Raw genomic sequence first — 70719 nt, 5'->3', positions numbered from 1 at the left:
CAGAGGCAGCGTTTAAAGCTCCAACACTGTCGGTGGAAGGTACGCCAGTCACAACATTATTCCAAACTTCAAGCTCCTGAATCAGCCTTTGAAATATAAATCGAGGAAATTGTAAGCAGTCTTCATAGTATATCTCCACAAAACTGAGTTGTTTTTGTTTTTAAATTTAATGACTGAACCGACCCACTCTCGGGTTGTTCTATACCTCTTGAGGGGATCCTTGGAGTCCAGGACGTCCTGAAGGAGCTGGTATCTGTAGGCCCGTCCATGCCTCAGAAGATCGTAAATATCATCCTTGGCCTTGTTCACAATTTCCTTAATAACCTTTGGACTCGCATCTTTCCTGCACATGCGACGGAGATGGACTGACAGGCCCTGCTGGCTTTGTGGCAGTAGGGGCACACTAGAAGACCCATGGGTGTCCGTTTTGGGACATCCTGGGATCACCCCACAAGACTGTCCCCCTGTTGGACAGAGTGTAAGGGCTAACAGCCTGGCAAAGGTAAGAAGAACTGCCTTTGTTTTGTAAATTACTGACGCACCACAGGGGGGCACGTGAGGAAGACACTACTGGCTGTTGTTTTATCCTGTACTGTGTTGGTTTAGGAGGGAAAGGGGGGAAAGGGACTTGTTTTTATATAGCATTATATCAACCTTAGGGGCGTGGCCACCAAGGTGGCCGGGGGTGGCATTTGCCACTCCCGAAATTTGGTTGGCCACCCTAAGTGCCCACCTCAGTAAAGCTGCTTTCACACCAGCCGCGTCATTTGCTTGTCGTGCCACGGGTTCCCATTGAAAGTCAATGTAAACGCGCGAGTATGCGCGTCACGCTGCCTCACGTCATGCATGACGTGTCGGGGTGACGCGATGTCGCCAAATCGACTGTCGCGCGTCAAATTTAACGAGCCGCCAAGGAGATAGTTTGGTTGAACTTTCTGCGGCAGAGTTCGGTGTCAAGGAGGAAGCAGCCAATCGAATACTTTTTCCTCATTCCCGTGACTTTATGGAGAAAGAAGAGGGTGTACCGTAATTTTCGCACTACAAGGCGCACCTGACTATAAGCCGCCACCCACCAAATGTGACACAAAAACGGCATTTGTTCATCGATAAGCCGCACCGGACTATAACCCGCATCTGTCCTCACTGTATTATAGGATGTTTACACCAAAAGATAGACGAAATGAAACACGATGAAGCTTTGAACCAATTGGTTGCAAAGCTTAAAGAAGCTTCATTTGGCCATCACTGCTTTCTTGGGGGAGACGGTCAACCTCTTCTGCCATCTGCTGTCAACACTGTGGTCACCAAACATGCCTCCTAGCATGCATTGCAGCGCTACAAATGTAAATAACAATTAAAAATTCATGTTCAGTGCTAATTATTTCTTCAGTTACTGTTCCAGTTGTTTCATTAATTGCTAGTTATGGTATTTGGTAACACTTTATTTGACAGTGGCGCCTTAAGACTGTCATTAAACAATCAATTATGACATGACACTGTCATGAGCATTAATGAATGCCTATAACAGATGTCATTTAGTGTCATCCGGCAAATTATCTCACTTTTGAATGGATGAAAAAGATCCGAGCTGGACATAAATGGAGTTAGTAACAAAATTTCATAATCGTAATTCATGTTATAATTATGACGGTCTTACAACAGTCTTATGACGCCGCTGTCAAACATATGTTACCAAATACTAAAACAAACAATTAATGAAACAACTGGAACAGTAACTGAATAAATAATTAGCATAGAACTTAATTTTGATTGTTATTTACATCTATAGCGCTGCAATGCTTGCTAGGAGGGATGTGCTGCCTATTAATCCAAATAAATCAGAATATAAACCGCAATGGACTATAAGCCGCATGATTCAAAATGAAGGAAAAGAGTAGCGGCTTATAGTCCGAAAATTACGGTAAATTAATTGCAAAAAAATATTTTTCCCCGCATATGTATAAAAGTACAATTTAAAGTGTTTCGAAGCTGGGAAATATTATCTTTAATTATTTTGTACCCAACAGTATAACTGGTATTGCGAATAGGATGCACAGGAAGAACGTCAATTTCATGCATTCACAATATAAGAAGTTGGACCTCTTTCATGTTCATTTAGATCCTGAGAACACTGCCATTGAGGTGGTTAAACACTAACCTTAATTGAGGTAAGTGAGAATGTCCAAAGAGTAAAAAAAATTGTGAATGTCAGTGTTTAATGTATAGGCATGTCGCAGGTGATTAGGTAACGTTTGTGTACCTGAAGTTAAGGAGCTAAAGTTAGCAACATTAGCTCGACAGTATGTTATCAGTATTATTATTATTATCAGCATTTAGCTCAGCAGTTACGTAGCCTACTCGCGTATGAAGTGCTCAGTATTGAGAGGAGAAGGGCAAGGTTGTTCAACCTAGATGACTTTGTTGGACGCTTTGCTCATAGTCATGGAAATGGGCGTATAGCTAAAATAAATCCACATTGGTGTACTACAAAATGTAGAAATGAAGTATTCATTGTCTAGGAAATTGGCTGTGATTGTTTACCCTTATATTTTGGATTAATAGAAGGCTAGGCCTATGTTTCTTTTTGCTGCTGTAGGCCTAGATGGTTGAGCTACTTTTGCTATTTTATATATTATTGGTTAGTTTCTTTTCATTGCTCTGGGCCAATAGTTTTTTTTTTTTTTTTTGTATAATTGTGCTTAAATGTGTCAAACTCGTGTCAAACAAAAATATGTATCTAATTAATTAATCATCAATATAGTCATATTACTTGTAATGTAGTCTACTGGTTATTATTGTCATCCCACGGTTCGTGTATACAGTGGGGAGAACAAGTATTTGATACACTGCCAATGGGTTATTGGCAGTGTATCAAATACTTGTTCTCCCCACTGTATATACCGAACTGCTCGCAATTGAATGTTAGGTTCAACACAGTGCTGTATCGAACGCTGGCCTGCAGTCATGTTACATAGGTTATGATTGTATGCTGCGACTACATTTGCAGTGGCTCTTTAATATTCAACAGTAAGAGTGTAACGGTACATGTATTTGTATTGAACCGTTTCGGTACGTGGTGCTCGGTTCGAAACATAGGCGTACCGAACGAGTTTCTGACGTAATGTACCCCTTACTTTTCGAGGCTGTGTGTCGATCGGGTTACAGTTTCTTTGTGTATATTATATTTACTCCGTCTTCTCTACTATAATGAGGACCAACACGGAAGGACAGTATAACCCAGAAACGTCAACAGCGCGACAACGTGTCCGCCGCGACAACGCAGTGAAACGCGGGCGTTAAAGTCAATCAGCCAACGCACACCAGTCGCAGTGCGGCCTTGGTTAGACGCGTCCCAGAAGCGGCTCAACACGACGCACGCGAAAGAACGGCAGAGTTTATTATTTGACGCAAGACGCACCCTTCCAGCGTCAATACTACTAGGATCGAGCAGACCGGAAGTCACTCGTGTAAAAATACGGTGGATCCGGTCGATTTTCAAACTAATATGCAATTGTAACCCACTTTTTGAGTCCATCAGATCTCTTGATTGGTAGATCGGAGCACAGTTCACTTGTCTTTGTTGATTTACTGCTGTCTTCTCTGCTATAATAATAACCAACACGGCCCCGTGTTCAATAAAAAAAAAAACTCCTACCACAACAAATCAAGTAGGAACTAATATTCACATAGGAACTTAAGTTATACAACATAAAATATACAATATAAATGAATACTAAACCACATTTGTAAAATATAAACACATAATAAAATAAATAATAGCCCATTTAAATAAAATACATTGAAATGAGCTAAAACACCTGTAATCAAATAATAAGAATAATAAACAGATCGTGCTTACACAATTAAACATATTAATTTCTGTGTGGCACTTTAACTTGAGAAAATCCACCAATAAAGCGTTTGAAAACCGTTCATAAGAAGAAAAAAAATGATTCATTGAGGCATTTCATTTGTAAAATACATGTTAAAATCTTTGTCATTGGGATTGCTTTTCTCTTTAGCACAGGACTTTTTTTTTCAGAAAGAAAGCTGACCAATGCGTGCGGTCTAAAAGGCAAATTGTTGTTGGATTATCTTTAAATATGAGCAGAATTCTAGCTTTGTATAGGCTAATGTTCCTATTGTTGAAACCACAAAGGTGTGTAATAAACAACTAGCACATTTATATTTTGCATTTTGTTTTCTTACTGTACCGAAAATGAACCGAACCGTGACCTCAAAATCGAGGTACGTACCGAACCGGGATTTTTGTGTACCATTAAACCCCTATTCAAGAGTGTATTCATTCATGATTGAGGTGATTAGGGAAGGATTTTAATGATTCATGAGGAAACTTGCCCTTGATTTGTGCTACTGTGACCATGCGTGAGTTTTGGTTTAATAAACAGCATGCTGAGCAAGCAAATGGTTTAACATGTTATTCCTATACTGTACCGAAACGAATTATGGCCCCAAAACCAAGGTAATCGTGATTTTTGTGTAACCTTACACCCTTACAGTAAAATATGCCACCCCTCTAGATTGTGACACTGTCTGGCCCCCCCAAGAAAAAAATCGTAGACACGCCCCTGATCAACCTATAGTAGGCTCACAAGGCTGTGATTGATTCTCATCAAAACTGTGAAAGCGAAGAAAGTTGTCAATTTATTTTTAGTTTGCTTTAATTTAAGATGTTTTACGCCAAATAACCTGTTTCACTATATAAATCATGATAGTTGACACACTTGTGCGTTTAGCAAAACTGAAAAACAAAACAAACATTACAAATGAAGAAACACAATGAACCATGAACTAACATTACAATTAGTGGTGTCAATTTTTTATTTATTAACCCCTAATTAGTGCACTTTTTATTGTGATTAATCTCTTTTTTAACTATTACTTTTCTGACTGAAGAACACATCGAGAGTAGATTAATACTGGTCATCAGCTGTTAGAATATTTGAGAGTAGATTAATACTGGTCATCAGCTGTTAGAATATTATTTGGATGTATCAAGCTTGTTTCATTTAATTTAGGCAAAGAAAACAAAACAAACACTTGTAACTAAAGGAAGGGTCCACAACACACACACATACAGTGGGGCAAATAAGTATTTAGTCAACCACCAATTGTGCAAGTTCTCCTACCTGAAAAGATTAGAGAGGCCTGTAATTGTCAACATGGGTAAACCTCAACCATGAGAGACAGAATGTGAAAAAAAAAACAGAAAATCCCATTGTTTTATTTTTAAAGATTTCCAAATTAGAGTGGAAAATATGTATTTTGTCACCAACAAACAAGCAAGATTTCTGGCTGTCAAAGAGGTCTAACTTCTTCTAACGAGGTCTAACGAGGCTCCACTCGTTACCTGTATTAATGGCACCTGTTTCAACTCATCATCGGTATAAAAGACACCTGTCCACAAACTCAGTCAGTCACACTCCAAACTCCCCTATGGCCAAGACCAAAGAGCTGTCGAAGGACACCAGAGACAAAATTGTAGACCTGACCCAGGCTGGGAAGACTGAATCTGCAATAGGTAAAACGCTTGGTGTAAAGAAATCAACTGTGGGAGCAATTATTAGAAAATACAAGAAAGAAATACAAGACCACTGATAATCTCCCTCGATCTGGGGCTACTAGTGACGAGATTTGTCGTTCACTTGAGTAAACGAATCCATTCCGGTTCGTTCAGTAAAAAGATTCGTTCAAACAAATCGTTCAACGAATCGTTCGCCCCCCTCATCTCCCTCCCCGCCCAAACGAATCGTTCGGTTACTGAACGGGAAGTGACGTTGCCGAACGAATCACCAAAGACCGCTTCGCAGTATAACTGAACGGGAAGTGACGTTGCTTGGTCCCTCCCTCTCTTCCACATTGACCACTCGTCGTAGTTTCAGAAATGAGTGACAGGCGGTATCATTCTGCTTTCACAGACAGCCTCGTCTCCTTCCTGCTGCTGCAAAAGCGAGGGAGAACTTCCGCGTCGTCTGTCCTAGTTCTATGGGCTCAAAGTCATGGCTCGTGCTTGCATTTCGATTTAGGACACGGTTAAACATTTTCCTTTTGTGAGGGGAGTAGGGGGCGGGGGCGCAAGGACTTTCTTTAGCAGGTTCTTGATCACACATACAATCACATATACAGCATGTTTGCTGTCACGAAAATAAAAATACATCGAAAGTTTAATTTCTGAATATGGAACGACCAACACATATTATTTACATCTCGCTCTGTTGTATTTTTGTTTTTTAGTATTAAGATGATCGTGTTGAATTTTTGCACTGGTATTAATAAATAATCCAGTCAGCTCCCCTGTCGTCCCCGCATCTCAGATCGTCAAATGCTGACGAGGAATAATTGTTAGCTCTTTACGATGTCGCCTTTCTACTCTCATTAGTCTGTTAAGAAAAATGTAGACATATTGCGACATCTCCCGTGTCTGCGTGCGTTGTTTTGGGCGCTTGAGTAGCACATGATGGACGGATTGACATAATTTGTCAAACCAACCAACACCCGACACGCTGACACGAAAAAAATAAAAATAAAACACTCGGGAAAAAATTGACATGTATATACAGTTTCATTGCAAATCAGTATCATGGTGATCATACTAAATATTTTTTTCTGTGCACATATGAGGTAAATATCGCTGCCATGAAGCCTCCATATAGTGACAGTTCTCTGCCCGCTTCACTGCCGTCACGCGACCGCAGCTCAGCTTTTGCTTGCCTCGTAGCTACCCGTGTTTTAAATTACTGTAAATTTGATAGTATGTCGTCATAGGCAGTCACGAGTTTGTTGAGAAAAGTACTACTCTAAACAATGCTCGCTAGATTTGTGTGGTGTTTTTGTCTGTTTGAGCAGCATTTGATAGGCTCCACGTTAACAAATATGTGACAAAGTCATTTCCTTTCATTTTCTGATTCGTTCACCGCATAGTCATTACTGGAAAATCAAGTTAGCAGCAAGCTAGGTCAGGAACCGGAGGACCGAGTCACTGAACGGGAAGTGACAAAACTCAGTCTTGCCCCCCTGCCTGCACGCTGGCTGCTTATTGGCCACACGTGGACGTGAGGGACAAACGCCCTGATTCTGTTTCCGCTCCCTCCCCTGACCGCGATGAGGCTGGCGTCTGATTGGTCGTGTGCGATGTCAGAAGACGCTGCCGCTTGCTCAACGCCCTCCCACGCAGCGAACAAGCACCACCTTCATAGAACGAATCAGTGCAGATGATGATTAGTTCGGTCTCGTTCACCAAAACAATTCGTTCAAAAAGAACGAATCGTTCGCGACCGATACAACACTAGGGGCTACATGTAAGATCTCACCCCGTGGCGTCAAAATGATAACAAGGACGGTGAGCAAAAATCCCAGAATCACACAGGGGGACCTAGTGAATGACTTAGAGAGAGCTGGGACCACAGGCTACTATCAGTAACACAATGGGCCGCCAGGGACTCAAATCCTGCACTGCCAGACGTGTCCCCCTGCTGAAGCCAGTACACGTCCAGGCCCGTCCGCGGTTCGCCAGAGAGCATTTGGATGATCCAGAAGAGGACTGGGAAAATGTGTTATGGTCAGATGAAACCAAAATAGAACTTTTTGGTAGAAACACAGGTTCTCGTGTTTGGAGGAGAAAGAATACTGAATTGCATCCGAAGAACACCATACCTATTGTGAAGCACGGGGGTGGAAACATCATGCTTTGGGGCACTGATCTGTGTAAAGGAAAGAATGAATGGGCCATGTATCGAGAGATTTTGAGTGAAAATCTCCTTCCGTCAGCAAGGGCATTGAAGATGAGACTTGGCTGGAACTTTCAGCATGACAATGATCCCAAACACACAGCCAGGGCAACAAAGGAGTGGCTTCGTAAGAAGCATTTCAAGGTCCTGGAGTGGCCTAGCCAGTCTCCAGATCTTAACCCCATAGAAAATCTGTGGAGGAAGTTGAAAGTCCGTGTTGCCCAACGACAGCCCCAAAACATCACTGCTCTAGAGGAGATCTGCATGGAGGAATGGGCCAAATTACCAGCAACAGTGAGTGAAAAGCTTGTGAAGAGTTACAGAAAACGTTTGGCCTCCGTTATTGCCAACAAAGGGTACATTACAAAGTATTGAGATGAACTATTGGTATTGACCACTTATTTTTCACCATGATTTGCAAATAAATTCTTTTTTTAAAAAATTCCACATTCTGTCTCTCATGGTTGAGGTTTACCCATGATAACAATTACAAGCCTCTCTAATATTTTCAAGTGGGAGAACTAGCACAATTTGTGGTTGACTAAATACTTATTTGTCCCACTGTAGATGTGGAGCACTAGTTCAGTTCGAAAATTAGTTTTTGATGAATTGCTCTCACTGTGAAGTAAATTGAGATTGAATTCGCCATGGAGATAACATATTTTACACCCCTTTGTTATGTCTTCCATTATATCTGCTAATGAATTGATGTCGGTGTCCGGCGGTTGTTAAATACAAGCAATGATTATAGATTTTTTAGCAAAGAGAGTCCAGGACGGTATTTAAATGAAAACTGATTCTGCTCCAGCTGGTACAAACTTTGAAACCAAATCATCTCTCAAATGAATTGCAACAGTTTACCTTATGAGCTGCACTCAGCTAGACTATATCAAAGACTGCCCCCCCCACCACCACACAAACATATGTAGGTCCCCATTGGAAAGTTTTCACTCTTCCAAGACATAATGAAGCTGAGGGATGATTGATAAACATTTTTGTATACAAACACCTGCTCAAATAAACTGAAATATTAAAATAAGATCAGTATTTCTAAGAGGGTGCTGTATATAAATATATATCAAAAGCAAAATATACAAAAACACCAATATTTTTGTCTATCTTTTTTATTATTGTCATCATGCAAAATACAAAAAAAAAAAAAAAAGAGAGAATCCAGACTTTTGTCAAAATCTACATTGTTCTGGCTAAATGAATGATGTTTCAGCAGTTGCGTAGTCTGTCTAGGCTGTCAGAACAGGGTCGGCACTCCAATGCTGGCTCCTTCTTGCATTTGCCACAGGTGTACTTGTAGCAGTGAACACATCTGCCAGTTGCAGAGTTCCGTGTGCATCTGACACTTGGCTTTTTTACCGGGGCTGGGTGTGAGGGGCTGCTGAAGAAGCTCATCCTATTTGCGTGATTCCTTTGCACTGATGTGAGATTTGGCCAGCTCTTTTGCCAGTTGAACAAGGAACTCTGCTCGTCTTTCCTGCACCCCTGTGCATGCCTGATGAATAATGTGAGCATTCAGTGCGGCCATGTCGATCATGTTGGCGAACACAGCAATTGGCCATCTCCGTGTTTGTGCACGCACAGCGTACTCCCGCACCATCTGGTCCATCACATCCACTCCACACTTGGCTTGGTTGTACTGGGTCACAGTGTTTGGCTTTTGCTTGTATGTATCCTCAGTCTCAACTTGGCTGTGCATGCTGCTGAGGATATGGACAGTCTTGTTGCGTTTTGGTGCATACACTGTCAGGGTTGCTTCAGGGGTGGAAAACACTCGTGTGGTGAATTCAATCTGGCCACTTTTTCTTGTTGATGGAGGAATTTCACGGCGAAAGTTGTTGACAGTTCCAAGGATGGAGGTTCTTCGGCTACGCAGGCGTTGTGCAAGGGAGAGTGACGTAAAGAAATTGTCTGTAGTTACAGTTCTGCCTTTGTCCATGAATGGCTCCATCAGCTTCATCACTACACTCTCTGACAGTCTCTCACCACTGGGGCAACTGGGGTCCTTGCCAAGATATGGGATTGCATTGCAAATGTAGTTTGATTTCAAGTCAAATGCCACCCAAAACTTGATGCCAAACTTGTCAGGTTTTCTTGCAATGTACTGCCGGAAACAGGACCGAGTCTTTGATGGGAAAAGTTGTTCGTTAATAGTAATGTGTCGGCCAGGGTTGAAGACTGAGATACAGTTTTTGACAAAGGGTTCCCAAACAGTAGAAATAGCAGCAAACTTATCAGTCTCTACTTTCTCAGCACGTGTGAACATGTCATCAAAGCAGACATGTTGCATGATGCTTTGGAAGCGGTTCCGAGCCATTGTAGCAATGATCCGCGGGTTCCCCATGTCCTCAGACCAGTTGTCGCTCATGGATGGAACTTGAGTCACCCCATTCCAGATCAGGACAGCAATGAAGGCCATCAGTTCTGGAACATCCATGAACCAATCATCCTGTTCCGTATGACGTCCATGCTGAACAGTCCAATGCTGAATCATGCGAAGCATCTCCAATGATATGAAACACAGGAAGCTCTGAAGACGACTTGTGACGATTCTCCTGGTGTTGGCTGTTGGAGCTCCATCAGTGGTGTATGGCTCAACTGGAGTGAAAAGGAGAGGTTTTGCCAATTGTTCTTCACGCCACACTGTGCCATCTTTAGCAACCTCTGTTCGCCCATGTTCAACCAAAGCTCTTGGTTCGTGCAGTGGAGTACAAGTTTCCTCATCTGCAAACAGATAAAAACATTGTTATTTTCATATATTAGCAAAATAATTCACCTATAGCAAACCCATTTAGAGCTTGACAGACCATGTGACAAAGCCGCAAGAGGTTCTGCCAATTGTTCTTCACGCCACACTGTGCCCTCTTTAGCAACCTCTGTTCGCCCATGTTCAACCAAAGCTCTTGGTTCTGGCAGTGGAGTACACTTTTCCTCATCTGCAAACAGATAAAAACATTCTCATTTTCATATAATAGCAAAATAATTCACCTATAGCAACCCCATATAGAGATTGACAGACCATGTGACAAAACCGCAATGCATTATATTTCTGTCAGTCACTAGATGTAAACACCCATAGGATAACATTGGAGAACTTACTTCAAAATCATCATTCCAGTTGGTTTATCTCCGGTAAAAATTATATATATTTGATCAATAGTCACCATCTACAAAGTATAGGAGGGCTTTCAATCTCTATTGATTGGTCTAACTGATTATTTTATAGTTTATGTGATGCATTTTTTTCATTGTTTTCATTATACAAGACTCAATCAGTATGTTGTAGCTGATATTTCGAGCATTTGTTAATTTTTTTTTATCATAAAATTGTCACAGTAATAAACTAAATGCAACACGGACAAAGCAGTATCTACAGCTGAAAAAATATATTTAAAATATAAAATATATTTTTCTAATTATTTTAAACATGTAATTATATATTTTGTAAGTAAAACAACTGAGTGGGAGAAATTTTATATTGGGGAAATCTTACCAGAAGAGTCTGAACTTTCGATTTCTTCGCCATCGGAGTCACAAGGTGGTATATCGGCAAGGTCCGTTGACAATGCCTGCTCCGTAGTAAGCCGTCTCGGCATGCTTCTGTAACGAAGGTGAAGTGAATGAAGTGAAGGTGAACTGTGCGCCTATTTATCCCCCTCAAAACAAAAGCCTGCATGCAAATTTGCAAGCTATAGCCCACCATGCACACGTCCATATATATGCCCGAGGCGAGGCACCTTGCAAAAACAAGTCGACCCTACAATAAAAGCCAATTCTGTTGAGTTATGGTGCACTTGGCAAAACCTTTATCCAAGCCATTTATATGCCCTTAACTATCATGTGAAAGGAAGTATCTGCGTTTTTGCTACAGGTGGTAAATGCTTAGGCATGGCACCTTGCAAAAACAAGTTGACTTGACAATACAAGGCAATTTTCATATTTCTGTTGAATTATGGGGCACTTGGCAAAACCTTTGTTTATCTAATTCAGGGGTGCCCAAGTCCGGTCCTCGAGAGCCCCTATCCAGCTGGTTTTCCATGTCTCCCTCCTTGAACACACCTGAATCAAATGATCAGCTCATCAGCAAGCTCTGCAGGAGCCTCATAATCATCCTGATTATTTGAGTCCGGTGTGTTGGAGGAGGGAGAAATGGAAAACAAACTGGATAGGGGCTCTCGAGGACTGGACTTGAGCACCCCTGATCTAATTGCAACCATTCATATTCCTTGAACTAACATGTGAAAGGAATTATCTGAATTTTTGCTACAGGTGGTAAATGCTTAGGTGCAGCACCTTGCAAAAACAAGTCGACTCCACAATAAAAGGCAATTCTGTTGAGTTATGGAGCTTATTAAGCTTGGATTTACTTACGATTGGATTTAACAACAAAAGTTGTACCGCATACAAACAGGATGGATTGTCTCGGGAGTGATTTGTTCGAGGATTCAAGGTAAATATGATATTTTCATACCATGCATGCGTGATTAAAGCATTTATTCGCAGGAATTTTCTTCTTTGTTTACACATGGAGGCGGCTAATTTTCGTAACCTCATAGCCTCGTAGTTGGCAATATTTACGCGAAATAAATGCTACCTGCACGTATTTTTGCTTTTAACCAAGAATCTAGACTGTTTTACATCCATATCCATGAAGAATTTGGGGATTTAAGCATTTATTCACAAGAATTTTACCCAGAAAAAGCTCCTTTTACGCAAAATATTAATAAAATGAATGGTTTTATTTTTAAGAAATTGATGCATTTTACAATAAAACGTCAAAAAAAATCTCACGGGGGGGCATGCCCCCAGGCCCCCCTAGAGGGTCTGTGTACAGCGATTCTTGTGGGCTGGGCTGAGTCAAATTCCAGGGCTGCTTTTTAGTCCCAGTCCGCCCCTGCGTAGGGGTAATGTAGCTGTAAGCCGCTACGCATTTTACGTGCATGGACCTTAGCTGGGAGCTACGACGAAGCAATAGATTATTTAAATCATTTTTTGATGAGATGAGGCAAAATATTAGGGATTTGCTTATTTGTAAAACCGACAAAAAAACACAAGCTGCTACGCAATAATGCTTTTTTTTCTCGCAGTAATACGAGAAAAAAATGTCCAATTAATAGTAATAGTACAAGAATAAAAATCGTATTATTACGTCGGGCTAATGCAGCTAAATAAGCCTCTACGTACGTTAATTACGTAGGAGCGTTGCCGTCTCCGTGAAAATCAATATTGAAAGCATCTTGTGTTTTACAATCGATCTAACAAATAAGGAAATCCTTAATATTTTGGCTCATCTACATTACATTATAATAAATAGAAGGATTTGTACTGATGCTTTGTCGTAGCTCTCAGCTACGGTACATGTACGTAGAATGCGTAGCTGATTACAGCTATCTGACCCTTACGCGTTTTTTCCTCGTAGTAATAGTACGACTTACATCTCGTAGTCCTTTTTTCTTTATTTGGCCCTAGTACATACTAAATTACCACAACAATAATAGTCCTTCTGTTAACGAACCCTCGTCCGTTGAAAATTTAAATCTTTTCAAAATACTTCAAAATCCTCATCTGAAATTACAATCAGGGACATTAGCAACAAACAATTGCTATGCTAGGGCGCGACGATTCGGGTCAAACACATGCCATAAAGAACTTAAACATTATGTCAAAGACGTTTTCACAAGCTTAAACCAAAATTACATTCATTAACTTTAAATACCTCTCTGTGGATTTTTCTCCCGATTTCCAACGGAATCGAGCAAAAGCTTGCAACAGAACCGATGTCAATTTCAAAATAAGACGTGTGAAGGAACAATTTGTATTTGAAGCGCTATTTTAGACGACTTCTGAAAAATAGTGCGTAAATAATGAGCTATATAAATTCATTTAGACGTATTGTTAAATTGTACAAATTGTAAATTTGAATCTTTAAATCTGAAAAATAAAACATCACATTTGCAAGGTGTGCGGCTGCTTTTATTTTATCTTTTTTTTTTATATGTAGCGGAAACCCTGAACCATTAATGTGCTCTTTGCACTAACAGTCTCCATTTAAAAAAAGAAAATAAAATCATGAATAAATAAAACCCTCGTTTACCACGTGTTGGGGATTATTTAACGTGGGGAGGGGGCACTGTACTTGAACTCATTATACAACAAAAGTTCTTACCGTGCAGAAGGTATGATGCTGCTGGTGAAGAAAAAAAAATCTCAGCAGAAGGGAAGCACAGAAGGTCTGAAGGTCTTGGTCTCACTAACGAAACTAAGGAAAGACTGCCTCACCGATGTGCTCAGCTTTATAGACCCTACTCACATTACGTCACAACCACGCCTCCGTGCCATATTGTCCGTCAGCTTGTCGTGTTTAGGCATTACCTGCTACGCACATTCCTCCTATTATGGCGTGTTTTTCTGCTCGTTAACATTAATAATCAAAATGGTGAAGGCGTGTGTGGCGGTTGGTTGCAGTAACAGAGAAGATAGACGGAGAGACTTGAAGTTCTACCGTATTCCGAGAGACCCGGAGAAGAGAGCGAGATGGACTGCTGCAATTCGACGAGAAAACTGGGCACCAAACTATCACCACAGATTATGTAGTAGTCATTTTATATCTGGTAAGATGCATTTAATATATATTTAGAGGGTTTTGGGCTGACAACCACAATTAAGATCATTGCGAGGCTAATCGCCGACAACATACAGTTTCAAATTCAAAATGCTTATTTCTTCCACCATCATTATTTTTTGAATAATATTTAGCTGGTAACAAGTGAAATAAGCTGGCCTCGTCTAGGGATCATCAGTTAAACATGGGTGTCCAAACTTTTTGCAAAGGGGGTCAGATTTGGTGTGGTAAAAATGTGGGGGCTACCTTGGCTGATTTACGTAGAACAATATATTTAAACAAATTTTAGCAAGTCCTTCTGTGTGTCACATTTGCTTTATTCTTATTATTCTTATTATTATTATTATTTTGATTCATAATTTCAACAATCTCGCCTTTGTGGCGTTCTCTTTCGACACTCGGGCTCTTGCGAAATACTGCTGCTGTGAAATTAAACTAGCTTCGAGTTGCTTTCATTTCTCGCTGCGTATCTTCCCTGTAATGTTGTCGTACACGTCAGCGTGTCTTTTTTGGTAATATCGCGTCACATCGAACTCTTTGAAAACAGCGACTGTCTCTTTGCAAATGAGGCAGACACAATTGTTGCCTGTTTTATTGAAGAAATAGTCCAATATCCACCTATCCTTGAAGCGTCGGCCGTCCCAGTCAACTTTTTTTTTATTGATTGTCGCCATTTTAGAAAATTGGAAGTAAAGGGTCACACGGGGTAATATTGCTTAGAGTGCTGCTCTTAAAGTTTTTCAAACTTTCGTGAGAATAGGCTGATTTTGTGTGGACAAGATAGTTGTAGATATCAGGGTAGCAGATGTCAGGCAGAGAGGGCGAAGACAGCGGGTCGAAAAATATCGATTTAGGCATCAAATATGGATCTGGCGAATGGATAGACTGAAGCTTTTCCACATAATGCCTTTTATGCAACGCATCCAATGAGTTTACAGCATCTGAAAGCACCGGGGCTTCCATAAATTGCACGACAAATTGAAACCATTGAGAATACGGATAAACACTGACGGACAATATGGCGGCCGGATACAGCGACACGTCATTCTGTGACGTTGGTGAGTAGGGTCTATACAAGTGGGGAGGGATGTGGGCGCGTCTCCTGAAATCAAGACTAGTCTATTGTGATTGAAACGACTCTCGGCCATCAACATATCCGAGTCGTTCGTGTAGTATAGGCCATCAACATTTCAGAGTCGTTATTGTGCTTTAACGATCATCCATTCATTAGACCAGGCTGTGAAGCAGCAGGGTCACGCATCAACATATCAAGTATCAGTGTTGGCCTCTACCCAAAAACTACTTTCTTGACTCTAAACTGGCTTATTTTTGTGAGTGAATTATGAAGACACAAACGTGGCCGAAGCGATTACTTGGGCTCTTTGCATAGGTCTAAACTTGAGCTTTACAGTGCTGGAATACACTAAAAGATCAGATCATCCATTATATATGAATTTAGAGGTTATAAAGAGACAAATATGACCCACCCAAAGACAAAACAACATTATTTAATCCAAAAATATACTTTAATCCATGAAAACCTTTGATTTGTACAATCCTACAGGTAGGGGAAAGTTGGACATATACTGTATGTCATGCCAGATTCCAAACTTCTCCCAGCTGTTTTAAGATGTCACTTTATTTGACAATCAACAAGTTTGGACTGTTTTCATAGGTCACAACCTGAGCATTGTATTGAGGTATTACAGTAAAGGATCAGATCATTTATTTGATGTGAATTTGTACTTCCTTCCATTTTTCAGACCCAAAACCTACGGGGTTTGTCCTAGCTGAGTGTCCCGCGCGGGTCTCAAAGTGTTTACTTTGAAAAAAATTAGTTTGTTCAAAGCAGAGAGTATTTAGGGTCACTTCCTTTTGGTTTTGGGGAATTTTAGGGTCACTTTGTTAATTCATTGGCTGCCTTTGACAGGGCTACACATCCAATCATTTTTTACTGTGAGCACCAATGGCCAAATTGAAGCACGTGATTCTGTATGTACGGTATAAATGAGCTACAATGTGCCTGTCAGGCAAAAAAACTCCACGGAGCCAAATTGGATCCCCCAGAGGACTTCCTCCTTGACAACGCTCGTTAAAGCCATCATGTTTAGACACATGTGTAAAAAAAAAAAAAAAAAAAAAAAAACACAGCCTTCCCTCCCCTGGGAAAACTTCGAAACAGTTTTGCTCCTTTGCCCGCCATCCATATTATTTTTTTCCCCCAAATTTTCTTTTTATAGAAGAGCACATTGCTCATTTCACTTTGAACAGAAAAAATAACATCTTTCATTTCACATTCAATGTAATAATGGAGCATGTCATTTCCTCTTTATTTTGGGTTAGTTTTTGTCACGATTCTAAACATGTTGCCATGTACAGTTGTGGTCAAAAGTTTACATACACTTGTGAAGAACATAATGTCATGGCTCTCTTGAGTTCCCAGCTATTTCTACAACTCTGATTTTTCTCTGATAGAGTGATTGGAACAGCTACTTCTTTGTCACAAAAAACATTCATGAAGTTTGGTTCTTTTATGACTTTATTATGGGTGAACAGAAAAAAGTGATCAAATCTGCTGGGTCAAAAATATACATACAGCAGTGCTAATATTTGGTAACATGTCCGTTGACCATTTTCACTTCAATTAGGCGCTTTTGGTAGCCATCCACAAGCTTCTGGCAAGCTTCTGGTTGAATCTTTGATCACTCCTCTTGACAGAATTGGTGCAGTTCAGTTAAATTTGATGGCTTTCTGACATGGACTTGCTTCTTCAGCTTTGTCCACAAGTTCTCAATGGGTTTAAGTCAGGACTTTGGGAAGGCCATTCGAAAACCTTAATTCTAGCCTGATTTAGCCATTCCATTACCACTTTTGATGTGTGTTTGGGGTCATTGTCCTGTTGGAACACCCAACTGCGCCCAAGACCCAATCTTCGGGCTGATGACGTTAGGTTATCTTGAAGAATTTGAAGGTAATCCTCCTTCTTCATTATCCCATTTACTCTCTGTAAAGCACCAGTTCCATTGGCAGCAAAACAGCCCCACAGCATAAAACTACCACCACCGTGCTTGACGGTAGGCATGGTGTACTTGGGGTTAAAGGGCCTCACCTTTCCTCCTCCAAACATATTGCTGGGCATTGTGGCCAAATAGCTCGATTTTTGTTTCGTCTGACCACAGAACTTTCCTCCAGAAGGTCTTATCTTTGTCCATGTGATCAGCAGCAAACTTAGTCGAGCCATAAGGTGCCGCTTTTGGAGCAAGGGCTTCCTTCTTGCACGGCAGCCTCTCAGTCCATGGAGATGCAAAACACGCTTGACTGTGGACACTGACACCTGTGTTCCAGCAGCTTCTAATTCTTGGCAGATCTGCTTTTTGGTGATTCTCAGTTGAATCTTCACCCTCCTGACCAATTTTCTCTCAGCAGCAGGTGATATCTTGCGTTTTCTTCCTGATCGTGGCAGTGACAAAACTGTGCCATGCCCTTTATACTTACAAACAATTGTTTGCACTGTTGCTCTTGGGACCTGCAGCTGCTTTGAAATGGCTCCAAGTGACTTTCCTGACTTGTTCAAGTCAATGATTGTTCAAGTCAATAATCACAAGAAATTGCTAATTCGTGTTGCTGTATGTATATTTTGACCCAGCAGATTTGATCACTTTTTCTGTTAACCGATAATAAAGTCATAAAAGAACCAAACTTCATGAATGTCTTTTGTGACAAAGAAGTATATGTTCCAATCACTCTATCGGAGAAAAATCAGAGTTGTAGGAATAACTGGAAACTCAAGAGAGCCATGACATTATGTTCTTCACAAGTGTATGTAAACTTTTGACCACAACTGTATGTGACTCTGCCTTGAAAAGTTTGATTTGCATGAACGCTCTTCTCCAAAAAGGTTCTCTTCTCAACAAAAGAAAAGATGGCTCTGCTGACTCTATTGGCGGCAAGTAAAAACGCATTGACAAGAAAGTGGCTCAAACCCCAAAGACCAACAAAGAGAAATATTACATGTAGAACAGATATATTTCGAAGCATTTCCTTCTGACCACTCAATCGGTCTCGTGCACGTGAAATGGGTGCAAGTTTTGCATTGCCTATGTCTTCAACTTCAAGAGAGCACGTGAGCGGCTAGAGCTGCTAGCCTGGACATTAAACATAGTGGTCGCCGTGCAGGCCGCGCACTGCGTGGCGGATTTGAGTAAAAGCCGAGTGCAGCAAGGCGGACCCGATTTACTACCCAATGCCGTCGTACACCTCAACAAAATCTTGACTTGTGCAATGTCAACGCATGGTGACGTGGCGCAAATGGACTGTGATTGGTCCGCTCAGACTGTTGTTTCCGGTTCAGCGCGAAATCGCCGCCATTTTCAAACATTGTTTTGCTCCACGCAAAAATGGACCAAGCCGACGGGAGTATCATTGAAGAGCAAGTACGACAACTTCTAAAATGTGTCTTTCAGACATTATAAAGATTGCATAAAAAAATGGAAGAACCACAGAGACAAGTATGTGCGTGTTTGGAAGTGAATGGCCACCTGAAGCGGTGACACAGTCGTTCAAAAACTGCCAACTTTTTATCACTTTATGTCATATTTTTGGTTAGTGCACTTCATCATTTATTGTGTACATATGTTTGCTGTGAGTCTGTGACTTTATTTACATTTAACACTTCAAGTATAAAAAGAATAACGCACAGGTTTGGTGTCAAAAGAGTTGTTTTGATGTTTAATTTTCAACAGCAGAAAGCTCAAACACTTGATACATCATCACTGATTGAGAGTGGCTCGGTGCTTTTATGATAACGTGTTTACCATCAAGGCTTCCAACGCAGTTTGAGAAGTTCCATTGCCAACAGAAATCTGCTATGGCTTGCCACTGGCTGGTTGTAGGACACAGCAAAAAAAAATGGGCTGCAGTGCTGTCCACAATGCTTTGCAGACCTTGGACAAAACGCTGGACACAGTGCTCGACGCCAGTTTGAAGCTAGCCACCACAGCTTGCTGGCTTCCACTCGAGGCTAGATGTCTCCGTGCGGCATCAACAGTCGGACAGACCACCTCCGAAACTGTCTTCTGTGTCGCTTGCGCCTCAAGATTTGTATGATCAACATTTGTTGTTCAATGTTGATGAGCTGAAGATCCACATTCAAGCGTTCCACCTCCATTGGCATTGTTTTTTGTTTTTTTCGCCCTCCATTGGCATTGTTGTGTAACCGGAAGAAAACTAGAGAAGGAAGAGGAAGTCGACAAGTCCCTCAAAACCGTCCAAACACAACGCCACACCCCTCTAGTGGATTGGTCGTGAATTACAGAGCAACGCGTTCCCTTGCCGCAGAACTATCGAATGTTCATTGACACCGTAGTCGCTTTGCCGTCACCGCAACGCAGAAGCATAACTCAGGTTTAAGTCTTGCATTCAAACACCGAAGTTAGACTCGTCTGTTGTGTGACAAAGCCTCTATCGCCATCAACTTATCAGAGTCGTTAGGGAGGTATAGGCCATCAACATTTCAGAGTCGTTACCTTAGTTTGGCCTTCAGAGTTGTTTGCTTTCAGGCTCATCCAGTCGTTAGACTAGGTGTGAAACAGCAATGGTCTCACATCAACATATCAAGAGTCCTGGTATCTGGGTCATCCGGGTGTTGGCCTGTGACCTAAACACAAAACAACATGACTTATTTCCAAAAAGTTACTTTAATATAACAAAAACCCTAATCTTGTAGTTTGCTTCTAGTTGGGTATATCTGTCATTCCAGATTTCAAACTTCTCCCAGCTGTTTTAAGTTGCCACTTTATTCGACAATCAGCAAGTTTGGGCTCTTTGCATAAGTCAAAACCTGAGCTATGCAATGCTGGAATTACACATCTTGACACTTTTGAAAGCTAAAAGCTTAAAGAAGTTCTGAATATCTGTCTTGCCTGAGGTATAGTTTTGGCTAAACAAGGCAAAGGACCATCTCTAAGGTGCTAGCCACATGATCTGTTCGAAAAATAATTTTGTTATTATGAATTACATTTTCCCTCTTAATTATAGATATTAATTTATTTTTTTTTTGCTAGCAATGCTATTGCCAAGAGTAGCTCTACTAATTTTACCAATGAGACGTTGCAACAGTAATCACATGACTCCTTTACACCAATCAGACGCAAGCTTGCCGTTCTATGATCAGCCAGCCTGTTCAATCACACGTATGTAAAGCACATTAGCAAATGGCGTATTTGACATAGAGGGCTACCCTCAACGTGAATCGAAAGCACGGATTTAAAACTCTCTCGCAGTTTTTATTTGGCACCGATTGATCACGGAAAACCGGAGATATGATACTTTTAATTTCATTATAGTAACTATGAAGTAACTAGTCTTCACTATTTAAACTAGGAACTATTTTCTCCACTAGAGGGCAGGACACTCATGCTCTTTGGACGGATAATGCTTCATTACTGTTTTTTTTCTCTTTGATGAATTTTTTTTTTCCCTTTGGCTTAATGTGGTTATGTAAAGGGTTATTGTACAGCAACAGCAGTTCATATAGATAAGTTATATAGATTAGAGGAGGGGAAAAAAATACTGTTGTTCAAAAAAAAAAAAAAAAAATCAAACAAAAATAAAAAGTTACTCAAAATGTTACTCATTACTTGAGTCATCTTTTCACTGGATACTTTTTTTTCTTGTACTTGAGCACATTTTTTGGATAACTACTTTAACTCTTACTTGAGTAATATTATTTTGAAGTAACACTACTCTTACTTGAGTAAAATTTTTGGCTAACCTACCCACCTCTGGTCCCCGGTTTACAAATGAGTTCCGTTCCTGTGCGGGCAATGTAACCCGGATTTCCGCATAAGTCAGAATTAACCCTTTAAATACCTCTAAACACCCTCTTAAAAAAAAAAAAAAAAAATCCTTCCAAAAACATGTATTTTGCGTCATTGTACTGTCCTCGGCACAACGCTGGACAGCGAGCTAAGCTCCGAAATGACAATGTTAGACGTCCGTTTGGTTTGCTGACTTTCTTCAGCTGCTCATGACATCAACACTTGCAGAATGAAACTAAAATAAAATGAAGTTAAATCAGTCTAATGACAACATAATAATAATAACACAAATTCAAATTTGCATTTACAAGTAGCTGCTGATAGAGCAATACCAAACGATTAGCATGTATCAGTTAGCGTCCGCACATCATCAAAAACAATCACATAAACTCGCCCAAAATATTTGACCACATATGAAAACGCACAATAAACAGGACCAAAGGGGTTGCATACAGTCGTCGCCTTTGGATGCTTCACAATCAATAAATGTGCGCGCAGGCTGTCACCTCTTCACTTGGCTGCGCTCTTCCTTATATGTGCGTGCGGGATGGGCGGTGTGTAAATGCTCTCGTGTGCGGAAGTACAACCTGCTTTACGCTTCCTGCGCCAAAATAAAAGCATGCATCACGAAACAAAAGTCAACATCTAAGAAAAAAAAAAAACGAGACAGGCTTCGTTAAGTCGAAATTACGTAAATTGGGAAAGACTACCTGTAATTTAGAAATTTCAGGATACGGAAGGCAAAAATACAGTATGGCTGGTACTCTCAGCTCCCAGAGTTTACTGAACGTAACATACTTCTGGCTGCTCTGCCACTGGCTATTGCCTAGCATTCCTGGCGTCCAGTTGGCTAAGAGGGACCTCTACTGTATGTGTATATGTGTATCCCAGCGAATCGTGTTCTGACAGCTTTACATGAGTGTATTGACTTTTATTATTTACACCATTCTTAGGATTTTTACATTATACACAACTCTGATTTTATGTTTATTGTGCAACAATCTTATTTTAACATGTATTTGTTACATGTTTTGATGCATTTTTATGCATTATAAAAGATTTATGTCTGAATTTTGGGGGGGGGGGTTGGAACAGATTAGGGCATTTAGATGGAAAACGCATCTGTACTTACAGAATTTCAAGTAACAAAACTACTTTCAGAACCAATTAATTCCAATTTTATAGGGAAGTCAATTACATGCAATGACATTTTTTTATACTCTAATGCTGTTATTAACAACACTGCATATTAGGTGGTATACCAAGTTGCTCAGTGTGAAATAACCCCACACCATAGCAAAGGAGCTAATACTGCCTGCAGCAAAAATAAAAGCTGTCCCTCTGTCCAATGATACTGTTGGTTTTTGTTCTATTAATTGTTGCTTTTTCAGTCAAATTGTATGGCATATTGTTTTCATGAGTTAATGTTGCTAATCAATTTAAATATATTAGTTATTGATTTTTTTTTTAAAATGTACCTTGAGTGTATTTTTAACAGATTGTATGTGACTTTCTTTTTTTGAATTCAGGCAAATGTATTCGCTTTGTCTTTTCAGTTGCAAAAAATACAATGTTGATAAAGATACTTTATTGTAAGTTGATCTATATTACTTTTTTTCTTTAATAATAAAAAGGACTCAATGTTATGCAGAGGTGTACTTTATAGAATTTTATAGACGATTGATACAGGTAGTCTCCGGGTTACGACGTACTGAACTTGCACAATTTCGGCTTTACGACGTCGGCGTGTCGTCCGCTATTTTGTGATTTTTTTTTTTTTTTTGGTCGCATCAACAGTACCTTATTGTACCCCACATTATTTTTTTTCTTTTTTACTTTATTAATATGGGTTCTGTCCCCACTAAACCTGAAGTTGTTCAACTTTACAGACAGCAAACAAAGCAATGTGCTTTTTCAAGCTTTTTACTACTTTCACTTTTCGCAATTTGTAACAGATATACAGTATGTACACTTATGGTCAAAACAACCTGCATTTGTTAGAGCCACATAGCAGGCCTGTATGCTTTTTCAGTTTTTTCCCCTCCCAGTCATCAGCACTCATTCCGCCCACCTGTTGTGCACACCTGGTCATTAACGCAGCCTCCCTACACATACACCCACAGCCCTCTGCTTCATTGCGAGTTTGTTAGCCCTCACTGCAACATACGAGCGTTTTCTAGTCTTCCTGGATCGTGATACACTGTTTGACATTGTGGATTTTGCTTCTAGCCTGCTCCTCGTCTCTGCTTCAGCCCTTTTTTTAGCGACCAGCAACAGGACCGAATCTGGAACGTATCCTGCCTGGGCCTTTGCCTTGCTCGTCCCCCCTGCTCGAACAGCCCTCCGAACCTCGCCGAAAGCCAAGACTTCTCCCGCTTGGGAATATTGTCAATAAAACCTGTTCTAAGCACTGCAATATTGGGTCCGTTTGTTCCCTGATCCCTGTCAGCATTTCAACAATAAAACACTTGACACACAACAAGTGGTGTTCAAATGTCCATCTTGTGTGATCAGTATGCAAATTTAGTAGATTAAATTAACCTACAGTGCTGGCCAAAAGTATTGGCACCCCATTGCCATTTTCAGATCTCTCCACAGGTGTTCTATGGGCTTCAGGTCTGGAATAGATTGCTGGCCACTTTAGAAGTCTCCAGTGCTTTTTGAAGTGTGTCTTGGGTCATTCTCCTGCTGGAAGACCCATGACCTCGGGGGGGTGCTTTCTCACACTGGGCCCTACATTATTGTGGGGACCGTGTTTTTTCTTTGAAGGCCTCGTTTGTTTTCCTGTAAACTCTATGTTGAGGCCTTTTCCCAAAAAGCTCTACTTTTGTCTCATTTGACCAGAGAACATTCTTCCAAAACGGTTTTGGCTTTTCAGGTAAGTTTTGGCAAACTCCAGCATAGCTTTTTTTGTGTTTCTGGGTCAGAAGTGGGGTTTTCCTGGGTATCCTACCATAGAGTCCCTTTTCATTCAGACGCCGACGGATTGACACCGTTGTACCCTCAGACTGCAGGACAGCTTGAACTTTTTTGGATGTTAGTCAAGGTTCTTTATCCTCTATCCGCACAATCTTTCGTTGAAATTTCTCGTAAATTTTTCTTTTCCATCCACATTTAGGGAGGTTAGCTACAGTGCCATGGGCTTTACACTTACTGATGACACTGCGCAGGGGAGATAGAGGAACCTTCAGGTGTTTGGAGATGGACTTTTAGCCTTGAGATTGCCCATGCTTTCTCACAATTTTGCTTCTCAAGTCCTCAGACAGCTCTTTGGTCTACTTTCTTTTCTCAATACTCAATGTGGTACACACAAGGACACAGGACAGAGGTTGAGTCAACTTAAATCCATTTTAACTGGCTGCACGTGTGATTTAGTTCTTGCCACCAACTGTTATGGGCCACAGGTAAGTAAAAGGTGCTGTTAATTACACAAATTAGAGAAGCATCACATGATTTTTCAAAGGGTGCCAATACTTTTGTTCGGGCCACTTTTGGAGTTCTGTGTAAAATGATTTTTTTTTTTTTTTCCATTCTCTTTTGCGTTTTTTCATTGCAAGCCAAATAAATGAAGATATTACTATCAAAACATTTGTAATTGCAATCATTTTCTAGGAGAAATTGAACATTATCTGACAGAAATGCAGGGGTGCCAATATTTTTGGCCAGCGCTGTAATTTGCGTAACAAAGGTCCGCTATCTTAAATGCTACGAATGCTAATGTATTTAAGATTCTCATAGCAAATCACTTACACATAACTCTGCAAACTGTAGCTGTAAACTTAATTACAAATGCATATACAAACATATTTTAGCTGAAACAATTTACAGCCTAATGTGGGCCCAACCCGAGCGCAGCTATCCTTTATCCTTGTCAGATGTCTGAATCTTCTTCTCAGTCATACAAGGCGACAGTCCAGCCAGACCCAACGCTGCCACCAGAGGGCAGTGTATCCTTCGTCAATAAACAAAATACAATACTTTTGGACTTTTTTGATAGTTAGAGATTTAAGGGTACTTAAAGGGTTGATTCCAATTTACGCAGAAATTTGGGTTATGTCACCAGCGTAGGAACAGAGCTCGTTCGTAACCCGGGGACTACCTGTACTATTTACAGTGGTGGAAGAGAGTTGGAGGGGAGGGGGGGGGCGTAACAGAAAATAATTGAGAAGCACTGAAAGCAAAATAAACATTAAATCATGAAGGCTCATTAGGTATTTGTAGCCAACGTAGTCATTTTGATAGGCTAATATAGATACACTACCATTCAAAGGTTTGGGGTCACCCAGACAATTTTGTGTTTTCCTTCAAAAGTCACACTTTTATTTTTCAAATGAGTTGCAAAATGAATAAAAAATATAGTCAAGACATTGACAAGGTTAGAAATAAGGATTTTTATTTCAAATAATAATTTTCTCCTTCAAACTTTGCTTTTATCAAAGAAAGCTCATTTTGCAACAATTACAGCTTTGCAGACCTATGGTGTACTAGCTGATAATTTGTTGAGGTAATCGGGAGAAACTTCATTCCACGCTTCCAGAAGCACCTCCCACAAATTGGATTTGCTTGATGGGCACTTCTTGCTATACCAGAATACCAGCTGCCCGCTTCTTTCCAAAATAGTTCTTGCATAATTTGGAGGTGTGCTTTGGGTCATTATCATGTTGTAGGATGAAACTGACTCCAATTGAGCGTTGTCCACAGGGTATGGCATGGCGTTGCAAAATGGAGTGATAGCCTTACTTATTTAAAATCCTGTTGACCTTGTACAACCTTGTCTCCCACTTTACCAGCACCAAAGCAACCCCAGAACATCACATTACCTTCACGATGGTTGACAGATGACATCAGCCACTCTTCCAGCATCTTTTCAGTTGTTCTGAATCTCACAAATGTTCTTCTCTTTGATCCAAAAACCAAACACCTCAAACTATGATTCGTCTGTCCATAAAACTTTTTTCCAATCTTCCTCTGTCCAATGTCTGTGTTCTTTTAATCGTTTCCTTTATTAGCCTGTGTCAGGTATGGCTTTTTTACATTTTTGCCACGCTGCCCTGAAAGCCAGCATCCCGGAGTCGTCTCTTCACTGTCAACATTGACACAGGCGTTTTACGGGAATTATTTTTGAAGCTGCTAGATGAGGACCTGCGAGGCATCTATTTCTCAAACTAAAGACTCTTATGTATTTCTATTCTTGCTCGGTTGTGCAGCGGGGCGTCCTGCTTCTCTTTCTACTCTGGTTAGATTTTGTTTGTGCTGCTCTCTGAACTTTGAAGGGAGTGGTACACGGGGTTATAGGAAATCTTAAATTTCTTGGCAATTTCTCTTATGGAATAGCATTCATTTCTAAGAACAGATTGTCGAGTTTCACCTGAAAGTTGTCTTTTTCTGGCATTTTTGAGAGTTTAATTAAACCCATAAAGGTAATGCTCCAAATACCCAACTAGCTCAAAGGAAGATCAGTTTTATAGCTTCTCTAACCACCTAAACTGTTTTGAGCTGTGCCAACATAATTGGACAAGGTTTTTAGTCATATAATATTCTTCTAAGGCAACTAGCAAGCATATTGTACCATTAGAACACTGGAGTGATGTTTGCTGTAAATGGGCCTCTTTACAAAACTACGTAGATATTGCATTAAAACCAGACGTTTCCGGGTCATTATCAATATACGGTGCTTTTGAGAACTCCCAACTTGCCAAAATAAAGCTGAGATTTTCCATTCAACTTCACATTTATAGTATCAATTAGCTGTTATACTGTAGGAATGCACATTGGTCAAGCTCCCACACTTTTTTAAATAAAAACTACAAGCAGACAAAATACACGTAAACAGCATATTATGTCAACTAACTCTGCCATGGAAAAATTCAAAGGAGAATAAATAAATTGTAATTGCATAGTGATTATAAAATGTATATTTTCAGGAAGGTTTTTTGTCCTTATCTTTAGACTACTTTTTGTTTAATTGGAAAGGTATTTGGATAGTAATTAAATTAGGGCAAATTATTTGATTTTCCTTAAAATCAGCAAAAATTCCACATTCTTTTCTTAATAGAATCTGTCAACAAAGATATGTGGTCAAATCTTCAGCCGATACTATAAGGCCCTTACTTGTTCATGCAGAAATCGCACAAAGAGTTTGCAGCTTGTGAAAAAAAATGCTTTATTTTCCTAGAATATAAAAAATAACAGAGTGGACAGTAACCTGACAGGGTTGACCTAGCATGACAGAGTGGACAAATTGTGAAAGATTGTTGAATGAATCAAAGAATTTCAATTAAAATATATATACCAGAGGTCCTATCCCCTTCAGATGGAAACTACCAGAACCTACTAAAACACCAAAATGAGCCATAATTGTGGCATTCTACAGATTAACTCCGTGGATGATTCTGCTGAGTCAGCCAAACATTGAACTGTACAATGAGATGGTAAATTGCTAAGTGAATAATGGTTGACCTGAAGAGAAACAAATGAACATAACTGAACACCGCTGAGACACATCTCTAAACAAATTTTATTTCTGCAGAGGCATGGTTCAATTATTACGTTGCTGTGCCACACACTTCCATGCAAATGGTTCAATCTGTTCAGAGCGCTTGTTCACAGCCTGTGGTTATGATATTCAGCAAAGTACCTGCCAGTCATGGTACCAAAAAAATGTCATCCCAGGTACTTGGCCAATGGAACTTGTTTATGCATACACTGAACTTTAATACTGTCCCCTTACACCTCTGTGATTACATCTGAATATGCTTCATTGTCATAATTAACGACACACCAGGTTCCAATGTGTTTCACCTCAATCATTTTTGGTCTCCAAGTGTTTTCTGATGTCTTTCCACATGCTGAGGACTCGTTGGATGAATCAGCTGGAGTGACCTCTTGATTGCTTGGTGGATTCTCATGGTGCCCTTTATGGCAGCTGTTGCAGGTACTTCACTTCTGGATACAATATCCTTTCCTGAGATGAAGAACAACTCGACAGATGTGTCAAGGCTTTTCAGCTTGTCATACAAGGTCTGAGCATCAGTGATGTCTGTATCTGCTGAGCTCTTGAGGACCCCATCCACAGCATCTGGTGCCCCCTTGCCATGACTTGCCTCAAAGTAATTCCATGTCATTTCTTTGAAGCCATACTAGTAGGCTGTATTGGCTGAGCAAAAATTGTGTTGGCTCGTTCCACTAAAGTGGATCTACATGACCTCTGCATTGTAATTTACATACGTTGCTAATTACTGCAAAAAAAAAAGTTCTATTCACGGTTTCTAGTCATTTTTTAGTAATTAGCGTTTTCGTGTCTGTCTTTTTTTTCCCCCGTGGCGCAGTGATATTGATACGGCGGAGTCGTATCGTCAGTGTGTGAAGCCATTTTAGGTCACGTGCACCAATAGGAGACGAGGATTGTTGCTATGCGCTTCTAAAACAAACAATATGGCGGCGACCGTGTCAAGCTACGACACGAGCGAAGATGAACAAAAGACATTATCCTCGTCTCCTATTGGTGCACGTGACCTAAAATGGCTTCACACACTGACGATACGACTCCGCCGTATCAATATCACTGCGCCACGGGGGGAAAAAAGACCGACACGAAAACGCTAATTACTAAAAAATGACTGGAAACCGTGAGTAGAACTTTTTTTTTGGTAGTAATTAGCAACGTATGTAAATTACAATGCAGAGGTCATGTAGATCCATTTCAGTGGAACGAAATCCATTTTCTAAGCACTTTTTCCATGGTGCCAATACAGCCTATAGTAGGGCTTTGTTGAGAGGGAGGAGAAATGTCCTTTTTGTCGCGTAGCAGGCCCATAACTGATAAAATTATTGTGACTTGTAGGTGTCTTACTCTCACTACCTTCAAAACTGGATCGAGGTGGGCCCAGACGGCCAAGGGATCATGTCTTTTGGAGGGTCATTTGGAGGCCTTTCTCCAGATATTCTTTTTTTCTTTCAGTGTCAACATCACGACATTCCTGATTTTCTCCTTACTACCTCAGCTCCTTTTGATCTCATACCTTGAAAAGTTCAACACAAAAAGTGTAACTTACCAATTTAATGGGGAGTAAATCTGCCTTGCCCAATCAAACTAGGCTTTCTGTAGTGCTGCTCTGATCCATTTTTAACATGCCTAGCATGACCCATTACAAAATGTCTGTAATAGCTCTTATCATATTAGAACGTTGACATTATCAGTATGTGGATTAAACTTTTAAGAACCCTGTCCACCCTGTCATGGAAGCTTTGCTGACAGGGAGGACAATGACAGGATAGAGATTTTTGTCTAATATTGGTATTTAATAACCACATGATGGACCTTCAGTAAGCAAAATAGTTCAATTAGCAAGCAGACTGTGGACTTTTTAACATATAGCTTTCAAATATATCAAATGTTTTGATAATAATTGATATTTTATAATGACAGAGTTGACACGTTAAGCTTGACAACATCTGACTACTCACCAAATATGACAAAATTGCAAAACATAAGTGTAAATACACACTCTGCAACTAGTCTCTGTTTCAGTCACCGATAAAAGAAGACAAAATTGGTCTTGTGACATCACTGAAAAAATCATCAGGTTTCCTAAAGAGGCAGCTTTCCCTAAATGACAGGGTGGACAATTTTTTCAGGGACATTGTATTTTGGGGGGAAAATGTTAAATATTATTATAAAAGTAAGGATATACATGGTCAATATAATTCTATCAAATAACATGTTGTGGCAATAAGTTCATATGTAAAAATGTTTCATTTTTTATCATTTAACCATTTATTACATACACTGAAGTTAGCAGTGCAGTGTGTGGGACATGCCAAAATGGAGTATATCAAAAGGAAAAAGTACACATAAAATAAAGGAAACACATTTTAAGAGACATATTGTTGTCCAGATATGTGTGAAAATCTTTTTTTCTCCTATAATAGGACATAAGAGTTTAATTATTTGTATACATTTTCATGATAACTGGGTGTTTCTGATGAGGACACCAAAAGGCACTTTATATTGATAATGACCCTTCCAGCTAGAATAGTCATTTCCCACATTAATAATGTATAGTGTTTTTCTGATTTGTTTAATGTTATTTCCATTGAAAAAAAAACTGATTTTCTTTCAAAAAGGAGGAAATTTCTAAGTGACCCCAAACTTTTGAACGGTAGTGTACATACAGCATGTATTGCCTTTATTATAAATTTTTTAATTTTTTGCACCTCCAGACACGTTTTTTTATTGGGTCCAATATGCATACCTGACAAGTTGTACGGTTTCGGCGTAATTTGTACAAGTGAGCACTGATTTTTAAACGTGTACGCTATACGTTCAAAATCTGTACGTTTTTCGTGCATTACGTTTTTTTTTCTTCGTTCGGATTTTGTCACCGTTTCGGCAACGAGACTGTGCGTTACTACGTTGGTTGAATGACGCGAGAAAAGTCAGAGACACGGAGAAAGAAGAGTGTTTGTTGTGACGCTGTAGCAAATCCGATGCTAGGCTAGGTGGCTCCAATATTTCCTGACTGTAGCCGACAGCCTACAATCTACGCCTAAATATCACATGCATATAGATCTACATGCGAAATGACAGACTCGGCGGCGTTCGTAAACAGCCACCATTTTAAAGCAGTAGACTTATCATAAAGGCTGTTGTAGTGAACCTTCCTAGCGAACCTAAGTAACTTTTTATCTAAAATACTCCTACATCGGCAAAATCTTGACTTGAATCTATCTTTAAATGATGAAACAGTTTTAAAACTTTCACATGTCATGAAGGGAACTAATGCAAAAACGGGAGCAATTATAACAACTTTAACAGTTGATTCACAACATTAAATGACTTCCAAACATAGCAGAGGTTACTATGTTTTTTTTTGTTGTTGCTAAAAATGAAAAAAAAAACATGAAAGGTAACACCAGTTACTTTGCCTAGTAACTAATTACTCTTACATTCAGGTAACCGAGTTACTAACTTAATTACTTTTTGCGAGAAGTCATTTGTAACTGTAATTAATTACTTTTTAAAAGTAAGATTAACAACACTGGTCATCAGGATGAAGTCTGCAGAACGAAAAGTGATGAAAGCGTAGATTTTATTCAGCCAATTTGTTGCCGAACACAATTTGCCCGCAACTACAGTATTGCTGATCACTTCTCAGAATTGGCAAAAGAAATGTTCCCTGACTCAAAGATTGCATCGGTAAGTGAATTATTATCAATTGACCTTTTTGATTTATAATTGGACACACTAACGAACTACCTTTAAGTCAAACTGAATTGCGAACTGAAGTGCCATGAAGTGCAGCCTACAAGACATGATAGAAATTGCCAAACGTGCTGCATACAATTATAACAAACGTCACTGTTAAATTTTAGTAATCATCATGTAGTGAAGATATTGATTGTTCTCTGATTGCACCAGGTTATATGTTACAATATTACCAATAAAGTCAAATCATTTTAAAAACTGAGTTTTATTTTTGTTTCATATCGCACGCTATCAACGTTGTAAGATTAGTCACCAATTTGCAGGGGCATACGTCACTTTTTGTAAGATTGCCAACAGCCTCGGGTTGACAGGTACGAATATGGCTCTTTCAACATTTTGGGTACCCAACTCCTGGACAAGTAGAAAGGTTCATCATGAGGAGGTCCCTTTAAGGCTGGAGTATTTTGTCGCTAGGAGGGGGCAGCTCCGACTGACGTGGTCGTCGTTTCCAGCTGACAGCGTGCAATACCCGTTTTTGACAATTTTTTCTTATCATAAACGTATATCAATGAGCTAATTTTCTTAAACGTTTCTGGAGAGCCTCCTCATCTCAATCTGCTAACAGAGAAATCAAATAGGGCTAAAATGCTGCTTACCTGCAGCAAAATCACTGCTGTCACGTCCAGCTTCTATTGAAGAATTATTAACTAATCATATTTAAGAAGGGGGGGTCATCGTTTTAGTAAGTGATGATAGGGGGAGAAGGGCGGAAGCTCCGGGAGACGTGGATACACCTCTTTCCTTCGGAAAAGCTTGGAGGAACAACCATCGTGCGTGAATAAGGATTAAAGGAGTCACGGTTCGTTTTACGGCAAGAACAAGGACGTAAACCAGAAAAATGTCTGTCCCCGTAAGTATGGCAGTTGTTAAATTATTCTGTCATGTCGTGTTAGATGTTGAAGACACGTTCCTATTGCGCACTAGTTTAACATTCTGTAGGTTTTTAGGGAATTGCCATTCTATAGGCCACCACCTCGGAGTAGAATGTGTTCAATGAGCTGAAAATGTTCAGTACACCCATTTTATTTTACAGCCACATAATCGGAATGAAAACAGGTCTGCCAATCAGAAAGGTACTACACTGCAAATTTATAACGTCTTAATCAGATTATTTGTCTTAAATCTAGTCAAATAATTTTCTCCATATTGTTTTGGGTGTTAAATACTAGTGAACAGATTAGTGTGTCAGATGATTTCACTTACTTTAAGTAAAAATTACAATTTGTTCTTATTAAGACTAGGCATATAAAACTATTTTCACCTAATTAAAGGGGAAAAAATGCTTTCAAATAATGTTTTGAACAATATCTATTCTTGATTTGAGAACATTTCTGACAGCTGTTTTTAAAGATTAAAGAAGGGAATTTAACTAGGTTTAAGGGGGTGTTTTTGCAGTGTACCATAGGTGTTTCATATCTCTCAGTATTTTGTTTTACATAAATAAATTTATATAACAAAATTAAACCACTGTGATAAATAGATTTGAATGCGAGTTTCTCAATTTTTTTTATTTAATATTTGCAATTGCTGGATATGTTCTCTTGGTTCTGCAAAGTTTGCTTCAGCAGTGGAAATATAAATATATATTTTTTGCAATACTTTATCCTTATACCTCTGGATTATTTTGTTGCTTGTAGCAAGGGCTGCAGCTATCGATTATTTTAGTAGTCGATTAATCGATGAACTAGTTAGTTTGAATAATCGAGTAATCGGTTAAGAAACATAAAAGTTTAAAATACCATAGATGAGCCTTGAACGGTATGAAAAAATTAGTAAATTAGGATCTGCGTACACATAAGAACAATTGGCTAATTTACATAGCAAAAGTCCGCAAGCATAAATGCTGTAAAATGCTAACTTTTATTTTTTTTTACAATGTTCTTAACAAATGGGTCAAACACATATTCCTTCAAAAAAAAAAAAAAAAAAAAAAACGGCTTGATATACTTATAAACTAAATTACGAATGTATTAAAAAAAACTAGGGCTGTCAAACGATTAAAATTTTTAATCGAGTTAATCACGGCTTAAAAATTAATTAATCGTAATTAATCGCAATTCAAACCATCTATAAAATTGCCCTATTTTTCTGTAAATTATTGTTGGAATGGAAAGATAAGACACAAGATGGATATATACATTCAACATACTGTACATAAGTACTGTATTTGTTTATTATAACATTAAATCAACAAGATGGCATTAACATTAACATTCTGTTAAAGCGATCCATGGATAGAAAGACTTGTCGTTCTTAAAAGATAAATGTTAGTACAAGTTATAGAAATTTTATATTAAAACCCCTCTTAATGTTTTCGTTTTAGTAAAATTTCTAAAATTTTCGATCAAAAAATAAACTAGTAGCTCGCCATTGTTGATGTCAATAATTACACATTGCTCATGGTGCAATGTGGTAAAATCAGTCGCACCCAAGCGCCAGCAGAGGGCGACAAAACACCAAAAAACACAAGTAACAAGTGGACATGACACTATGCTGCCGTGTGGGATGACAGCACGCCACTGGCTGCATGAGTTAGCCGAAGCCTCTTGTTTGGACATTATACACCTGTTTGGAGCAAATATTGTATATTCAACTTAAAATGCCTATGACAGCAAAAAGCATGTTTATTTCATATTCACGCGGTATTTTATGCTCCTGAATGAAATGGACCGCTTGGATGTGTGTGGAAGCAATCGATTGATTTATTCAATTTTTTTAATCCTGCGCCATGAAAATTAGTGACTTCCTGGATTGAGGAGGAATGCGAATGAGACGTCACCCGGGTCAGCATCTCACAATACAGCATTGCTATATGCATGCAGATGGACTCATCAGATTTTGCGAATTAATTCGTTCATTTTTCACGTCACGCCAGGCAAATGTGCTGCAGGGTTTTGTTGCTGCACCAGGGAGAGGCATGTTAGCCTTTTGGGGTTTCAAAAAGTTCCCGTTCACCGCGGAGACTGACCAAAACAAGTCAGACAACTGTGGGACCATTGGACTTACAAGGAAGTGAGTAAACATCGTGTTTTGTATTATGTCAAATACTAGAATCATGGCACAAGTTTTAATACGGAGGTGGCTTGCATTTTGTGGCTGACAATGCTCCTTGTCCACCGAGAAGGCCACTCGACCGACGGCTTGTTGCATACCCCACTCGACCCTCTTTGCATGCCTGCCGGGAGAGCGCTATACTTGGCTTATGCTCGTGCGGTTCTTCGTGTTTTTGGGATCAATAACTGGTACGTTGACCAGGGCCAGCGGTTTTGATAATGGGGCCAGAGAACTTCAATTCCTTAATTTCCCTTATTGTCTACCCATGTAACGTCTACTAGTGATAAACCCTTTCCAATTCACAGCAGAAGGATGAAGAGCTTGTTTTTCAGTTTATTATTTGTTTTGTAAAATTGATATACTTGTTGTATAGCCATATCGTGAGCCTTGTATGGCAAATCGTATTGTATCGTGAGGTACCCAGAGGTTCCCACCCCTACATTCCACTATCCTAGTAAATGAGTTAAACACATCTTTTCTCAAGTTTTTTCTGTCACGGCGAGAGAAAAGCAATAGTAAGGGTCAGGGTTCTATTTGTGTTTGAGTGATACACTTTAGAGCTATTGGTCAGACTGGATACAGGGAATTTCAGGAAGCAACTGTAAGTGACGTGTTGGATTTCACTCCCCTCCCACATTTCCTCAGGCAAGAGGGAGGGAAACACAAGGGGCAAGACGTAACAAACAACACTCTCATTCTTGTTGTGTGAGATCACAGAGCAGCAGAATTTGTCGAGATCGGCTTGATAATTGAGGGCAGGATTGGACAAGAAAGAAGAGATTGACTGAGGAGGAGCGGAGGACAGAAATACATGTAGACCGTGGAAGACTGTGGTGTGCAGGAGACATTCTTTGGATATACATTTTACAAGCCTCAGAGATCTGTAAAAAGAGGGATAATGAACTTTCTGGTGAGTAAGTGTTTGAAGGTTTTCTTGTGTTATTATAAACATCTTTCAGCATTTAGTAAATTTGTACTTCTCGGTCAATACGTACTACGTGACATTACTTTGGCAGGACTTGCAAAATCACAGCTGAGCACAAACTTGGAAAAACAGATGAGATTCCAGTGTGGAGGAACAAAAATGCGAATAGGGCAAAGGGAACACATTTCCTCTTTTAAAAGCTACCTGGTGGTCACTGCCCCAAATGTCTTCAAATTAGGGATTGGACTCCATAAAAATAATTCATTGACGGTTTTGTAATTCATTCATCTTTATTAAACATATTTTGTCTATAAAAGCATATATTTAAAAAAATAAATAAATAAATAATAGGTATATCGTGGATAAATGAATCAAATAATAGTCACAGATGTGAATAGGGGTGTAACAAAATGTCATAATCGTGACATTTTGCATCCTAAAAGGATGCAAAACACCTTTCACCTTAATAGTGTCTCAGTTAACTCTGTGGCTGCCATTGACGGCGCTTGACGTCCAATCCATTAAGACTGGGAAGAGCGAAAGAACGTTCGTTCGATCAAGAGCAAAGCATTCACTGTCACTCTTTCTGATTTTCAGGGCATTTACAGGTCACTTTCTGTTTATTATATGTCATTTACAGGTCACTTTCTGTTGTGTTTGAGTCACTACCTATTCATTTCCGGGTCACTTCCCGTTTTGTAACCCCAAATCAACAGGAAGTGACCCGCAAAATGCCCCAAAAGGAACACGAAGTGACTGAAAATCAACAGGTAATGACCTGAAATGGCCCCAAGTTACCTCGTTGCCTGCCATTGGCTTTCACTGATGGCAATTGAAGTGGGAGGGGCCCGTTTAAAGTGGGAGGGGTTCATTTTCTTCCACCCTCCCAGTTCAAATGGATTGGACGTCTACTAGAGATAAACTTACAGCGGAAGGATGAAGAATTTGAAGATAGCTAATTTTTCTGTTTATTAGTTGTTTTGTAGAACGAGCTTTTTTCGTTGAAAATTCTTGTGAGTAAATGCTTAAATACCTGAACACTTTATAGATATGGGCGCAAAACAGTCTCGATTCTTGGTTAAAAGCAAAAAAAAAAAAAACAAACGTGCAGTTAGCATTTGTTTTACGTAAATATGTCAAAGTACGATGTGTTAGTCAATGTGGCGGCCGCCTTATATAAACAGAGCTTTTCCAGTAAAAATTCTTGTGAATAAATACTTAAATCCCTGAATTCTTTATAGATATGGACGTAAAACAGTCTCGATTCTTGGTTAAAAGCAAAAAAAACGTGCAGTTTGCAATTATTTTACGTAAATATGTCGAAGTATGATGCTAGTCCGTTAGCCAATGTGGCGGCAGCCATATGTAAACAGAGCTTTTCCGGTGAAAATACTTGTGAATAAATGATTAAATCCCTAAATTCTTTATGGATATGGACGTAAGACAGTCTCGATTCTTCGTTAAAAGCAAAAAAAAAAAAACCTTGCAGTTAGCATTTATTTTACGTAAATATGTCAAAGTACGATGCTAGTCTGTTAGTCAATGTGGTGGCCGCCTTATGTAAACAGAACTTTTCCGGTGAAAATTCTTGTGAATAAATGCTTAAATTCCTGAATTCTTTATAGATATGGACGTAAAACAATCTCGATTCTTGGTTAAAAGCAACACACAAAAAAAACAGTGCAGTTAACATTTATTTTATGTAAATATGTAAAAGTACGATGCTCGGCTGTCAGTCAATATGGCAGCCACCATATATAAACAGAGCTTTTCAGATGAAAATTCTTGTGAATAAATGCTTAAATCCCTGAATTCTATATAGATATGGACAAAAAACAGTCTCGATTCATGGTTAAAAGCAAAAAAAAACCAAAAAACCGTGCATTTAGCATTTACTTTACATAAATATGTCAAAGAATGATGCTAGTCTGTTACAACAAAGAGCTTTTTGCGTTGAAAATCCTTGTGAGAAAACGAAAAATATAATGAATCTTCGAACAAATCACTCCTGAGACAATCCTTCCTGCTTGTATGCGGTACAGCTTTCGTGCTTTTTCAACATAAATCCGTTGTTGGATCGCTGTATGTCGCTGCGAAAAACTGCAAATAACTGAAACGGATTGTGGGATGGCTCCCTACTTGAAGGCGTGGCGCAGTGAAGGTCCACTCTGACCCGTCAATATCATTTTGAAGTCTATGGAATATCCTAGAATGATTTCCTGACTAATGTATCGATAATCGTCGTATCGGTATCATGAGATCGTCGTTATTGTTAGCTTTATATCGCAAATAGTATCGTGAGGTAACAAGAGGTTCCCACCCCTAGATGTGAATATTGTTAATTCTGGAGCATGGCATTTCATTACAAAACAGTAGGTAAACTATCTTAGGGTAAAAACCGAATCATACTTGAAGTTAAAGTGTCATTCTAGGACATTTTTTAAAGGTCAACTAAAGACAACAAAAATAGCACCTTTTTTCCTGTGCGTGAACGAACCACAAAAATAAAAGTTCATTTGACAGGTCTAAATTATGGGCGAGAACCTCAGGCATAGGTGGAGTTTGACTTTTGTGGGAGTGTGAGCAAAACATGTTGATAACACCGAAACGCAGTGTCAATAATAAAATATATGTATGTGTTTAGTATATATATATATACTGTATATATACATCTTGACACTGTTCGTGTTTAATCCTCAATTCAAGATCATTTGTTGTTGAAGCTTTTAAATGCTTAGGTTGAAAGAAATTCTAAATATCCATCTTGCCTCCTCAGGTGTACTGCCCTTACAAAGAGAGCATCAAAATCTCATTGTTTCAGTCTCTCTTGAATTTGCTTGAAGAGCATGAGTAACTTTTTTTTTAGGTACATTTAATGAAAAGTGCAGCAAAACGGTGCAAAAACATCATAATACACACAACATAATCTAGTGCAAATAATCCAATTCCATAATCACATCCATAATCATTCCGTAATCATTCCAGGATAGCTGATATTTTACCTGGGAGCTCCAGGGGGAGGCGGGCCCGCTGGAGAGCCCCATACTTGGGCAAAGCTTTCCTGTCTTCCCCTGGAAGTCTCCCCCGGCTCGGTTGTCGTGGCAACAATTTAGAAGTCAAAGAGATGACTAAGGCAATTATGGCTAACGATTTTAAAGCTTGACCGTCGTTATGATGATATGGATGATATTCTTTTCTTCATCGTCACGTGAATGAATTATCACGTTATAATTATACCATAGGTTTCATACTCGTTAACTTTTCTCTAACTTGTCTGCATATGTGGGCATTGATCTGTACACCTCACAGTAAACCTCATTTTTTTCCTCATTGTCTCATCGTAGCCAAGCCAATTCCAGCCGTCTGGCACTCGGGCTGAAACGTACTCTCCCTTTTCTTTCCATATTGGACTTCACTTTCCCTTAACTCCTAGGTGACTTTTTCTTGAGTGGTTTTGTTTTCCCCCGATGCATGTCGTCTCAAAGTATAAGGTTACGTGGGTACTGAGATACTGACAATCAATCGGCTGCTGTAATCAGGCTGCATAGACTGTAAGGTTGTCTTTGATTGGGATAGCGTAATGTCATCAAAACACGGAATTAATGTGAAAAAAGAATTTTTTTTTTTTGTTTTTTTTTTTTTATCGACACATTATTTTAACTCGCCCCACCAGGCCAGTGGTGATAGCATTCTGGTGGCCCTGACAGTTTTACAAGTACGTCCGGGCTATTTATATTGTCAACCCCTGACAACCACCAAGATTATGATGAATGGCACCCTTAATTTCTCGAACCAGAGGTGAATCTTTAACAGTACTGGAGGTGTCAGTTCGCAGCTGAGTTTGGAGTGGGGCAATAATAGAATTGGTGTCTCTCTTTTCTACGCATATGACCTTGGTTGCCACAGGCACTTCCACTATCTATTCAGCATTTGAGGTGTCAGACTCTCTGAGTCACATTCTTCCTTACCTTAGAAACAACAAAAAAGAAAAAAATGTTAGCTACTTAAAAGCTTTTGAGTTGAAATCCTGATTTTTTTGTGTGTTTGAAGTATTGAGACTTCAAATGATTCACTATGAATTGAATGAATAGAATTTGAAAATGCAGTATTTAGTATTTTTAATGCTGCAACGATTAATTCAATTAGAAAAAAGCTTTGGATCAGATTTTGCTGCATCGAGGATTCATTTATTTCGAGTGGCATTGTAATGTTTTTTTTTTTTAAGTGTTGCAATTCGTTTTATTGATTTGGGTGGATACAGCTGCTCCCAGTTACGACCAATGGCATGGTATGGTAAGGTATGTTTTCGTTTGACCTAATCTGTTTGTTTATGCATTTGTTGTTTTGTTTAGAATTATTTTTAGTAGTTTTTTTATGGGAATATGTGTTTGCACAATTTGTACAGGGCATTGTAAAAAAATAAACATTAGCATTTTGTTGCACTTAATCTCGCGGACATTAGCTATGCAAGTCAGCCAATTGTTGTACTAATTCATTTATTATTTTTTTTTTATATCGTTTGAGGCTAAGATCATTTATTTTAATTTATTCTTAAATGCATTTATTGCTCTTGTGAAATTAAAGTGTAATTCTGCTTAGATTGAAGAAACATTCAGGAATTTTATTTTGTATTCACATTTAATGCTCTTTTGTTCGTCCGGTTATTGATAGATTAATCGATTACCTAAATAATCAAGGGAGGGGGGAAAAGCATCTTTCACTTTTCTTTATTTCACATGTATTGTTATTGTATTTGAGGATACAGATGTACATACTCTAAATAATAATAATAAATCATGCTACCTTCTTCATTCTTGGTCTTATATTTCCACATCCTTAAAGCAACCCCTACACTCAATTAAGTTATCGCTTATGAGCAGAGAGGCTAATTTTGCGCCCTGGGCAGAAAAACCCTCTTATAATAACTATAAGCATTGATCCATGTATAGCATTAAAATCCAAAGTCAGGACATACTAATGTTGACCAAATTCCCAAACTAATAGACCCATGTGAACAGATACTTGTGTTACAAACACAATCTAGCGTATTGGTGAATTTAACTGCATGACATCAGGCCTCAAATTTTAATAGTTACTAGTGCAGCAACGCTAAAAACCAAAATACAGTCATTTTCTATGACTGGCAACATATTACCAAAAGGATTATACACAGCGTATAGGCGACTTACATTTAATTACATGCACAATTAATGTCACTCATTGCGACCTGAGTATGGAGGACCAAATGGGAGAGAATTTGTGCTGCAACGATTAATCGATTAACTCGAGTAATACGATTAGCTTCGAAATTCGAATCAAATTTTGCTGCTTTGAGGATTCGTTTAATTAGTGACGTTGTAATGTTTTGTTTTGAAAGTGTTGCATTTAGTTGCATTTATTTGGGTGGATACAGTGCCCTCATGTGGCAACAGTGAATATGCCATAACTCAACTAACATGGCCGAATCCAGCTGCTCCCTGTTTTGACCAACATAAGGTATGTTTTTGTTTGCGCAAATCTGCTGGTTTATACATTCATTATTCAGTTTTGAAATATGAAATTTAATGACATGGGAATGGGACGTACGGAGCATTTATGCTTTGAGCGGCTGACAACCGCAGTTAGCAGTTGTAATTTGTTTGGATATATAGGCGACTTATTTAATTAAATGCACATTTAATGTCACTCATTGAGACCTGCATATAGAGGACCAAATGGGACAGAATTAGTGCTGCAACGATTAATCGATTAATTTGATTAGAAAAAAAGCTTTGAATCAAATTTTGCTGCTTCAAGGTTTCGTTGAATTAGTGACATCGTAATAGCTTGTTTGGAAAGTGTTCCATTTAGTTTTATTGATTTGGGTGGATACACTGCCCTCTAGTGGGAACAGTGAATATGCCATAGCTCAACTAACATGGCCGAATCCAGCTGCTCCCTGTTTAGACCAACTTAAGGTATGTTTTTGTTTGCACTAATCTGCTTGTTTATACATTCGTTATTCAGTTTTGAAGATGAAATTTAATGACATGGGAATGGGACGTGCGGAGCATTTATGCTTTGAGCGGCCGACAACCGCAGTTAGCAGTTGTAATTTGTTTGCATATAATAGGGTTCAGATTAAATACACTTTAACAACAACAACAACTAATGTTCAATGAAGCAATAATTTGACCACATTTATGATACAATATGTTATTTTTTTTGTTGTTGTTTTTTTTTCCAACTAACAAACATTCAGATGTAACTATTTTTTTTAATTTCTCACCAGATAAAGTTAGTTGATTTTGTTGAATGATCAGCAAGCGAGCTTGCAAACTGATTGCCACAAACCTATTTGCTGCTACTGTTCTCAATCCACATTCTAGGATAATATACATATCCAAAAGAAATGTACAAGTTCAAAATGCTAAGATTCTACTTTTTCCTCACAGTGAGAACAAAGAGCTATTTGTTCAAAAATATTACACTGACTGTTGCATTGTGTAATCTTTCCACTTTACAAAGGTTACATTTTTCATACTCAACAACAGCCTTGTCCTCCACCATAAATGAGAAGAAGTCATGTACAGTACATGATTGTGCAGTTGTTTCATGTAATAAAATACAAGTCTATTACTATAGGCTCTAACATAACTCGGTCCCTACATTATACTACTGCAGTGTCAATAATCACCAAATAGTGTTTTTTTATTTATTTATTTATTTTTATTTTGATATTATTATTTTTCTTGTAAACAACAACAACAACAAAAACTTAAAACACTATAGAATACTACAGTAAGTGACTTTGAAATGAGAGTAGAGCATATTATGGACACAAAAAAGTGACAGAAAAGTCTTTATAATGAAATGAGATCCTAATTAGTCTTTCTCAGCTGCCTTAGACTTGCCCTCTAAAAAGTTCAAAGTTGTTTTTGGCAGCCCTTTTAAATTTTTTAGTTATTTCAAAATGTTTTCATCTTCGTCTAGTTTTAGTCGACGAAATCTCTAACAAATTTCGTCTGGTTTTGGTCGACAGTTACACAAGAATATTTTCGTCTCTAAAATTAAGTCTCAGTCCCCCCCCCCCCCCCCCCCAAAAAAAAAGTTTCCAACAATTTCGAATTAACATTCATAGACGAGCACATATTGCAGCGTCTACAAGAACAACGGCAACTTTTCGATGATGATACACAACAGTTATGTTTCCGTCAACGATGACGATAACGAAAATATTTGGTCAACGAACATTTTTTCATGACGGTCACGTCACGATGACAACGCGTCATGGGAGACTAAAACATAACGGGATGGATGCCAGTTGTCGTCTGACGACACGAGAACAAGATGGAAATTCGCCATAGTTTCCGTCATAAATCCCCAATGTGTGATATTTTCTTATTTTAAATGTAGTTAGAACGCATTTAGAAGTGTTTGGTCGTGTCACTCATATTACGTGCTGCCCGTTTTCTACATGTAACATTACATTAGTGGAGTCATTTTCTTTTTTTGACATGGTGAAAAAAAACCTTTAAAGTGCAAGGGAAAAAAAAAATACTGTATATATAAATATATATTATGAATGTACCGAAAGCAAAATTCTTGGCTGAAACCGAAAACCGAATATTGGAAAAGAACCCGAAAGGCCAAAAATAAACACGCATATAATTCATAATTAATTCATTTTTTATTATTTTATTTCATTATTTTCCGATTGATGTCCTTTTCCTTGGCATTAGTGCTGCAACCTCGAGAACCTAAGTTTGAAAGGTCGATGTGACGTGGGACATCAATAGAAAGCAACTTCAGAACGTGCGTGTAGCAGCGATGACGCAAATTTATTTTATTTTTCCTTCAATCAATAATTTATATATTTCTTTGATACCTCAAAATACTTTCAAAAATGTTGGTTGTGAGCCAGTACGATTACGTACAGTAGTAATTACGTCATCACAAGAGGACTACGGTTTTTCACACTATTCAGTGGTAAACCTTTGGTCTTTTAACCGAAATGCAAAAAAGCAATTTTAAAGTTAAAAGGCTTAAGCGTCAACTTTAGAATCGCTGTCCAATGTAGTGACTACCGTATTTTTCGGACTATAAGTCGCACGAGTATAAGTCTCACCACCCATAAAATGCCCGACGAAGAGGAAAAAACATATATAAGTCGCATCGGAGTATAAGTCGCATTTTGGGGGGAAATTTATTAGACAAAAAATCCAACACATAGAACAGATATGTCATCTTGAAAGGCAATATAATATAAAAATACAATAGAGAACAACATGCTGAATAAGTGTACAGTATGATGTTACATGATGCATGAACTACGAAATGTGAATATACTGTCCTCACCAGGAGGCTACGGCTCAGTCCTGGCTATACAGCGAGCTAAACTCTCAAATGACCATGCTGGACATCCGTATAATTTGCTGAATCAATTTCATCCTCGATACCAAACAAGTTCGCATCAATGTAAATAAATGATAATCAGGTGCTATTACAGCAATGACACAAACAGTAAGCATGCGTTCGCTAGCATTAGCGCATCGTTCAAATGACCACACAACTGGCTCTAAGTGTCCAATCCAGGGTGGAAAACACACAACAACAACAGAAAATATGATACACACAGGCGTTGCCTCTGTAGAGATTTTACAAGCATAAACAATGAACGTAAGTTCGCAGCAGAGTTTCTATCTCGCCCACTCGCTCAGAGACGCTGCATAGCTGTCTGTCTTCTTCTGGCCTGTGAGGGCTTTTCTTCGCATAAACAAGTGCGAGTTCGCCCCCACTTGGGCGTGAATGCGCCACAAACTAAAAGCATGCCCATTGCTATTAAGAGATATTCAGATAACTATAGCATAAAGAACATGCTAACAAGTTTACTAAACCATCAGTGTCACTCCAAAACACCAAAATAACATGTGAAAAGATATCATAATATGTTCGTAATTTCACACATAAGTCACTCCTGAGTAAAAGTCGCACCCCCAGCCTGAAAAAAAAAAGCGACTTACAGTCTGGAAAATACGCTACTGTCCCTGAAAGGGTTATTTCAATGTTCAATTCAATGATGAACCGATTTTAAATTGTTCCATATTTGTTTTATGCCTGTTGCAGAATGTGCTCGCCAAGGCTTTGTATGACAACGCTGCCGAGTCTCCAGATGAGCTATCCTTCCGTAAGGGAGATATTCTAACAGTGTTGGAACGAGACACACAAGGACTAGATGGCTGGTGGCTCTGTTCACTTCACGGCCGCCAAGGCATTGTCCCCGGCAACCGTCTTAAGGTCCTTGTTGGCATGTATGATAAACAGCAAGATCATGGAACTCCTTCCATTCCAGAGACAGCTTCATCCTGTCCCACTTCCCAGATGACACGACCTCTTCTTCCACATAGTGCTTGCACTCAACCTCCACCAGCCCATTACACACCAATGCCATCGCTTTACTCCACGCCAAATCCGGGGCAGCCCAAATCCGAGTCCGTCTACATGATTCCACCTCTGCATGGGCCAAAGCCAAACCCGCAAAGTCTGTACCACATTCCTTCTGGCCAAAGTTTACCTCCTCTTGGGGTCAAGCCAGAAGTAAACATTAAGCCCCCAGCACTAGCACAAAAACAGTCTGCAATATCTGGGGAGGATGTGTACCAAGTGCCACCTTTAAGTGTGGGGCAAAACCAGGCATCTTATTCTGTTGGGCCAGGCACTGGAAAGGATGTGTACCAAGTGCCCCCTTCTCTAGAGAAGAAGACCTGGGAGGATAGCACTACACTTAGTAAGGTAAGCAACGAACTGTCTAATTGAGTTTGGTGTGGTGATGTGGAGACCGATGGAACAATTTGAAATTTTAGAGCAAATTTACAGCAAAGGGAGTCCTTGAGTCATGAGCAAGTTCTGTTCCATCGCTACTAACGTAACCCGAATTTCCGCGTTATTCGGATTTCACCATTTAAGTAGAAATTTACGGCAAAATACTTTGTAGTAAGAAACAAACACTGTAACTCATCGAGTTGCATGTATACTTCAGGGTAAGATGTTAATGTATGGAGTGTTTTAAATGCTGTCCATAAATGCACCGCGTAACTGACGAGCGAGAGAGAGACTGTTGGTTAGTCGGTTTCCGTGCTTTCGGTTGCAAATACAGTGATCCCTCATTTTTCACAGTTAATGGGGACCAGAACCCGCTGCGATAAGTGAAAAACCGCAAAGTAACGCATCCGATCCCCACCCCCTCGGATTTAGCATTGGAAAGAGATACATGCATACATACAGTGGGGCAAAAAGTATTTAGTTAACCACTAATTGTGCAAGTTCTTCCATTTGAAAATATTAGAGAGGCCTGTAATTGTCAACATGGTTGATTTTTTTTTTTTGTCAATTGTCAATTGTCAACAACAGCCCCAAAACATCAAGCCTCTAGAGGAGATCTGCATGGAGGAATGGGCCAAAATACCAGCAACAGTGTGTGAAAAGCTTTTGAAGAGTTACAGAAAACGTTTGGCCACCGTTATTGCCAACAAAGGGTACATAATAACGTATTGAGATGAACTTTTGGTATTGACCAAATAATTATTTTCCACCATGATTTGCAAATAAATTCTTTAAAAATCAAACAATGTGATTTTCAGTTTTTGTTTTTTTTTCCAGATTCTGTCTCTCATGGTTGAGGTTTACCCATGTTGACAATTACAGGCCTCTCTAATATTTTCAAGTGGGAGAACTTGCACAATTAGTGGTTGACTAAATACTTATTTGCCCCACTATACATACGTAGACATGCTTTTTCACTCTCCTCCCCCAAAGTATAATTAAAAAAAAAAAAAAAAATTATATCGTGTCGTGCGTGTCGTTTGAACATAAGTGTACTTGGATATATGTGTAACTTTACAAATTGTTAAAAGTGAAGGAAGTCAAAAGCTTCAATAAGCTCAACTGCCTGTTTGCTGTATGTAAAGCTGAACAATTTCACGTTTAGTGAGGACAGTACATGTCAGATTAATAAAGTAGGGCTGTCAAACGATTAAATTTTTTAATTTAGTTAATCACATCTTAAAAATTAATCATAATTAATCGCAATTCAAACTATCTCTGAAATATGCCATATGTTTCTGTAAATTATTGTTGGAATGGAAAGATAAGACACAAGACGGATATATACATACAACATACTGTACATAATAAGTACTGTATTTGTTTGTTATAACAATAAATCCACAAGATGGCATTAACATTATTAACATTCTTTCTGTTAGAGGGATCCACGGATAGAAAGACTTGTAGTTCTTAAAAGATAAATGTTGGTGCAAGTTGTAATAATTTTATATTAAAACCCCTCTAAATGTTTTCGTTTTAATAAAATTTGTAAAATTTTCAATCAAAAAATAAACTAGTAGCTCGCCATTGTTGACGTCGCCAAGCGGTGACGTCACATGAGCTCCCTCCCGTTCTTCCACAGTGTCTTTAACTACGTAAGGTAGTGATTGAAATGCACCACAAGGTGTATATGGAGAGTTTTAAATTAATTAGAGATCTAGCCAACGAGTGCGTTTTGTCCCTCGACTGACGCCGTAGTTTCCGGGTTCATTGTACCTTACATTCATTTGAGTGTTGGCTTCACAGCGTACGAGACCTCTGATATTTTGTATATTGTGACTAAATATTGCCATCCAGTGTATTTGTTGAGCTAAACGAAATGTTTTAATAGAGTTTGACCAAAGTCTCAATAAGTTCTATGTGTATTTTGCATAGCTATTTTGATTGGGAATGCCAATTCACTTTGCATTGTTGTTTAACTGTGTGAGAATAGGGCCTCATTAATACAGATTGGAGCGGTTTTCTTTTGGTGAACATTTTTTTGAGCGATAGGAATATTATTTTTCTTGTGCTTTACTAAATGATACTAATGTTTGTTGTGAAGGAGTTGCCAAAGCTTATGCCAATAAACGGCGCGGTCCAATGAACGCCTGTGTCCACTCGCTTTTCTCTGCTCTCAACGTGCAAAAAATGGCATCATAGTAATCTTTTTGAGGCAAAGCACGAGCGGGTCATTCCGCGCATGCGTTAAATGCGTCAAACATTATAACGTGATTAATTTAAAAAATTAATTACCGCCCATTAACGTGATAAATATGACAGCACTAATATTTTATATTTTTTTAAATAAATGGATTTTAAGCACTTCAAATGTAATTATGATAAGTTTTAAACATGTTACTGTCCAACAGAATTATTCTTAAACAAGAATAAAGTAGTAGAAAAATGCTCGGCTTTGTTGAATGCTTCATTGAGTGAGTCCTCTCAGATCCTCTCAAGCTGCTCACTTACACACAATGATTTGCCACTTCAGCTGTTTAACAAGTTAAACGACGATTGACGCATGCGGCACTTTGAAGCTTTGGCTTACAAGCATCTGTGGCAAGATCAAACCCAACATCTGTCAATATGGTTAACTTTAATATGCAACTCTAGTGCAGTGCCTGGAGAACAAAGAGCAGGGGGAGGGAGGAAGGGGGCGAAAGTGAGACTACGCGATCGGCTCGGGACAGCTCATCTGTTGTTTTTTTTTAATTGGAAAAAAAATCCGCGGTGGACTGAGGGTGCGAAGTTTGAAGCGCAAAGTAGTGAGGGATCACTGTAGTCCATTGAAAACTCTAAAGAACTAGGCATTGTCCTTTAGACCATACAATACATTACAGTTAGTGCTGCAACGATTAATCAATTAACTCGAGTAAGTAGATTAGAAGAAAGCTTCGAATCCAATTTTGCTGCTTCGAGGATTCGTTTAATTGCATTTAGTTTGATTGATTTGGGTGGATACACTCCCCTCTAGTGGCAACAGTGAATATGGATTAACTCGTCCAACATGGCTGAATGGCATGTTTTTGTTTGAGCTAAAATGCTTGTTTATTCATTTGTTATTCAGTTTTGAAGTGTATTTAACAGGTTTTTTGTGGGAACATGTGTTTAAACGATTTGTTCAGAGCAAAGCAAAAAAAAAAAAATTGGCCTTTAATGGAATTTAAGCTAGCAGACTTTAGCTATGCAAGTTAGCCGATTGTTCTTTTGTTATACATAGATCCTCGTTTATTTATTTTTTTCTATATCGTTTGAGGCTAAGCTCAGTTATTTTTTTTAAAAATGCATTTAATGCTCGTGAAATGGAAGTGCAATTCTGCATAGTTTGAAGAAACATTCAGGATTTTTATTTTGTATTCGCATTTAATGCTCTTTTGAAAGTGTAATCTTAGCAACCCGAAATTAATATTATCACAAGCATAAACACTTCTTTATTTGCTTAACTTACCTTTTACGAATGCTATTTTTAGAACGCGAGGCAGCATGACGTCTCCATCGTTAACCGGATGGGGGTCAACACAGAAGCGAGCTCGCAGATGACCCATGCTACTACAGCTTGTTTTCTGCCGGCTATCTTTCAAAAAATAACGTGCCGAGTAAACACTGCATTTGCAGATATGCTGTTCTAATTCCTCATCTAGTTCACTTAAATTCAAATTCATCAAATTCAATACATTTGTGGGGTATATGCTGGTAAAGGATAGGTCTTTGAAACAGGAGAATGTCATTATCAGTGGCGTAAGGCAATGTTCGTAAGAAGAAAAAAAAAGTGTCAATAAAAAGCTACCTCTGGATCAGGTCGGCTCTTTTTCAGCACTCTACACTCAAGCCATCTCTTTAACTGAAAATTAGTATGTTCTTCCACATATTTACCACTGAATTTGGCACCAGGGACACAATTTTCAGACATAATTAGTAGGTTTAGCTCAGTAGATATCTCGTTCCTACACTATTTACATGCGTCTAGCATGAGTGACACGGGCGAGTTTGACCCCCCAAGCAACAGTTGCTAGCTTCATGAATATTAATAAGCAAAGGTGACGTGTTATGTCGGTACGCTGTAGTGATAGATTAATCGAGTAGCTTGATAATAGATAGCTGCAGCTTTAATTACAATGAAAAAATAAGCTGCTGTACTGAGAGGTGAATGGAGAAGAAGGAGAGAGGCTGTGAGAGCTATTGCTGAGGAAGCATGTGCACCGACTTTTGGCAACGGGTTCGCACAGCGTTCTGCTATGGTGGTTTAACTTTGAAGCATAAGTCTTTACCAATGTTCATCGGTGTGGCTCCTTTTCTCCGATCTTTTTATGACGATAATCTTCGTTTCCATTGTAATTGCTTTTCTATTGGCTGGACCAGCATCGCTAGAAGAACCAGCTTTCTTCTTTGGTGTTTTTTGTTTTTTGTGTTTTTTGGTCTTCTTTGGTTTTTGTGAAAAAAGTAGGATGTAAAAGGCAGAGATACTCCCGGCGCACAAACACAGACATGCACTATGAACTAGCTTAGAACAAATATGCTGTGGTGGAGACTAAATGTAAATCAAAACATATTAGGTTGAGGACATTGTAACCCGAGGACTCCCTGTATTTTTAAAACTGAGGTATTGCTTACATAGGGGGCAGTCTGTCTACATTAGAAACAGAGAAACAAGACTTGTCTAAGCAGAGTATTTTCCGATTAATGCCCTTTGCCCTGGCACTATCCCAAGAAAACTTTTTCAAAGCCTCCGCCACAGAAGGAGTCGGTATGCTGGGTGCGACTTCTTTTCTTTGAGCTTCTTATACAACCCCTAGCAAAAAGTATGGAGTCATCAGTCTCGGACGATCACTCACTCAGACGTTTTATTATGTAGAACAAACTCAGATAAAAAGCTTGAAAAAATAATGAATTAGTTCAAAAGTGCAAATCTTTAGCATTAAAAAACACTAAAAGAAATGAATAAAAAATATTGCGGTGGTCAGTAAATGTTACTTTTATAGAGCAAGTCCAGGGAAGTAAATATAGAATCACTCCATTCTGAGGAAAAATATATGGAATCATGAGGAACAAACAAATAAATAACAATCAAAACACATCGCTAGTATTTAGTTGCACCACCTCTGGCTTTTATGACAGCTTGCAGTCTCTGAAGCATTGGCTTGATGAGTGTTCTTCATCATTTTGGTGCCAACTCTCTTTAATTGCAGTTGCCAGATCATCCTTGCAGGTCGGAGCCTTGCTGTGTTCAATTTCCACCACAGGTTTTCAATAGGGTTGAGATCTGGGCTATTTGCAGGCCATGACATTGACTGGAATTGGATTGGAGTTTTTCTCCAAGGAATGCTTTAACAGTTTTAGCTCTGTGGCTTGATGCATTGTCGTCTTGGAAAATTATTTTATTATCCCCAAACGTATTTTCAACTGAAGGGATGAGAAAGCTGTCTAAAATTTCAATGTAAACTTGTGCATTTATTGAAGATTTAACCACAGCCATCTTCCCAGTGCCTTTGCCTGACATGCAGCCCCATACCATCAAGGACTGAGGGAATTTTGAAGGTTTCTTCAGGCAGTCATCTTTGTAAATCTCACTGGAATGGCACCACACAAAAGTTCCAGCACCATCACCTTGTCCAATGCACATTCTTGACTCATCACTGAAAATAACCTTCAATCAGTCATTCACAGTTCATGATTGTCTCTCCTTAGCCCATTGCAGTCTTGTTCTTGTCTGTTTAAGTGTCAATGATGGTTTCCTTTTAGCTCTCCTGTAAGAAAATCCCATCTCTTTTCTGTAATTTTACGCAGTTCTGTCACATACCTTGACTCCAGCTTCCTCCCATTTCTTCTTAATTTGTCTTGTTGTACATCTTCTGTTTTCAAGATATATGGCCTTTAGTTGTTTGTCATGACGTTTTGATGTCTTCCTGGGTCTACCAGGACGCTTAACTTTAACAACCTTGCCATGCTGTTTGTACTTGGTCCAGATTTTTTTATACAGCTGACTGTGAACAGCCCACATCTTTGGCAACCATACGTGTAGCGTTACCTTCTTCAAGAAGTTTGATCATTCTCTCCTTGGTCTCAAGAGACATCTCCCTTGTTGGAGCCATGATTCTTGTGAATCCTCTTGATCCAGCAGCCCTCCAAGGTGTGATAACTGCACTGTTTTTAACTGCTGACTAACGAGCAGATCTAATCTGAGGCAGGGGCCCAATTAAGGAAAGGAAATTGACTGGGTGTGTCTGTATTTTCTATTCAAAATGGAGGGATTCCATATTTTTTTCTTCAGAATGGAGTGATTCAATATTTATTTCCCTGCACTTGCTCCATAAAAGTAAGATTTACTGACTACCACAATGTTTTTTATTCAATTCTTTTAGTTTTTTTGAATGCTAAAGAGTTGCACTTTTGAACTAAATCATTATTTTTTCAAGCTTTTTATCTGAGTTTGTTCTACATAATAAAATGTCAAAGTGAATGCTCATCCGAGACTGGTGATTCCATACTTGTTGCATGAGAGAAACATGAGATGGATACATTATCAGAAATGATCTATCATGTGTTTTTTTTAAATCTTGAATTATGTTTGTTAAGAAAAAAGATGCATTCCGTATTGATCCATTCTATTCTCACCTATCCGCTTTAGGGAGCAACTGCTACTCAAGAAGACCCAGTCTATGTCTATGATACAATGAAGAAAGACCATGATAAGTATGATCTTCCACCCAGGCATCCATTTTCAACTCAGCAGGATGTATATGATGTGCCTCCTATTCGTGACAAATACAACACCCAGGTCAGTAAGCATGGTTTAATGCGCAAGGCAAGGCCTAATATCAACAAGAAAATGCAATTTCTGGAGAAATTGCGACGGTTGCTTTGCTGTAACTCTATAAAGTTGGCCCCCCATGAGATGCAAATTTATAGAATATTATGTCATTCGTTTGTGCTGAAAAATAGTTGTTTGTGCTGCTATCATTTTTGAGATATTACCAGTTCTTTTATAGTTCAATCTGAGGTCAACCAAAATTGTGTCAACCGTATGTGGTACGTTTGTGCTGGTTTCTGTTGTACTGTTAAAAAAAAATCACTTGTGCTGCTATCATTTTTGAGATATTAATTTCGAGTGATGATGTTGCACAGCTCCCAATTTATTGCAAAAGGACCTGAAATGGTGCCATTCGTTTATGCTAGGTTTGTGCATAGACTTCATAATGAGAATGACGGGACACCGTCCCCAGACACTAGGCCACGCCTTCAAGTAAGGGGCCGTCCCACTCTCCGCTTCAGTCGATCAAAGTCAGTCGCAGTTATTCTCAAAACACATGCAGTGATCCAACACCAGATTTAGGTTGAAAAAGTACAAAAGCTGTACCGCATACAAACAGGAAGGATTGTCTCAGGAGTCATTTGTTCATGGATTCAAGGTAATTATTATATTTTTCGTACCATGCATGAATTTTGAAACATTGTGAAAAAAAATCAATGGAAGAAATTAACCGGAAAGGCATTGGCATCACAATTTGCAATATTTACATAAAATAAATGCTCACAGCCCGTTTTTTTTTTTTTTTTTTTTTTTGCTTTTAACCAAGAATCGAGACTGTTTTACGTTCATAGCTATAAAGAATTCAGGGATTTAAGCATTTATTCACAAGAATTTTCAACGGAAATAGCTCTTAGTGGTGATAAGGTGGTGCCACAGTGGCTTAAAGACTAGCAGCACATTTGACATATTTACGTAAAATAAATGCTAACTGCCCGGTTCTTTGCTCTTTTAACAAAGAATTGAGACTGTTTTACATTCATATCTATAAAGAATTCAGGGATTTACACATTTATTTACAAGAATTTTCATCGTAAAAAGCTCTTTGTGGTGATAAGGCGGCACCACAGTGACTTAAAGACTAGCAGCACATTCAACATATTTACTTAAGATAAAAGCTAACTGCCCCTTTTCTTGCTTTTAACCAATAATCGAGACTGTTTTACGTCCATTTCGATAAAGAATTTAGGGATTTAAACATTTATTCAAAGAATTTTCAACGTAAAATGGTCTTGGATGATAAGGCGGCCACAGTGGCTTAAAGACTAGCAGCACAATCAACATATTTACGTAGAATAAATGCTAACTGCCTAGTTCTTTGCACTTTTAACAAGAATCGAGACTGTTTTATGTCTATATCTGTAAAGAATTCAGGGATTTAAGCATTTATTCACAAGAATTTTCAACATAAAAAAACTCTTTGTGTTTCCACTCGGTCAGCTTTGACGGAGATAGGCCCCCTAATAATCGACCCCGTGTCCCATCAAAAAATTATGAAGCCTATAGTTTGTGCTGTAAAATTTTGTTATGGATATTGAGATATTAATTTCAAGTGATGACGTCAATTGCAGCACCTCCGTCACGAGTCATTTCATCATTCGAAATTAATATCTCAAGGCCCTCCATTTAATGCAAAATGGACCCAAAGGGGTGCCATTTGATTGTGCTACGTTTGCGCTAGTTGTTGGTTAACCCCTCTGTTATTAAGCGAGGTGGTACATTTCGTCAGCCGCGAAGGAGGTGCTGCTATTGACATCATCACTCAAAATGAATGTACATATATATGTGTAAATATATATATGTATAAAATTATAATATTTTCTCTGTTTTTTTCCCTTAGGTCTATGATTTCCCACCCACAGTTAGTAAAGACATTTCTGCCACTCATCTAATAAAAGATGAGACCTATGACGTGCCATCCCATCTGACCAAAAAGAAACTCCCATCCTCCACTCTTCCTGGCCAGTACATGATTAGTAGTCTAAATGAAGACCAAAAAGCAAAGCAAATTTCTGAAGATGTATATGATGTCCCACCACCTACATTATCCAAAAAACATGGCGAACGAGATAAAGTTCCCAATCTGACTGAGATATACAGTTTTCCAGCTAGCATGCGCCATGTAGGTCAACCTACTATTGATGTGTATGACATCCCAAGAGAGCAAGAAGAGCGGGAATGCGCAAATATCTACGACATACCACCACAGGTAGGTGATAGATTTACAATATGCAGATCTGAATAGCAAGTCTGCTTATCCTGTTCAACATTTCTGATTAGGTTTTCTCCACTCTTCTTTGTGTAAAGTCATGTACAGTGGTATGAAAAAGTATCTGAACCTTTTTGAGTTTCTCACATTTCTGCATACAATCACCAACAAACGTGATCTGACCTTTGTCAAAATCAGACAGATGAAAAAACAGTTTCTGCTTCAACTAAAACCACCCAAACAGTTATAGGTTTTCATATTTTAGTGAGGATAGCATGCAAATAATGACAGATGGGGGAAAAATAAGTAAGTTAAACATCACATTTAATATTTTGTGGCCCCTCCCCCCTCTGGCAGCAATAACTTCAACCAGACGCTTCCTGTAGCTGCAGATAAGTCTGGCACATCGATCAGGAATAATCTTGGCCCATTCTTTTCTACGAAACTGCTGTAGTTCAGTCAGATTCCTGGGATGTCTAGCATGAATCGCTGTCTTTAGGTCATGCCACAGCATCTCAATGGGGTTCTGGACTTTGACTTGGCCACGTGTATTTTCTTCTTCTGAAACCATTCTGAAGTTGATTTACTTTTGTGTTTTGGATCATTGTCTTGTTGCAGCATCCATCCTCTTTTTAGCTTCAACTGTCTGACAGTCCGCCTCAGGTTTTCCTGCAAAGCATAATGATAAACTTTTGAATTCATTTTTCCATTAATGAATGCAAGTTGTCCAGGCCCAAAGGTAGCAAAACAGCCCCAAATCATGATGCCCCCTCTACCATGCTTCACGGTGGAGATGAGATTTTGTGACGTTCACGTTGTGCATTACTCCAAAACAATTCAACTTTGGTTTCATCAGTCCACTAAATATTTTGCCAAAACTTCTGTGGAGTGTCCAAGTGCCTTTTTGTGAACATTAAACTAGCAGCAATGTTTTTTTTTTAAACAGCAGTGGCTTCCTCCGTGGAGTCCTCTCATGAACACCATTCTTGGCTATAGTTTTACATATATTTAATGTGTGCACAGAGATATTGGACTGTGCCAGTGATTTCTGTCCTTAGCAGACACTCTAGGGTTCTTTTTTACCTCTCTGAGTACTCTGTGCTGAATTCTTAGCATCATCTTTGGTGGACTGCCACTCCTTGCAACGGTGCCACACTCTCTCCAGTTGTAGACAACTTCTCTGACTGTCGATTGATAAACATCCAGACTTTCAGAGATGATTTTGTAACGTTTCTAAGCGTTACACAAATCAAGAATCCTTGATCTTGGTCTTCAGACAGCTCTTTTGACTGAGACATGATCCACATCAGCCAATGCTTCTCATCCAGACAATTCTTACCAGGTGTGTGTTTCATAGTGGGCAGGGCAGCTTTGAACCACCCATCAGTGATTGGGCGCACACCTGACTTAAATTGTTTGGTAAAAATTGGTTTCAATTGCTCTTTAAGTCTCCTTAGGCAGAGGGTTCACTTACTTATTTTTCCCTCTTCTGTCATTGTCTGCATGATATCCTCATTAAAATGTATAAACCTATAAATGTTTAGGTGGTTTTGGTTAAAGCAGACACTGTTTTTACATCTGTGTGATTTTGACAAAGATCAGATCACATTTGATGGTGATTTTATGCAGAAATGTGAGAAATTTTTTCATACCACTGTGTGTGTATATATATACTGTATATATATGTATATATATGTGTAAATATATATGTACATTATATATGTACATTATATATATATATATGTACTGTATATATTTTTTTTTAATTATTAAATTTATTAGGAACATGGAAGCTTCCACTTGGGGAAAATATATACATACAGTATATCCTGTATATACATAATATAATAAAAATATACAGTACTGTGCAAAAGTTTTAGGCAGGTGTCCTGCCTAAAGCTTTTGCACAGTACTGTATATATTTATATATATATAATATAGCATGTCCATGAGATGCTAGTATTGCACATCGCGATGATGTTCAAACAATTTATTTCAGGCCTAGTACTCATTCAGTGTTTTAGTTACTTCAGCCTAGGGCTAGAGCAAAATAAACATATCCTGATTTAAAAATATTTAAAAAATTCACTTTGAAAAGTGGTAGTAGTGGGGGTGGCGTGGCTCAGTGGTATAGACCCTACCCACCGACGTCACAAAATCACGTGCTCGCTGTATGGTTCCGCCCCCTTGTCCCTCATTTTGTGTCTGTATTATCAATGGTCTCAATTGATCGAACAATTTATAATGCATTTCATGGAAGACCCGGTGCTTTCGGATGCCATAAACTCACTTGATGCGTTGCATAAAAGGCGTTATGTGGAAAAGCTTCAGTTTATCCATTCGCCAGATCCATATTTGATGCCTAAATCGATGTTTTTCGACCCGCTGTCTCTGCCGTATTTGCCTGACATCTGCTAGCTACACACAAAATCAGCCTATTCTCACGAAAGTTTGAAAAACTTTAAGAGCTTGGAGGCTTATAAATACTTCGTTGCTGGTTGGGTGAAACAGGTCCTCGTCCACGAAAATTCGGCAGGAATCTATCTTGTGCTTGGAAAGGTGAGTTACGAAATTTTCAATTCAAAATCTTTTGTTATTGCTGACATCCACTGTCAAGTCTAATGTATTTCATGTCGTTTGTCAATGGAGTTAGGGCTTTTAATGTTTATATGGTTTAGCGATAGCACTCTCACTACATACATATGTGTATGTTGTCGGCGATTAGCCTAGCAATGATCTTAATTGTGGTTGTCAGCCCAAAACCCTCTAAATATATATTAAATGCATCTTACCAGATATAAAATGACTACTACATAATCTGTGGTAATCGTTTGGAGGCCAGTTTTCTCGTCGAATTGCAGCAGCCCATCTCGCTCTCTTCTCTCCGGGTCTCTCGGAATCCGGTAGAACTTCAAGTCTCTCTGTCTTCTCCGTCTATCTTCTCTGTTATTGCAACCGACCGCCACACACGCCTTCACCATTTTGATTATTAATGTTAACGAGCAGAAAAACACGTCGTAAATAGGAGGAATGTACGTAGCCGTAACAGGTAAACATGATGTGTTGACGGACAATTGGGCTGCACCAGTCAGGAGGAAGGAGTTGTGACGTCTATGGGTAGGGTCTATAGTAGTTGTCTCCCAACTAGGGGTGCAGCTATTATTTTAGTAGTCGATTAATCAATGAACTTGTTAGTTCAAATAACCGAGTAATCGGATAAGGAACATAAAAAAATAAAATACCTGAGCTGAGCCTCAAACGGTATAAAAAAGTAAACAATATGATGACGATCTAAGTACAACAAAAGAACAATTGGCTAGCTTAAATGATATAAAATGCTAACTTTTTTTTTTTTTAACAGTGCTCTTAACAAATGATTCAGATACATATTCCCACAAAAATGGATAAATATACCTATAAACTGAATTACGAATGCAAAAAAAAAAAAACATGAGCACGAACAAAAACTTGGTGTTAATAGGGAGCAGCTGGATTCAGGAAATGAGTTATGTCATATTCACTGTCACCACTAGCGGGCAGTGTATCCACCCAAATCAATAAAACTAAATGGAAACACTTTAAAAACAAACCACGACAAAGACAAAGGTTGCTGATTTGATTCTCCGTCCTGATGAACTAACTTTCCTAGTAGTGCTCAATGATCACTTCTTCTTGGTCTGTTTTGATTTGTTTTCTTTTTTCTGTAATGTCAATTGTTAGTTTAGGCGCACAACCTCTGCTCCCTGGAGTGAAAGAGGGCTCTTTTTTTTTATTTCTACTCAAACGTATGCGTGCACGAACCGCGATGCCCATGCTGTTACAGTATGTGACAAATACAAATACCATTACACTCTTCGTGTTTATCATTTTCTTTCAATTACTTTGTGTTGAATTGTGTGATACAAATAAATTTGCCTTGCACTGGCGAATCCAGCCGTCTTAGCCTTTCTTCCCTTCCGTCACTAAAACTCGTTTTGTGTTTCAGGTCGTCCGCGATGCCCAATTCCCAAGTGAAGAGCTGACCAGACCGTTCAAAAGACACTCCGCCTCAAGCACAGGGAGCACACAAAGCAACAACTCTGCTTCATCCGTGGATTTGCTTCCCGTCACTGACAATGAGATGTACTCCTCATCTCCTGCTCCTGGTTTATTCCCTGGAAAACCCCTCCTGTTAGACCTGGATCCAGCCATGGAGCGCCTTTCCCGCCTTCACCAAGCTGTTGAGTTAAGCGTCTCTATAATGATGTCGTTCATCACGAGCAACTGGCGAAGCCCGGATAACCTGGAGGGGAACCTCCCAGCTATCCGTCAGGCTGCCGATCGGGTTTGCGTCACTCTCCGAGACTTTCTGGAATTTTCCCGGGGTGCTGTAACAAATGCCAGCCAGGCTACCGACCGCTCTCTCCAGACCAAATTGGGCCGACAGGTGGGCAAATTGGAGGAGGTCTTTCAGAGTTTAATCACACAGACTCAGAATTTAGATGCCGTTTCTTGGTTACATACAGAACTCGCCAAACCACAACAAGGTGATGTCTTAGACCAACTAATAATGACAGTGCGAGGAATCCCAGATGACGCCAAACAGCTCACTTCCTTTCTGCACGGCAATGGCTCGTTACTCTTCAAACGGAGTCACCAGCAGTTACCGCTTCCTCCGTTGCCAGGAGTGATTAGCTCAGAGAGTGCGAGCTATCCACCGGGAGAAAAGCTAAACATTCAGTCACGGCCGTTACCCTCGCCTCCAAAATTTGCCGCTGCAGACCAAGAAGGAGGTGAAGACAGGCTTTATGACACCACCGAGGAGGGATGGATGGAGGACTACGACTATGTGCATCTGCAGGTATAGACTTAATCATTCAACTCCTTTCGGTTTAAAAATTAAAAACAAAATTGAAGTATAAAATGGGCCCGGAGACGGATGATTTTTCAAAAGAACATCATAATATCTTAGTGACAGACAGTGGTGGGTAGAGTAGCCAAAAATTTGTAGAGGAAGAGTAGAGGAAGATGCTAGTTTGCACTATTACCGGTAATTTAACTTTGTGCTTTGTGCATGAATAAAAGTAGCAGACCCTCATCAACTTAACATTAGTGTGAATCGTGCATTTAAAGTGGCACTCCGAGGTGAATGGGAGGCTTGGATGACCAGCGGCGAAAGATTGTTTACCAAAACTGGCCGCATGCGAAGAGCAACTTTTGCATAAGTCTGCTAGTAGACTGACAACGTTGGTCTATAATTCACCGCCAAGCCACTAGAGGGCTGTGGCGTTGTGTTTGTACGGTTTTTGGGTACTCTTGTCGACTTCCTTTTCTTCCGGTTACGCAACAATGCCAATGGAGATGGAACGCTTGAAGGTGGACCTTCAACTCATCTACAATGACAAACAACAAATGTTGATCATACAAAAGTTGAGGCACAGCCGCGCAGGCGACGCATAGACGGTTGTGGAGTAGGTCGTTTGCACAACAATGTTTGTAAATGGTGGTGATTTCGCACTGAACCGGAAACAACAGTCTGAGCGGATCAATCATAGTCCATTTGCGATTTTGCGTCACGTCTCTACTTGTTGACGTGACGCGTAGTCAGAAAATTTTGGAGATGCACCTCAGGCTAAGGCGAAGGGTCATAAATCGAGTCTGCCTTGGCGGTGTAGGTTTACCGCAAAAGCATAACTAAGAAGGTGCATGGCGAAGTGTATCCTAGCCTATTCATATTCAACACTGAGGGTGAAGACTTCCAGGGTTTCAGTGCAGAGGAGGAAGATGAAGATGGCTAACAAAGAAACTTATGTTTCTAATAACCAGCCCAGTTAGTGGTGTTGCTATGTAACTGCTGTGTTGCTGGTGCTGTTTGGAAAGAAAAGTGAAAGTATGTTATCAAAATTAGAAAACGGTGTATTTCTTTGTAAATATCTCATGTTACTATGTGGGCACAAGCGGCTTATAGACAAGAGAGGCTTATGTATGCACAAAATGTTTTTTCCTTTAAAAATGTACGGGTGAGGCTTGTAACCAGGGGCGCCCAATAGTCCAGAAATTACGGTATAGGAACTGTTTATTTATTATATTTATTATCATAATGTGTTATAACCAATTACATGACCATACAAGGCCAATAAAATACACAAAAATCACAGAATTCCGACTCTACAGAATCTAATGAAACGAAACCTCATCGGTCCAAAGAAAACATATTTCCTACCATGAAAATAAAACAATCATACCACTGGTTTTCCGTGCTCTATCAGCGCCAAATGAAAACTATAAGGGGTTGAAATCCACGCTTTCCGGTAATGTTGACGGCAGTGCTCACAATGACATAGTTTATTTTTTACTGCTCTTGAAAGACGCCATGTGATTCAACAGTCCCCCGTGATCATAGGACCTTCGACCTCAAACTTGTTTGTGGTCATGTGACTATATTGTTACTAGAGCTGGGAATCTTTGGGCACCTAACAATTCGATTACGATTCAGAGGCTCTGATTCGATTATAAAACGATTATTGATGCACCCCCTCCCTCTTCTTTTTTTTATTTTTTATTTTTTATAAATGTTTTGTACATTAATTCCAAAATTGTTCAAAAATCCTCTCAGGCTAAACCAAACTACTATTTTTTTATCAAGTTAACATATAACAGTAAACAAATATACAAAAATAACAGTAAATAAAATACTTCTGTCCCCATTCTGTATTAGCAGCTTTAAACTACATTCAATTAATTTAATGTTGTGAATCAACCGTTACAGTTGTTAAAATTGCTCCCATTATTCCATAATTTCCCTTCTGTCTACTTTTGACATGTCAAAGTTTTAAAACGGTTTCATCATTTAAAGATAGATTCAAGACAAGATTTTGCCGATTTAGGAGTATTTTAACTAAAAAGTTAATTAGGTTCGCTACAACAGAGGCTTCTCGAAAAGTCTACTGCTTTAAGACTGTTTACTATCGCCTGCAAGTCTGTCATTTCGCATCTCTGTTCAATAATACATATTCTAACACTGCCGTCGTCTGTCATTTTGCATCTAGTTCTACATATATATGACATCTACTGTAGCCGTATGTTTGTAGCAACTAGCAACTGGGCATTGTTTGTAGCCGCTGTCGGCCCGAATCAGGTATGATTGTTTTTTTTTTTTTTATCTAGCGGCATGAGTTGAACATGATATTTACTCTTGGTCCGTTCCTCATTGCATCCCAAAGCAGTGTTTTACTTCTGCTTTACCTGGTATAATTCAATAATCGGAATTTGGATGTTTGTGAATTGTTCTCGAATCTTTCACGGCCGAATTGCAAATAATCTAAGAATCGGTAATTTCGCACGCCTCTAATTGTTACAAGGGCTGCAGCAATTGATTATTTTAATAATCGATTCATCTATCAACTAGTTAGTTCAAATAATCGAGTAATCAGATTAGGAACATTTAATTCAATGCAGAATAAATGTTAGGAGATGTAAAACAAAGGCTTACTAAGATTGCTCTGTCAAAAGAGCATGAAATGTGAATACAAAATAAAATTCCTGATTGTTTTTTCAAACTACGTAGAATATCACTTTCATTTAAAAATACATTAAAATACCTGTGCTTAGCCTCAAACGGTACAAAAAATAAGAATCCAAGTATAACAATTTTTTTTTTAAAAACAATTGGCTAACTTGCATAGCAAAAGTCCACAAGCTTAAATGCTATAAAATGCTAACTTTTTTTTTTACAATGCTCCTAAACAAATCGTTCAAGCAGATATTCCCACAAAAAAAAAAAAAGCGCTAAATATACCTATAAACTTAGTTACGAATGCATAAAAAAAAACAAGCTCAAACAAACTTTGCCTTATGTTGGTCTTAACAAAGAGCAGCTGGATTCAATAATGTTAAAAGAGTTATCATATTCACTGTTGCCCCTACAAGGCAGTGTATCTACCCAAATCAATAAAACGGCCGAATCGCAAATAATCTAAGAATCGGTAATTTCGCACGCCTCTAATTGTTAGAAGGACTGCAGCAATTGATTATTTTAATAATCGATTCATCTATCACCTAGTTAGTTCAAATAATCGAGTAATCAGATTAGGAACATTTAATTCAATGCAGAATAAATGTTAGGAGATGTAAAACAAAGGCTTACTAAGATTGCTCTTTCAAAAGAGCATGAAATGTGAATACAAAATAAAATTCCTGATTGTCTTTTCAAACTACGTAGAATATCACTTTCATTTAAAAATACATTAAAATACCTGTGCTTAGCCTCAAACGGTACAAAAAATAAGAATCCAAGTATAACAAAATTTTTTTAAAAAACAATTGGCTAACTTGCATAGCAAAAGTCCACAAGCTTAAATGCTATAAAATGCTAACTTTTTTTTTTACAATGCTCCTAAACAAATCGTTCAAGCAGATATTCCCACAAAAAAAAAAGCGCTAAATATACCTATAAACTTAGTTACGAATGCATAAAAAAAACAAGCTCAAACAAACTTTGCCTTATGTTGGTCTTAACAAGGAGCAGCTGGATTCAATCATGTTAAAAGAGTTATCATATTCACTGTTGCCCCTACAAGCCAGTGTATCTACCCAAATCAATAAAACAAAATGCAAACAATTTCAAAACAAACCATTACAATGCTACTCTAATTAAACAAATCGTCGAAGCAGCAAAGTTTGATTCGAAGCTTTTTTTCCTAATCAAATTACTTGAGTTATTCGATTAATCGTTGCAGCACTAATTATTACATCTGATTTGTACATTCGAGTCATGTGAATATTGTTGCAATGTCTCACGGGTGAAACTGGTAGAGCCACTGTGGCCATCTCTGGTGAATAAAGTCAAATCGAATATGTACGATAAAGAACAAAAGTGAATGTTACCGGGTAAAAGTAACGTGTTACTACCCAACTCTGCTGTCAGGTCCTACAGACAGTGCATCTCACGCAATCTCATACTTTAAACCTCATTTGTGGGCATTCAACCGCTTGATCACTAAAACATCTTTGTGTTGTTTTGTTAGGGTAAGGAAGAGTTTGAGAAGAGTCAAAGACAACTGATGGAAAAGGGAAGAATCATCAAAAGCAAGACGCAATTGGAGCAGCAGCAGGTGCGAGAGCTTTTCATTTTGTCAAATATGAGAGCGCTTTGGCTCTGTACAGTATGTCAAGAAACACAATTAGCAATCTGCTGGCAGGGTTGCCAACTTAAGGAAATTGTTATGGGTCAGACTGTGAGCTTCAGCAAATTCTTTTTTTTTATTTATTGAGCAGAAATACGTAGTAACGCCACGTAATATGCAAAATAAAAGGGTTCAAAAACATTCACCTCCATCAGTGTGGTACACATCTGCATAACATTGTGTTATAGTAATACAGATCAACTTACAGCAGGGGTCCCCAAACTACGGCCCGCGGGCCGGATACGGCCCGCAGCCACATTTGGTCCGGCCCCCTGAACAAAACAAAAAAAAAATTTGTAAAAAAAAAAAAAAAATTTTTTTTTTTTTTTTTTTTTTTTTTCCCCCAATAGTTATTTATGTCCTGGCTTTTTTCTGTGAAGAACTGAGCAATGGTTATTTGGTTATTATCTATTTAATTAATACAGTATTATTATATTATATTACATTACATGATATTATATTATATTATATTATATTCAGGGGTGCACATAAGTGGTCCGCACATGCGTACTGGACGTAGACAAACGCGCTGGCCCTCAACGGCTTCCATACGCTTTTGCGTACCGATGGCTGACCACTATTTGCGGCGGACACGAGAAAATAACTTCTCAAAATGTCGATGAGGAAGGCCACACTGAGTAATTACTTCCGTGTTCCCTCACCCCCGTCAAAAGACAGACAGACGACAGAGATGTCACCGGAGCTACCGAAAAAAAGGACTTTTGCTGAAAAGTGGCTACAGGAGGTACCATGGCTAGAAGTGAATGATGCTCGCACGGAAATGCGGTACAAAATGTGCCGTGAGAATCCCAATGTCGCCGATTAGAGCAACGCATTTTATGTAGGGTCAAAGAATTTCAGCCATCCAAACTTTGAAAAGCACGAAAAAAACAGAGAGCATGTGGCAATTAAGCAAACTATCGATGTCAAACAGGACCCCACTCGCCCTATGGACATGTGGCGGAATAGGGCGGAATAAAGGTAATGAACAGCGACATGCACTGACAAACGTGTTTTTGCTCGCATTTTACAAAGCTAAACATACACGTTCAATGAGGTCTTATGAGGAGGACATCCCACTTTTAAAAAGCCTTGGAGTTAATGTGGGAGCCGCATAATGCCCTTTATTTTGAATTGGTGCTTTTATGTTTATTTCTTTACATTTCACTTCAAAGTAATGGCAATTTTGTTGTGCCAATTGATGTTAATCAAGCATTAACTGTTAATATAATTAATCAAAGTTAATTGGCTCTAAGTAAAGCTTGTCATAAATTTATCGCATCAGGTGGGTCAGCTCTCAAGCTCAATGAGGACCAAGTCACATCTCCAGGTCCTCCTCTGAGAACCTGGGCAAAAAAATTATGTGCACCCCTGATTATATTATATTGTATTATATTATATTATATTATATTATATTATATTATATTATATTAAGGGCTGTCAAAGTTATCGCGTTAACGGGCGGTAATTAATTTTTTTCATTAATCACGTTAAAATATTTGACGCAATTAACGCATATGCCCCGCTCAAACAGATTAAAATGACAGCAGTGTCATGTCCACTTGTTACTTGTGTTTTTTGTCTCCCTCTGCTGGCGCTTGGGTGCGACTGATTTTATGCACCATGAGCATTGTGTAATTCTTGACATCAACAATGGTGAGCTACTAGTTAATTTTTTTGATTGAAAATTTTACCAATTTTATTAAAACGAAAACATTAAGAGGGGTTTTAACATAAAATTTCTATAATTTGTACTAAAATCTATCTTTTAAGAACTACAAGTCGTTCTATCTAGGGATTGCTTTGACAGAATATTAATGTTAATGCCATCTTGTTGATTTATTGTTATAATAAACAAATACAGTACTTATGTACAGTATGTTGAATGTATATATCCGTCTTGTGTCTTATCTTTCCATTCCAACAATAATTTACAGAAAAATAAGGCATATTTTAGAGATGTTTGAATTGCGATTAATTACGATTAATTTTTAAGCTGTGATTAACTCGCTTAAAAATTTTAATCGTTTGACAGCCCTAATTCTATTATATTATACTATATTATATTATATCATTTTTATTTTATTTACTTTGGTTCCGTGAAGAATCCAGAAAGGGTTATTTGATTGTGGCTTTCTGAAAAACAATACATTTTTACATTTAGGCACTCCTGCAATCGTCACACTTTTTCTGTTACAAACTGACCCCGGCCCCTCATCAGAGAAGAGAAGGGTTATGTGGCCCTCACAGGAAAAAGTTTGGGGACCCCTGACTTACAGTAAAGTACAACTTTATTAACATTATTTTGTTTGTAACAGAAAAGACTGAAAGCGCATCAATTTGCCTGAATTATATATTTAAAAAAAAAAAAAGTCACATCCAAACTGTAAACATACACTCAATGTACATTTTTTGACCATTTGATAGTAAAAAAATAAAATATAATAAAATCCATAAATAATAATAAATTCAGATTGATGAGCAACATTAACTCAAGAGTACGATTTGACCGTAAAACCAAAATGAATAGGACAAAAATGACATTGTCATTGGACAGAGGGACAGCTTTTATTTTTGATAAGTATGCTACCTTATATGATGCTAAGAGTGCTCGCTGGTTTACTGATGTAACACTGACATAGTGGGATGATTGTTGTCAATATTTGTCATGTTTCCGCTGAAAAAAATCAAGCAATTTATCAATGTGATTGGGGTCTTATGTCTTTATGTCACATCTTACATTGATTTGGCTTCTTGCTGTCCACAGCCAACATTTTTAGACACGGTAAACAGACTGGTCTTTCCTGATCTCCCACTGTATTAAAGATGAAGCTAAATGCTACATAAGCATCGTCATATTTCCTCATCTTAGCTCATCTTCTCTAATGCCCATTGCTACGTGCTCATTTGTATATTTTTGTTATTTCCCATTGCAAAATACTGATACTACAATTAGATGTCAAATGAAAGATGCAAAATATTGTCTTTTGACCGCAATTGGCCCCTGAGCTACACATTTGAAACCTTTGTACTACATGAATATTTAATATATTTATTGAATATTTAATTTAACATTAGAGAAAAAAAACAGTTTGTGCATGTTATATCATCTGTGACTTTCTTACAGATACCATTTTGTTTCATTGTAACGTAATTTCTTTGTGTAAAAGTTTTTAAAAATTATTCATTCGCATATTTTAAAGTTTTTTTTTTTTTTTTTTAACGAAATATTACACATCAATTAATGATTCTAAGCTAAAAGTGACAGACATTTTGAATAATAAATATAATTAATTACCTTTGTTTTATGGCTGGCTTGAAACAAAAGCGGTTGCGCGACGTCTGTAAACGGGGGTTTCCAGGGTAAAACGGACAAATTGAAAATAGTTCGGAGGCTTAATGCGCCATGAATCTGCTATGGCAGCATATAGACATATTGTTCTATCAAACACAACAGTCGTTTTGGCTTAAAAAAACAGCAGTTTCTTTTAAAGAGGAGTGCAAGAGCAGAAACTGCTTTTTTCAGTCTTGTCTGTGTTTTCTGCCATATACACATAAGTTTTTTTTTTAATCATACTTTGGGAAAAAAATTGAAAAAACATTGTCATATATGTAACTCTTTCCAATGCTAAATCTGAATAAATACATTGAATTAAAAAAAATTATATATATGTATATATGTATATATATATGTGTATTTGTATATATATATGTATATGTATGTATAATATATATACATACATACATATATATATATATATATATATATCGCGGCGGGTTTTGGTCCCCATTAACTGCGAAAAATGAGGGATCACTGTAAAAGGATTTTAATGACTCATTCAACAATTTATTTCATTGTGTATTTATTTGTTTAATTTTTGCAGTCCTGGTCCTGCACAGGCATAACTGCGTGGAGTAGTTGAATAATACTTATCAGTGGAAAGGTTGTTATTAACACTTGTGTATTTAAATTTGACGTTAGTAGATCGATACTTGTGGGGCAGCCTGGCAGGTTTTTTTTTTTTTTTAACAGTTGCGGTCAGATTTTTGGGATCGAAGCACTGTTCTGACCCACTTTCATCCCTGGTCACACCACTATTTGTTAAACAGTATTGGTCAAAGATGTTGTCTGATTACTGTTGTTTGTGCATTGCTTTAAATAAAAGCACTTTGTAAAAGGTGAAATGTAATCATCTCTGACACTATCCCCTCCAATTATAACAGATGAAACAGTTTGAACGACTGGAGAAGGAAGTGAGCCGACCCATCAACAACGACTTAACCGGTTGGGTCCCTTCTTTGATTCATGCTCAAAACGGCTCCTCAAAGCTCTCCCAATCTGACCGCCAACTCCTCCTTTTCTACCAAGAGCAATCCGAGCAGAATTTTACAACTGTCAACAATGCAATCGATGCCTTTTTTACCGCCGTCAACTCCAATCAGCTGCCTAAGATCTTCGTGGCTCACAGCAAGCTGGTCATCCTGAGCGCACACAAGCTGGTTTTCATCGGAGACACGTTATCCCGTCAGGCCAAGTCGCCCGAAGTCCGAGCCGAGGTCGGTCGGAGCAGCAACGTCCTGTGTAATAAACTCAAAGACATTGTCATCAGTACAAAAACGGCGGCGCTGCAATATCCGTCACCTGGAGCGACCAGGGAAATGAGTGAAAAGGTGAGAGAACTGGCAGGATGTACACATCAATTCAGAATGGTGCTGGGACAGCTGCTGTCGCCATAGGACGAATGACTGGGAAGGACTACTTATACAAAAAACAAAAAAAAATTCTCCCTGACGAGCAGTAACCAAGTGGCATCTTTAAAGGAGAGGAACCTTGAAAAACACCCTGTATTGTTTTCATATGCTCTTATATAGCACAAGAGATGCTATCGAACAGGAATGAAAGGGAACAAAGTGTGACTGAGCCAGCGTGTGTATGGAGGACCAAACTGCAAAAATATAGAAATGAAGAAGTACAAGTGAAAATAGAAACTATTATAAATCCAAAAATATGATTCGAGTGAATAATTTTTTTAAAGTCGTTTTTTTTTTTTAAACGAAGTATTAGACATTTCAAGCTAAAAATGACAGACATTTTGAAAAATAAATATAATTACTTACCTTTTTATGGCTAGGTTGAAACAAAAGCGGTTGCGTGACGTCTGTAAACGGGGGTTTCCAAGGTAAAACGGACAAATTAAAAATAGTTCGGGGGCTTAATGCGCCATGAATCTGCTATGGCAGCACATAGACATTGTTCTATCAAACGCAACAGTTGTTTTGGCTTAAAATACGACAGTTTATTTTAAAGAGGGGTGCAAGAGCAGAAACTGCTTTTTCAGCCTTGTTTGTGTTTTCCTCCATACATACACACACACATATATATATATATATATATATATATATATATATATATATATATATATATATATATATATATATATATATATATATATCCATCCATCCATCCATTATCTTCCGCTTGTTCCGGGGTCGGGTCGCGGGGGCAGCAGCTTTAACAGGGAAGCCCAGACTTCCCTCTCCCCAGCCACTTCAACCAGCTCCTCCGGCGGGATCCCAAAGCGTTCCCAGGCCAGCCGAGAGACATAGTCTCTCCAGCGTGTCCTGGGTCGTCCCCGGGGCCTCCCGCCGGTGGGACATGCCCGGAACACCTCTCCAGGGAGGCGTCCGGGAGGCATCCGAACCAGATGCCCGAGCCACCTCAGCTGGCTCCTCTCTACGCGGAGGAGTAGCGGCTCGACGCCGAGTCCCTCCCGGATGACCGAGCTTCTCACCCTATCTCTAAGGGAGAGCCCGGACACCCTGCGGAGGAAACTCATTTCGGCCGCTTGTATCCGGGATCTTGTTCTTTCGGTCACGACCCAAAGCTCGTGACCATAGGTGAGGGTAGGAACGTAGATCGACTGGTAAATCGAGAGCTTTGCCTTTCGGCTCAGCTCCTTCTTCACCACTACGGACCGGTGCAGCGTCCGCATTACTGCAGACGCCGCACCGATTCGCCTGTCGATCTCCCGCTCCCTCCTACCGTCACTCGTGAACAAGACCCCAAGATACTTGAACTCCTCCACTTGGGGCAGGATCTCATCCCCGACCCGGAGAGGGCACTCCACCCTTTTCCGACTGAGGACCATGGTCTCGGATTTGGAGGTGCTGATCTTCATCCCAACCGCTTCACACTCAGCTGCGAACCGCTCCAGTGAGAGTTGGAGGTCACAGCTTGATGAAGCCAACAGCACTAAATCATCTGCAAAAAGCAGAGATTCAATGCTGAGGTCACCAAACCGGACCCCCTCAACGCTTCGGCTGCGCCTAGAAATTCTGTCCATAAAAGTTATGAACAAAATCGGTGACAAAGGGCAGCCTTGGCGGAGTCCAACCCTCACTGGGAACGAATTCGACTTACTGCCGGCAATGCGGACCAGACTCTGACAGCGGTCGTACAGGGACCGAACAGCCCTTACCAAGGGGCTCGGTACCCCGTACTCCCGGAGCACCCTCCACAGGATTCCCCTAGGCACACGGTCGAACGCCTTCTCCAAATCCACAAAACACATGTAGACTGGTTGGGCGAACTCCCATGCACCCTCGAGGACCCTGCTGAGGGTGTAGAGCTGGTCCACTGTTCCACGGCCGGGACGAAAACCACACTGCTCCTCCTGAATCCGAGATTCGACTTCCCGACGGACCCTCCTCTCCAGCACCCCTGAATAGACTTTACCGGGGAGGCTGAGGAGTGTGATTCCTCTATAATTGGAACACACCCTCCGGTCCCCCTTTTTAAAAAGGGGGACCACCACCCCGGTCTGCCAATCCAGAGGCACTGTCCCCGATGTCCACGCGATGTTGTAGAGGCGTGTCAGCCATGACAGCCCTACAACATCCAGAGCCTTTAGGAACTCCGGGCGGATCTCATCCACCCCCGGGGCCTTGCCACCGAGGAGCTTACCAACCGCCTCAGTGACTTCAACCCCAGAGATCGAAGAGCCCACCTCAGAGTCCCCAGACTCTGCTTCCTCAAAGGAAGGCGTGTCGGTGGAATTGAGGAGGGCTTCGAAGTATTCTCTCCACCGACTCACGACGTCCCGAGTCGAGGTCAGCAGTACACCATCTTCACTATACACAGTGTTAATAGTGCACTGCTTTCCCCTCCTCAGACGCCGGATGGTGGACCAGAATTTCCTCGAAGCCATCCGGAAGTCGTTTTCCATGGCCTCACCGAACTCCTCCCATG

At 39.1% G+C, this 70719-nt stretch overlaps 2 protein-coding genes and 1 long non-coding RNA gene across 4 annotated transcripts; 1 reads left to right on the top strand and 2 right to left on the bottom strand.

Moving 5' to 3' along the window:
- Nucleotides 1–8894: 8894 nt before the first annotated feature.
- Nucleotides 8895–13494, bottom strand: LOC130916715 (piggyBac transposable element-derived protein 1-like). Its single transcript, XM_057837625.1, has 4 exons — nucleotides 13477–13494; nucleotides 11254–11360; nucleotides 10568–10696; nucleotides 8895–10484 (listed from the first exon to the last, which is right to left on the bottom strand). The coding sequence occupies exons 2-4, from the start codon at nucleotides 11354–11356 to the stop codon at nucleotides 9157–9159; spliced, it is 1560 nt and encodes a 519-aa protein (XP_057693608.1). The 5' UTR covers nucleotides 11357–11360; nucleotides 13477–13494; the 3' UTR covers nucleotides 8895–9156.
- Nucleotides 13495–19262: 5768 nt separating this feature from the next.
- On the bottom strand, nucleotides 19263–32245 carry LOC130916716 (uncharacterized). The gene is made up of 3 exons (XR_009063330.1): nucleotides 32064–32245; nucleotides 19908–20038; nucleotides 19263–19608 (listed from the first exon to the last, which is right to left on the bottom strand). It is a non-coding gene; the product is annotated as an uncharacterized LOC130916716 (long non-coding RNA).
- bcar1 (BCAR1 scaffold protein, Cas family member) lies at nucleotides 31874–68833 on the top strand. Of its 2 annotated transcripts, none has more exons than XM_057837624.1 (7): nucleotides 31874–32317; nucleotides 44552–45217; nucleotides 51918–52067; nucleotides 53938–54306; nucleotides 58292–59146; nucleotides 63312–63398; nucleotides 67695–68833. In XM_057837624.1, exons 1-7 carry the CDS (start codon nucleotides 32306–32308, stop codon nucleotides 68205–68207), a joined length of 2652 nt encoding a protein of 883 aa, XP_057693607.1. In that variant the 5' UTR covers nucleotides 31874–32305; the 3' UTR covers nucleotides 68208–68833. The 2 variants fall into 2 exon arrangements, with proteins under 2 accessions (XP_057693607.1, XP_057693606.1); XM_057837623.1 differs by lacking the exon at nucleotides 31874–32317 and adding an exon at nucleotides 34460–35431.
- Nucleotides 68834–70719: the final 1886 nt, after the last annotated feature.

The sequence above is a fragment of the Corythoichthys intestinalis genome, chromosome 5 (genome assembly GCF_030265065.1).
Source record: "Corythoichthys intestinalis isolate RoL2023-P3 chromosome 5, ASM3026506v1, whole genome shotgun sequence".
NCBI lineage: Eukaryota > Metazoa > Chordata > Actinopteri > Syngnathiformes > Syngnathidae > Corythoichthys > Corythoichthys intestinalis.
The sequence above is the reverse complement of the archived record's forward strand: the minus strand, read 5'-3'. Positions and strand labels throughout refer to the sequence as shown.

Excerpts from the sequence above, each read along its gene's own strand:
- bcar1 (XM_057837624.1), top strand. Across the intron at positions 45,218-51,917 it reads ATAGCACTACACTTAGTAAG|GGAGCAACTGCTACTCAAGA; the intron begins GTAAGCAACGAA and ends TATCCGCTTTAG. Across the intron at positions 63,399-67,694 it reads CGCAATTGGAGCAGCAGCAG|ATGAAACAGTTTGAACGACT; the intron begins GTGCGAGAGCTT and ends CAATTATAACAG.
- LOC130916715 (XM_057837625.1), bottom strand. The coding sequence starts at position 11,356 with ATGCCGAGACGGCTTACTACGGAGCAGGCATTGTCAACGGACCTTGCC. Across the intron at positions 10,697-11,253 it reads CGAAAGTTCAGACTCTTCTG|ATGAGGAAAAGTGTACTCCA; the intron begins GTAAGATTTCCC and ends ATCTGTTTGCAG. Across the intron at positions 10,485-10,567 it reads TCTTGCGGCTTTGTCACATG|ATGAGGAAACTTGTACTCCA; the intron begins GTCTGTCAAGCT and ends ATCTGTTTGCAG.